This window comes from Theropithecus gelada, chromosome 1 (genome assembly GCF_003255815.1).
Source record: "Theropithecus gelada isolate Dixy chromosome 1, Tgel_1.0, whole genome shotgun sequence".
Classification (NCBI taxonomy): Eukaryota; Metazoa; Chordata; class Mammalia; order Primates; family Cercopithecidae; genus Theropithecus; species Theropithecus gelada.
In genome coordinates, this window is record NC_037668.1 from 53,632,843 (window position 1) to 53,698,380 (window position 65,538).

Genomic DNA, 65,538 nt, shown 5'->3' on the forward strand with positions numbered 1-65,538 from the left:
AAAAAAATAAAAAAAAAAAAAAAAAAAAAAAATTAGCCGGGCGTGATGGTGGGCACCTGTAGTCCCAGCTACTCGGGAGGCTGAGGCAGTGAGCTGTGTTCCTGCCACTGTACTCCAGCCTGGGTGACAGTAAGACCTTGTCTAAAAAAAAAAAAAGGCTAAATTTAATTTAACAGTCTTAATATTTCATTTGCAGGCTGGCCGGGCACGGTGGCTCATGCCTGTAATCCCAGCACTTTGGCAGTGTACACATTTATCTGCCCAAGGCGGGTGGATCACGAGGTCAGGAGATCGAGACCATTCTGGCTAACACGGTGAAACCCCGTCTCTACTAAAAACACAAAAAATTTGCCGAGCGTAGTGGTGGGTACCTGTAGTCCCAGCTACTTGGGAGGCTGAGGCAGGAGAATGGCATGAACCTGGGAGGCAGAGGTTGCAGTGAGCTGAGATCTCGCCACTGCACTCCAGCCTGGGCGACACAGCAAGACTCTTGTCTCAAAAAAAATTTTTTTTTCATTTGCAGGAACATTTTGTTGTCTTTAATGCCTTAACAGCTCCTGAAAAAAATCATGTCAAATGAACAATCCATATTATTTTTTCATGCACATCAAAGTCACACATTTATTAAATCAGCAATTACATTTTATTGTGAATTCATATTGACTTTATACATCTGTAGTAGACTGTTTAAACAGCCCTGCTATTGAAGGCATTAGCCCTTGCCGTTATTTAAAATGTATCCTGGCTGGGCACTGTGGCTCACACTTGTAATCCCTGCATTTTGGGAGGCTGAGGTGGGTGGATCACCCGAGGTTAGGCATACAAGCCCAGCCTGGCGGTAATAGTGAAATCCTCTCTACTAAAAATACAAAAATTAGCTGGGCGTGGTGGCAGGTGCCTGTAATCCCAGCTACTCAGGAGGCTGAGGCAAGAGAATCTCTTGAACCCAAGAAGTGGAGGTTTGCAGTGAGCCGAGATTGTGCCATTGCACTCCAGCCTGGGCAACAGAGCAAGACTCTGTCTCAAAAACAAATAGATAAAATATATCCTGAGGGAAGAAGGGAAGTAGAAAAAATATATACATATATATCTTGAAGGATAAGGACAAAATATTGACTCTGCTTAAATATCTCAAAAAGAAAATAAATGAAATAAAATTAAGTAAACAAGGAAGCTATTGCATTTAAACTAAATTAGTTGACCATGTTAAAGAAGCCTCAGTGCTCTGTAACAATAGATACTTATAAAATAATCCACCAGACAACACAGTGCATATGAAAGTGATAACTCTAATTATATGATTGTAACTAAGTTGCAATTTATTTTATTTTATTTTTATTTTTTTTAGACGGAGTCTCGCTCTGTCGCCCAGGCTGGAGTGCAGTGGCCGGATCTCAGCTCACTGCAAGCTCCGCCTCCCAGGTTTACACCATTCTCCTGCCTCAGCCTCCTGAGTAGCTGGGACCACAGGCACTGGCCACCACACCCGGCTAGTTTTTTGTATTTTTTAGTAGATATGGGGTTTCACTGTGGTAGCCAGGATGGTCTCAATCTCCTTACCTTGTGATCCGCCCGTCTCAGCCTCCCAAAGTGCTGGGATTGCAATTTATTTTTTATTATACTGAGGTAGGTCACATCTGGCCTAACCCCATCCCTTTTCAGTTATTAAGTCATAGTGTACTTGATATATTTTATTAAAATATTCAGTGATATGATTTGGCTGTGTCCCTACCCAAATCTCATCGTGTTCCCATAATCTCCATGTGTCATAGGAGGAAAGTGATGGGAGGTAATTTAATCATGGGGGCAGTTGCCCTCATGCTGGTCTCATGATGCTGGTCTCATGATAGTGAGTTCTCACAAGATCGGATGGTTTTATAAGGGGCTTTCCCCCATTTTGCTGGGCACTTCTCCTTGTTGCCACCATGTGAAGAAGGATGTGCTTGCTTCCCCTTCTGCCATGATTGTAAGTTTCCTGAGGTCTCCCCAGCCCTGTGGAACTGTGAGTCAATTAAACCTCTTCCCTTTATAAATTACCTAGTCTCAGGTATGTCTTACCCAGTTAACATTAGTCTGTTCTCACACTGTGAGAACAGTTCTCAGTGTGAGAACAGACTAATACATCCAACAAGTCTTTTAAAAACAATAATGTAACTGACGATTTAAGAATCTCATATTGGCCAGGCGCTCACATCTGTAATCCCAACACTGGGAGGCCAAGGCAGGCAGATCACAAGGTCAGGAATTAGAGACCAGCCTGGCCAACATGGTGAAACCCTGTCTCTATTAAAAATACAAAAATTAGCCAGGCATGGTGGCAGGTGCCTGTAGTCCCAGCTACCCAGGAGGCTGAGGCAGAAGAATCACTTGAACCCGGGAGGCAGAGGTTGCAGTGAGCTGAGATCACTCCACTGTACTCCAGCCTGGGCGACAAAGCAAGACTCCATCTTGAAAAAAAAAAAAAAAAAAGAATATATCTAAAGAGGTTGGTCGTGAATATTCTCTGAAATTAGGACCAAAAGTCTCTGTTAAAATATAAATGAGCTGGGAGTGGTGGCACAAGTCTGTAGTCCGAGCAACTCTGGAGGTTGAACGGGAGGATAGCTTAAGCCCAGGAGTTTGAGCCCAGCCTAGGCAACATAAAGAGACCCCTTCTCAAATGCGTGTGTGTGTGTGTTCCTCCTTTGAAACAATTTTCCAGTCTGATTCTTCAAGCTCATATTAATGCAAATGGACAATGGACTTAATGGTTCCTTTTCCTGGGGACCAAGTTTGGGGAGGGAGGCAGGACTGATTCTTTACCCTTCAACCTGAACCCTGGTCATAGGCTGACCATTGCCTCCAACCCAGACCAAGCCCTGACCCTAGCCTCAGACTGTGCCATAACCCTGACTAGTATATTTGTATATATATACATATGACAAGTCATTCACGTTTGAAAATTGGCAGTAGGGCTGGCTGTGGTGGCCCATGCCTGTAATCCCAGCATTTTGGGAGGCCAAGGCAGGTGGATTACCTGAGGTCAGGAGTTTGAGACCAGCCTGGTCAACATGGTGAAACCCCGTCTCTTCTAAAAATACAAAAATTAGCCAGGTGTAGTGGTGGGTGCCTATAGTCCCAGCTACTCAGGAGGCTGAGACAGGAGAATTGCTTGAACCCAGGAGGCGGAGGTTGCAGTCAGCTGAGATCGTGCCACTACACTCCAGCCTGGGTGACAGAGCAAGACTGTCTCAAAACAAAACAAACAAACAAAAAAGAAAATTGGCAGTAGATAACAGAGTTACTTTTAAACTATAGATACCTATTAAAAAGAACTGTACAAATGTACTGTTTGCTATTTGTAAATTTAAATCTCAACACTTCCACTATGTTTCAGTCGGATTTCTCTTCTATCCTCTGTATCAGCAATTCACATCTTCCTAATTCTTCTCAGTCCTCTAGATGCCCCTGTTCCCTCCCTCCTCACATATGCCTTTCACAAAAGAAATGGAAGCCTTTCAACGTTTTCTGACTTTCTTTTTTTTTTTTTTTTTTCAGAATCTTGCTCTGTTGCCCAGGCTGGAGTGCAGTGATCTTGGCTCACTGCAACCTCTCCTCCTGGATTCAAGAGATTCTCTTGACTCAGCTTCCCCAGTAGCTGGGATTACAGGCGCCCACCACCATACCTGGCTAATTTTTGCATTTTTAGTAGAGACGGGGTTTTGTTTTTTTTTTTTTTTTTTGAGACGGAGTCTCGCTCTGTCGCCCAGGCTGGAGTGCAGTGGCCAGATCTCAGCTCACTGCAAGCTCCACCTCCCGGGTTTACGACATTCTCCTGCCTCAGCCTCCCGAGTAGCTGGGACTACAGGCGCCCGCCACCTCGCCCGGCTCAGTTTTCGTATTTTTTAGTAGAGACGGGGTTTCACCGTGTCAGCCAGGATGGTCTCGATCTCCTGACCTCGTGATCCGCCGAGATGGGGTTTTATCATGTTGGCCACGGGCTGATTTCAAATTCCTGACCTCAGGTGATCCACCTGCCTTGGCCTCCCAAAGTGCTGGGATTACAGGCGTGAGCCACCGTGTCTGGCCAGGACTAACACTTTCTAGCTTTCTACCCATTAGTCCATAAATTTATTCATTTAGACACCCTGTCTTAACTTTTTTTTTTTTTTTTTTTTTTAGCCTTTACAATAACAGAGGCTTCTGGTCCTAATTTCATATCATACCCAGGTTCATTTTCATTATCCATTAAATCTGCTATTTTATGTCTCCTATATTTTTACCTTAAAATACTAAAAGAAAGCGCAGAGGATACAACCTTGGGGCACATCCCTAGGGTCTTTCCTCCAGGGTGACTTTTATTCAGTAATGAGCTCGCTTTGTCTGGCTCTTAAAGCTAAGAAATCATACAACTTTTTTTTTTTTTTTTTCTCTAGAGATGGAGCCTCACTCTGTGACCGGGCTGGAGTACCGGGACGCAATCTCGGCTCACTGCAACCTCCGACTCCCTGGTTCAAGCGATTCTCTTGCCTCAGCCTCCCAAGTAGCTGGGATTACAGGCACGCGCCAGCACGCCCAGCTAATTTTTGTATTTTTTTTTTTTTTTTTTTTTTGAGACTGAGTCTGGCTCTGTCGCCCAGGCTGGAGTGCGGTGGCCGGATCTCAGCTCACTGCAAGCTCCGCCTCCCGGGTTCACGCCATTCTCCTGCCTCAGCCTCCCGAGTAGCTGGGACCACAGGCGCCCGCCACTTCGCCCGGCTAGTTTTTGGATTTTTTAGTAGAGACGGGGTTTCACCGTGTTAGCCAGGATGGTCTCGATCTCCTGACCTCGTGATCCGCCCGTCTCGGCCTCCCAAAGTGCTGGGATTACAGGCTTGAGCCACCGCGCCCGGCCTTAATTTTTGTATTTTTAATAGAGAGGAGGTTTCACCATGTTGGCCAGGATGGTCTCGATCTCCTGACCTCGTGATCCGCCCTCCTCTGTCTCCCAAAGTGCTGGGATTACAGGCGTGAGCCACCGCGCCCGGCTTCTTACACAACTTTTTAATATCTCTCCCTCCCAAGTCAGGTTTCTAGATACCCAAAATTTCACTATCCGAGATTCATTCCTTTGGCTGATGGTTCTGTTCTCACTTGAAACAATTCTCTCTGACTCTTCAAGCGCCTATTAATGCAAATGAACTTAACGGTTCCTTTTCCTGGGGACCAAGTTTGGGGAGGGAGGTGGGACTGATCCTTTACCCTTCAACCTGAACCTTAGTCACAGGCTGGCCACTGCCTCCAACCCAGACCAAGCCTTGACCCTGACTAGTCAGTGACCCAGGCCACACCTTAACTCCTGGTCACAACCTGAACCCCTGCTTGAGGTGGGAGAACAGATAGACGCGCCTTGGAATGGAAGGAGGGTGAGGCAGGTTGAGTGGGATTCTCGTGTCCCCTCCCTCCGCCCCCGGGCCGCCACCTTCCCAACCTGCACAGGCCCAGCAGGCCCATCCAGGTATAGGTGAGCAGGGCTCCACCTACAGGTAAAACGGGGCAAGGAGCAGAGAACAAGCCAAGTGGCTGCGTGGTCATGCGCAGAAAGATCTGTCCGGCTCTCAGAGCAGAGGGTAGTGTGCGGGGGCGGGATACCGACAAGGCTCGACTGCCGATTGGTCAGAAACGGACAGAAAGGGGCGGGAAGCCGGTGCCGTTCGATTCCCGATTGGCCACAGGCGGCAGAACGGGGTGGGGCCGAAGGACGCGCGTTCTGTGGCGCGCGGCCTGGCGGGCGTGCAACGGCCGTTAGAGGAGCTGAGGGAGGGAACCACCGCTCACCGAAGACGTGGTGGCTGCAGTCAGTCTTCCCGAGTAAGGAATTTCGCCGCCCGCTTTCAGGCCCGTGTAAGTTTTCCTCCCTCGGGAGCCCCAGTCCTAGTGGCCGACCTGGCCTCTGCTCCCATAGCTCCGGTGAAGCCTCAGAAGCTCGCGACCTGCCACCGTGAGGGGCAGGGGAGAGCGAAGCGCATGCGCCTCCGCCCCGAAGCGAGTGCCCCCGCACACGCCCTCTCGCGTCGCGTTCCCCTCGCTTACCCCGCTGCCTTGCTTTGCCCTCCGTGGTTCACCCCACAGCAGTCGCTTTATCTGCGTGCCAGGCCCTGCGCCGATAGCCAGGGATACAGCGGGCGGCGCATTCCTTGCCCTCGCGGAGCGCACAGCCCTGGGAGGGGAGTCGACGTTAAGCGGGGTAATCCCTCGGCGCACAGTGAGGGTAGAGTGGAAAAATCTTACAAAGAGCACAAAATAGAAGGCGCGGATCTAGTCGGAGAGGTCAGGGAGCCCTCCCCGAGGAGGTGAAGTTTGGGCCGAGGTTGGAAGACTGTGTAGAGAATTAGGGTTGTGGGACGGAGAGCACTTGGCGGGGCCTTACCCCGGGACTTCTCGGCCGGGGCGATTTTGCTTCCCTGGGGACATTGGTCGATGTCTGGAAAAATTTTTGATAGTCACAGCTCCAGGGCTTGCTACTGGCATGTAGTGTGAAGAAGCCAGGGATGCTGCTCCACAGCCTACTGTGTATAGGAAGCCGCCAACAACAAAGAAAAATCCCCCAAAAGGTCAGTAGGGCGGAAGGTGAGGAACTTTCCTTCAGCAAGAAGGAGCTGGTGCTTTGGTTGAACTGAAAGTTGAGTGTGTTCAGGTTTATTTGCTCAACAATATATTCAACGCTTACTTCACCTCAGTTAATGAGAGCGATCCTTTACACCAGTATATTCCCAACACGTGGCTCAGAGCCAGGTGCATAGTAGGCACGCAGTAAATTTCGGTTGATGAATTGAACACTGGGTTAAGTAGGGGACGGTGGTGATACAAGGATGAAGCAGCTAGCCAGGCCTCATTTACTTGCCCTCAGACCTTGTCTGCTTTATAATGATCTGGTGGTTTTGTATGTCTCACGACTTTTGTTTGTAAAGGCAACTTGTCGAGGATTTGGCTTCTGTTTCACAAGGTTTAATGAATGATCAAGGCGGTGAAAATAGTGTGATGGTGTGAGATTCTTCGTGTGTCTGTGTCAGCTGTCTGTGTGTCCCTTCAAATCCTCTCTTGTCTGATGTGGTTCTCTTAACAGCTGCCAAGCGTGATGTTCCACACAGATTGTAATTCTTTTTTGAGACGGAGTTTTGCTCTTGTCGCCCAGGCTGGAGTGCCGTGGCGCGATCTCGGCGCACCGCAACCCCCGCCTCCCGAGTTCAAGCGATTCTCCTGCCTCAGCCTCCCAAGTAGCTGGGATTACAGGCATGCGCCACCATGCCCGGTTAATTTTGTATTTTTAGTAGAGATGGGCTTTCTCCATGTTGGTCAGGCTGGTCCCAAACTCCCGACCTCAGGTGATCCGCCCGTCTCGGCCTCCCGAAGTGCTGGGATTACAGGCGTGAGCCACCGCACCTGGCCACACTTAGATTGTAATTCTTATAGGGGAAAAATACTTAACGGCAGTCAAAATCTAATTCTTGGGTAGCAACTTGAGAAATAAAGCCTAGGTGATGACCAAGGACAAAGTGAAGAAATGCTATGAACTTTTGCTGCTAATATAATTGAGGCTTGCAGCTCTTGCTGTCTGAGGCAGAAACTCCAACTTGTGGTGCCATGCTTGATCCCTTTTTTTGTGTTTTGTCACATGTAGAATGCTGACTAGACTCCTGTAGCATTAGAGTACAGTCCTGGCTTTGAAGCCTCTTCCTAGCTGTATGACCTTCACTACTATAAACCTTTATTTCCTCATCCATAAAATGAGGATAATAGTAACTGCCTCGTAGGGTTGATGTGAGCATGAAACGTGAAACATGATACCTGCAAAGTGTTGAGCACAGTGTTTGATAGGTAATAAGTGCAGAATGCATGTTAAATTTGTTGAATGAATGGCATTTCTGTAGTTTAAAGGGCTTTGAAGATGGAAACTAATCCTGGTGGGTGCTTTTTTTTTTTTCCCCCCTCTGTCTGCCTCCATTCACTCCCTTTCTAAGCTTTGTAATTGGTTGTGTTACTTCTTGTACCTTCATTTCTCTCATTTTTATCCCAGGAAATGTCCGTCTCCTTCAGTTGTCCCAAAAATTTCCACCAGTAGCTCATCTAATTCTGAACTTAAGAATGATTTATTTTGTATTGTTTTACTCCTTAAGGGGTTTCTTTCTTTCTTTTTTTCTTTTTGAGGTATTTGTTGTCAATGAGGGTCACTCTGTAAAATATTTGAAGAGATTTATTCTGAGCCAAATATGGGTGACCAATGGCCCCTGACACAGCCCTCACGTGATCCTGATAACGTGTGCCCTGGTTATAAACATTTTAGGGAGACATGAGACATCAATCAAATACATGTAAGATTTACATTGATCCGGAAGGGTAAGACAGCTGTTAGGGGGTAGGGGCTTCCAGGTCATAGGTAGATTTCAAAATTTTCTGATTGGCAGTTGGTTGAAAGTTATTATCAATAGAAAGGAATGTCTGGGTTAAGGAATCCTGGGGATCAAGGTTTTATCATGCAGATGAAGCCTCCAAATAGCAGGCTTTAGAGAGAATAGATTGTAAATGTTTCTTACAGACATCTGTGTTAATGTTAATGCTTTTCCTGAATTCCAGAAGGGAGGAGGGTATAATGAGGGGTGTAGGACTCCACCACCACTACCGCCTTCATGGCCTTAACAGGTTTTTCAGCTTAACTTTGGAATGTCCTTGGCCAAGGGGAGGGGTCCATTCAGATGGTTGGGGGTGCCTTAGAATTTTATTTTTGGTTTATATCACGTACCATAAAATTTAATTTTATGTGTGTGCAATTCAGAGGTTTTTAATATATTGGCAAGGTTGTGCAGTCAGTCACCAGTATCTAATCTCAGAACATTTTGATCACCCTGAGAAGAAACCCGATATCCATTAGCAGTCACTTCCTATTCTCCTACCCTCCCTCCTCTCAGTCCCTTGCAGTCACTATCTGTGTCTCTCTGGATTTGCCTATTCTGACATTTCATGTAAATAGGATCAAGCCTTTTGTTTGACTTCTTTGACTGTGCATGTCTTCAGTGTTCATCCATGTTGTCACATGTATCAGTACTTCCTTTTATTGCTGAGTAATATTCTGATTTTTGGATATACCACGTTTTATGTATCCATTCATTGCTGATGGACATTTGTGTTGTTTCCACTTTTTGGCTATTGTAAATAATGCTGCTATGAACATTCTTATTGAAGCTTTTGTGTAAACCTATGTTTTCATTTCTCTTGGGTGTATACTTCAATGTGGAATTGCTGAGTCATAGGGTAACTGGGAGTTCTTCTGTCACCGTATTTTCAACTTGTCTGAATTTAGAAACGTCTTAGAAACGTCCAGTGGGCCTACCGTTTTGTCATCCTTTAAAGAAAGGAGGGAATAAAAGGATTTTGATATTGACAAGAAAGGAAATCACTAGTAAGGAGGTAATCTAATCCTTCTATATCATCATTTAACTCACAGAATCATACTTGCCATAAACTAAAGCTTTTATTACTGAACAAAGCTTCTGTCACCCAGTATGTGAAGAACTGGGATTCTGAGGATGATACCCTTTGTTGTAAATGCAGTGGATTAATAAGGGTTTGGGTTGTTGTTACTAAGAGAATACTATAGAGGTCACTAAAGTACGTTAGAGAAATAGTACCATATGGTCTTCTTTTTTCTACAGAGTGATTTTCACCTCTGAGAGTTATGTTCTGTGAGTTGTCCCAAACTCTTTTCTTTTTTTTTCTTTTTTCTTTTTTTTTGGTGAGGGAGTCTTGCTCTGTCATCCAGGCTGGAGTGCAATGGTGCGATCTTGGCTGATCTTGGCTCACTGCAACCTCCGCCTCCCAGGTCCAAGCAATTCTCCTGCCTCAGCCTCCTGAGTAGCTGGGATTACAGGCACCTGCCACCACGCTCGGCTATTTTTTGTATTTTTAGTAGAGACGAGGTTTCACCATGTTGGCCAGGCTGGTCTCGAACTCCTGACCTCAGGTGGTCTGCCTGCCTCGGCCTCCCAAAGTGCTGGGATTACAGGCGTGAGCCACTGAGCCTGGCTGAATTGTCCCAAACTCTTTTGGGGCTTTTATAAATTTAGAGTTTCTGAATTTATACTCCTTGATCTTCCATGGGTGTACAGTGCCACTTTTGCTGATGTAAATTGCCAAGTAATAACAGCACTTAGTATGTGTCAGGCACTGTTGTAAGTTAATTATAAATGAATTAACATGAATTAGGTTGTGTCGTTACCCTCCTTTTTATAATAAATTGGTAACTTAATGTTTAGTGGGTTCAAGTGTATTTGTTTAGACTTCAAATCTGCTTCTGCTGAATTCTCGGCACCTACCCCTAGTGTACTGTAAATATAAGTATTTTAAGGAGTGAGAACATGGGATGAGAGCTTCATGTTCCTAGCTCAGGATTGCGGTTCTACTTATGATCAAGAGTTCTTTCCATCTTTATACAGCGTATGACCAACTTTAATTACTGGAAGAATTGAGGAATTTGTTTTATGTTAATCATAATTGAGGCTGTAATACTTCACTGTTGGTTTAGTTCTTTAGTTCTTTATCCACCTCATCCTGTCATCATGTCCCCATGGCTAAGAAGATTCATGGTAAAGTTTGTTAATTAAAAGTAATATTTTTAAATTTTGTAAAAATCAGAGGGGTTCTAGGACCATATGGAGTCTGCATTGGTAATCTCTGGTTCTAGGTTTTCTATACTGGATTTAGGAAGAGATAAGTAGAGTGGAGTATTGGGATTTACTTTGTCTTTAAAAATATCCTTAGAAGTAAAATACATAGCCGGGCGCGGTGGCTCACGCCTGTAATCCCAGCACTTTGGGAGGCCGAGGCGGGCGGATCACAAGGTCAGGAGATGGAGACCACGGTGAAACCTCGTCTCTACTAAAAATACAAAAAATTAGCCGGGCGCGGTTGTGGGCGCCTGTAGTCCCAGCTACTCGGGAGGCTGAGGCAGGAGAATGGCGTGAACCCGGGAGGCGGAGCTTGCAGTGAGCTGAGATCTGGCCACTGCACTCCAGCCTGGGCGACAGAGCGAGACTTCGTCTCAAAAAAAAAAAAAAAAAAGAAGTAAAATACATAAAAACATATTTACTCCTAAATATCCTTAGGAGTAAAACATATAGAATACTTGAATATTCTTTTTTATTTTCTTGAGATGGAGTCTTGCTCAGTTGCCCATGCTGGAGTGCAGTGGTGTGATCTTGGCTCACTGAAACCTCTGCCTCCTGGGTTCAAGCAATCCTCCTGCCTCAGCCTCCCAATAGCTGGGATTACAGATGTGTGCCACCACGCCTGGCCAATTTTTGTGTTTTTAGTTGAGATGGGGTTTCACCATGTTGGTCAGGCTGGTCTTGAACTCCTGACCTCAGGTGATCGGCCCGCCTTGGCCTCCCAAAGTGCTGGGATTACAGGCGTGAGCCACTGTGCCTGGCCAAATACTTGAATATTCTATATGGTTTTGACAGTTTCAGTTGAATGGGAACCAACTTGCAGGGAATCAAAGATACTGCAGAGAACTGACTGGTTATTCCTTCATTCTACAGTTGGCTCAGATAACTGTGATGGCCATGCAGGAGAAATATCCAACTGAGGGGATCTCTCACATCACTTCACCAAGTGAGTAGTCAAAAGTTTTCTGGGTTAGATTCTGACCTTTGTTCTGTTTTTTCATATTCCTTAAGGTAAATATTGAACAAACAAGCATTCACTGAAATGCTGGTGCTAAAAGAACAAAAATAACATGCAGCTTCATAGAATATAAAAACAGGTCTCTGAGGGAACAATTATTTATCTCTTGTCCTACATGGCTTTCAACAGGACCACGTGGTTGGGAGAGGACGACACATAAAGGATTGGAACAGAATGACTTTGGAACATAGTTCCATTTGAAATCAGAAAAACACAGCATAAATTACTGTGTTCTATGTTGTCTTTGTCCTCCGGGTGGGTCAGTCATCTGCTAGCCAACAAAGATTGAAATTCTGCTTGGATGCCAACAGATTCTGTTGTGTTGTTATTAGAAACTCAGAAATTTAACTTTAGAGTGGATTAACAAGATTTTTAAACTTCAGTAAATATATTAAATATCTACAGTCCTTAAGTATCCATGGCAGATTGGTTCCAAGAACTCCTGCAGATACCAAAATCCACAGATAACTCGAGTCTCTGATATAAAATGGTGTGGTATTTGCATATAACCTATGTATATCCTACTGTTTACCTGAAACCGTCTCTAGATTACTTGTAATGCCCAATGCAATGTAAATGCTATGTAAATAGTTATACTGTATTGTTTGGGGAATAAGAAGAAAAACAAGTCTATGCACATTTAGTAAGATGCCATTAAAAAAAAATTGGTTGAATTCACACTCGTAGAAACCATGAATATGGCCGGGCGCTGTGGCTCACACCTGTAATTCCAGCACTTTGGGAGCCCAAGGCGGGTGGATCACCTAAGGTCAGGAGTTCGAGACCAGCCTGGCCAACATGGTGAAACCCCGTGTCTACTAAAAATACAAAAATTAGTAGGGTGCAGTGGCACGTGCCTGTAATCCCACCTACTTGGGAGGCTGAGGCAGGAGATTCACTTGAACCTGGGAAGCGGAGGTTGAGGCGAGCTGAGATCGGGCCACTGCACTCCAGCCTGGGCAACAGAGTGAGACTGTGTCTCAAAAAAATAGGAAAAAAAAGAAACCACTGATACAGAGAGCTGACTGTGTATTAAACACGTAAATATATGTATACACTGTGCAGGCATGTTAAGTAGATAATACATATTTCAAATTAGTATTTTAGAAAAATGACTTGTTGAATTCTGGGGTATTGGTAAAGAAGAGGGCACATTTAATTCAACTTAGGGTATGTTTTATTTAACTTAAAAATCTCACAGTGCCTTCCTCAGCATAGATATTCAGTAAATGTTTGGTGTATTCTCTTAGGCATGCTGCCTTGCATATAGTAGGCACCATTATAAGCATTGGTTGAATCAATTCAAGATTCATTCAGCTTTTTTTTTTTTTTTGAGATGGAATCTCGCTCTGTCCCCCTAACTGGAGTGCAGTGGCACGATCTCGGCTCACTGCAAGTTCTGCCTCCCGGGTTCATGCCATTCTCCTGCCTCAGCCTCCCACATAGCTGGGACTACAGGCGCCCGCCACCACACCCATCGTATTTTTTGTATTTTTTAGTAGAGATGGGGTATCACCATGTTAGCCAGGTGGTCTCAATTTCCTGACCTTATGATCCGCCCGCCTCAACCTCCCAAAGTGCTGGGATTACAGGCATGAGCCACTGTGCCCGGCCTCAGCAAATATTTTTTAAACACCTGCTTATGTGCTTGCACATTCTCTGAGATTTGTACAGTTTCTATGACAATTATGTATATAATGGAAGTTTTTGGAACATTCCCTTTCCTAACAAAACTTTCTGATGGTTTTTTTCTCTCTTCAGTAGTATCTCATTCAGATTAATAAAGGTCTTAATAATTGATAAGGATGCTACTGATAGGACATGCACTATAACACAAAAAATTTCAGCTTTTTTTTTTGGAGACAGAATCTTGCTCTGTGGCCCAGGCTGGAGTGCAGTGGCACAATCTCAGCTCACTGCAACCTCCGTCTCCTGGGTTTAAATGATTCTTGTGCCTCAACCTTCCAAGTAGCTGGGATTACAGGCATGCACCACCACGCCTGGCTAATTTTTTTGTATTTTAGTAGATACGGGGTTTCACCATGTGCGCAGGCTGGTCTCCAACTCCTGAGCTCAGGTAATCTGCTCGCCCTGGCCTCCCAAAGTGCTAGGATTACAGGCATGACCACGGTACCCGGCCAACTTCAGCATTTAAACTTCAATTTTGAAATAAGCGTAAACCTCTATAAATATACCAAAATATGTTTTTAACAAATAACTCTTTGGAGTTAGAGTATGGAGTAAGTGGATGGAAAAATGGTAACGATGAAGAGTGGAAGATTAGTAGTAGTAACAGGGAGCAGTTTCCAGTAGGAAGTCAGGAAGGTGGTAATAGAGGCCCTCAATCTTAACTGTTTCAAAAAGACTGGCAAATTTTATACTGACTAGAGAGAAAAAGCTGTGTAGACTCACCAGAAGGTCAGATTTCTTTGCTTTGGGTTAGAATTACACCAACTTAGTATAGTAGCATTGGCTAATCTCATGCTGCTCAGAAACTCTGACTGTTGCCTGTGTCTTCTATAACAATTACAGATTATTGAGTGTATAAAGATTCTTTCAAATGAGGCAGTCACTGTGATCCAAAGAATAGAAGTATTTGGGGAAAGTCAGGTTGCCTTCAGTAGAAAGCCAAGGTAAGGGTAGCAAAAAAGGAGCAAAAGTGGAAGAAAATAGGTTAAAAAAATGGGAGAAGCACTAAACTTGGAAGAAAGGAATAAAGTAATTTGTGTCTAAATATCATTTGCCTTCCACTAGATCAGAGAGTCTGTAGAACCGTATTTTTTTATATCAGCTGTCACACTTTAGGTTAAATGGAGGATAAGTAGCTGCCATTAGTTTTTTTGTTTATTTGTTTACATGGATTACCAGATACACCTTAGGAAAATTATAGTGGTTTTTAAAAAATAAATTTAAGTCTTTGCTAGAATGTTAGTGAATCAAGTATTTATTGAACACTTCCTACCTACCTCCCCTCAAACAGCATATTTTAAATCAAATCAATCTCACCGGTCTTTTTGTCTTAACCTGCTCAGCAGTTTTAGTGATTTCTTCACATAGCTCTCAAGATAAAACCCTAGGCTCTTCAGATTGACTTTCAAAACTCACCTTGATCTCCATAGGATTCACCTATTGAGGGTACCCTGGTTCAGTGACACAATGATATTCTTTTCTTTTTTGGGGGGATGAGGGGAACGGAGTTTCGCTCTTGTTGCCTAGGCTGGAGTGCAATGGCGCGATCTTGGCTCACTGCAACCTCGAAGCAATGATTTTCAACTGGGAACTGGACTGCTTGTTGCTTGGTTGAGGGTTGCTGCTGGCATTTAGTGAGTGGGAACCAGGGATGCTAAACCATTCTGTAATGTATAGACTACACATTGAAGAATGGTCATCCCCAGAATGCCAAAAGCACCATTGAGAAACTGTAAGAGGAAAGAATGTGGGTTTTGGAATCAGAAAGAACTGGGTTCAAATATCAGCCCTCCCCTCTGTAAAATAGGGGTGGTAATACTTTTCAGTAAGTAGGTAGGCAAGATTATGTTTGTAAGGTGCTGTGTCTTTACAGGTTTCAATAAATGGCCACTGCTATTAAATATGATTGTTTTCTGTTCCAGTACTCCTGGATTCTTGGTGGGTCTTACTTATTACCATCTTTGAATATTCTCACTTCTCATATTATTTCCACTTAAAATTAACTAGCTCAGGCTGGGCCCGCTGGCTCACACCTGTAATCCCAGCACTTTGGGAGGCCGAGGAGGGTGAATTATGAGGTCAGGAGTTCAAGACCAGCCTGGCCAAGGTGGTAAAACCCCGTCTCTACTAAAAATACAAAAATTAACTGGGCGTGGTGGCAGGCACTTGTAATCCCAGCTACTCGGGAGGCTGAGGCAGAGAATTGCTTGAACCCAGGAAGCGGAGGTTGCCGTGAGTTGCATACCACTGCACTCTAGCCTGGGCAACATAGCAGACTCTGTCTCCAAAAAAAAAAAAACTAGGTCGGAGCAGCTGAAATAGGCACAGAAGAGAGAAAGGGGTAGATTGCTGCTATTCTCTCATGGTTTATGTGATTTTGTAAAAAAACGATCTAATGGGGTTACATCAGCTCGTTCACAGTAAAGGTGGGAAATGCCTCTTGTTTCAGGTTCCAATGTGATTCAGAAGGGCAGTTCCCTGGGGACTGAATGGCAGACCCCAGTTATCTCGGAGCCCTTTCGGAGCCGCTTCAGCCGCTGTTCAAGTGTAGCCGACAGTGGGGACACAGCCATTGGTACATCATGCTCAGATATTGCAGAGGGTAAGTCTGTATTAATTATTTGATTACCAATATGTATTGTCATTTTCAGATTTCATTTTGGGTATATTGGCATTTCCAGATTGTGTTATTTCCAGAATGTTCATAATGTCGGTCCATTCAAGGAGTCTTTCTTCTTTCCCTGTGCTTCTCACATCTGGTCCCTTTATCTAAATTTCCATTTTTTATCTTATCTGAAACAACTTTGTTGGGGGACGGGAGGACGGGATCTCACTCTGTCACCCAGATTGGAGTGCACTGGCGTGATCATGGCTCACTGCAGCCTCCCAGGCTGAGGTGATCCTCCCCACCTCAGCCTCCTGGGTAGCTGAGACTGCAGGTATGCACCACCATGCTTCACTAATTTTTTGTGTGTTTTTATAGAGATGGGGTTTCGCCGTGTTGCCCAGGCTGGTCTGGACTCCCAGACTCAAGAGAACCATCTGCCTCAGCCTCCCAAAGTGTTGAGATTACAGGCATGAGCCCCTGTGCCTAGCCTTTGAGACAACTTTCTAATAGGTTAATTGACCTCAAGTCTTTCCCTCTGCTGCCAGATTATTTTTGCTAAAAGCCTAATTTCATAGTTTCCTGTAAATCTTCAATAACTCCTGTTGCTTGGGAGATGAAATTCAGAGCCTTCAGTTCTGTGATCGTCCCTATGCCACCCACTCAAACATATTTCCTGCTGTCACCAGGTCTGAATGTACAGTCCTGTTTTTTGTTTTGTTTCTACTAATTTTTTGAGATGGTCTCGCTCTGTCACCAAGGCTGGAGTGCAGTAGTGCTATCATGCTCACTGCAGCCTTAAACTCCTAGGCTCCTGAGTAGCAGGGACTACCAGCATGGTGCCACTACACCCAGCTATGTTTTTTATTTATTTATTTATTTTAATTTATTTTTTATTTTTTGTAGAATTGAGGTCTTGCTATATTGCCCTTGCTATATTGTTCAAACTATTTGCCTGAAACAATCCTATTGCCTCAGCCTCCCAAAGTGCTGAGTGCAGGGATTACAGGCTAGAGCCACCATACCCAGCTGGTTTTGGGTTTCTGATACCCGGGCTCTTTTTTTACTTCTTTAATCTGGGCCCATGTGTGTGATGCCTGCCTTTTCTTGCCTTTCCTAGCTATGCTGATCTTACTATTCAAGATCCAGCAAATATCCCACAGGCTTTTCCTATCCCTTACACTCATTAGTCATATCATTCTCCTTACATTCTTGTATCTTTATTATCTCTGCCACTTGTTTTTGCACTTAAGTATTGCCAGTTAATACTTTATGGGGGCATTTTGTTTTTCCATTTAGATTGGTGAGTTCTAGAAGGCAGAGAACCTAATGATAATAATTAACTACTGTTGATTGTATGCTTTGTGATAGATACTATAAATTTTTTCTATATTATTTCACTAAAGCCCTTAAGAACCCTATAATATGTCTTATTTCCATTTTACGGATGAGAAGGCTGAATTTCAAAGTGATTGAATGAGTTTCTTAAAGTCACAAAACTAGTCACTTCAATAATCATGTGTTGTAATTTTAAAACATCTACTCCACAGCCACCAGGATGGCTATACTCCAAAAGATTATAATGTTTTGATTTAATTTAAATTTGGCACTGTTTTGATTTAATTTAATTTAATGTAACTTAATTTGGGAGAGCTAAGTAATTAAACATGAGGCCAAAGTACATAAGAAAGTGGCAGTCTTTTATTGCAAATATGCATACACTCTCGGACGAGGTTCTCTGGTCCTCAGGTGTGGGGGGCCAGGGAAGTCGCACCGGCGCTCTCGGGTGATGTTCTCCGGTCCACAAATGCGGGGGCCGAAGAAGTCACGCTGGCTCCTGCCAGTGGCAGACTTTTATGCATTGGTACTGGAAGGGGGAGGGCAGTGGGCAGGATAAGGGCGTGATAGGGGCGTCTCCATAGGCGTGGCCGGGTAAGTTTTGATCTCTTCGGATTGACATCACCTGGAGCATGCTCGGTTGATCTGCATCTTCCCGCGCGCGGGAAAGTTGGTGAGGAAGAACCCGGAAGCAACATGGATTATGCCTTCTTGTTCACCTTCCTCCATCTTGTCCTTTCTCCTTCACCCAAACATATAATAATCCCAACTACTTGGGAGGCTGAGGCAGGAGGATCACTTGAGCCCAGGAGTTTGGAGACTAGCCTGGGCAACATAGTGAGACCCCATCTCAAAAAAAAAAAAAAGTAAGTTCAATCACCTTGTTACACAGGTTGTGTGTGTGACTGTTTTTTATTCCTTTAGGGAAATAAAGGTTAAACATAGAGTTATTCCTGACCTGATAGTTCTGCTCCTAGATATATAGGAGAAATGAATACACAAGTTTTTGTATGGACTTATACATAAATGTTGGTAGCAGCATTATTCATGATAGTCAAAAGTAGAAACAATCCAAAACCCACAACTGATGAATGAATGAATAAAATATCCATGTAATACAGTAGAATATTATTCAGCAATAAAAAGAAATGAAATACTGGTACGTGTGCTACCTTAAAAACATATACTGGCCAGGCGTGGCGGCTGATGTCTGTAATCCTAGCACTTTGGGAGGCCAAGGTGGGTGGATTGCCTGAGCTCAGGAGTTCGAGACCAGCCTGGGCAACACAGTGAAACCCCATCTCTACTAAAATACAAAAAATTAGCTGGGCATGGTTATGTGTGTCTGTAATCTATTTGGGAGGCTGAGACAGGAGAATCACTTGAACCGGGGAGGCGGAGGTTGTAGTGAGCTGAGATTGTGCCATTGCACTCCAGCCTGGGCAACAGAGTGAGACTCTGTCTCAAAAAATAATAATAACAACATATATACTAAGACTATATTTTCAGGGATCATTTCTGTAGTATGTTACTAGAGAAGTTTTTCTGAATGTGTAGAGCACCGGTAAGAAAAAGAAAATGAAAATAAAATGAAATAACCATTATATATTGAAGGGGTGGCCTGCCCCTCCACACCTGTGGGTGTTTCTCGTAAGGTGGAACGAGAGACTTGAGAAAAGAAATAAGACACAGAGACAAAGTATAGAGAAAGAAAAGCGGGGCCCAGGGGACCGGCGCTCAGCTTACAGAGGACCCACGCTGGCACCGGTCTCTGAGTTCCCTTAGTATTTATTGATAATTATCTTTACCATCTTAAAGACAGGGGAGTGGCAGGACAATAGGATCATTTTTAGGGAGGAAATTAGCAGTAAGACATAAGAACAAAAACCTCTGCGATATGAATAAGTTCAAAGGAAAATCCTGTGCCTTGAGATAAACTTTTTAGCAACATTGTTTCATCCTATCACATGGGGATAAACCTTGGACAATACCTAGCTTTCCTAGGCAGAGGTCCCTGCGACCTTTGGCCGTGTATGTGTCTCTGGGTAGTTGAGATTAAGAGAATGGTGATAACTTTTAACCAGCAAGCTACCTTCAGGCATTTGTTTAACAAAGACACATCCTGCACAGCCCAAAATCCATTAAACCTTGAGTCACCGCAACACATGTCTCTTGCAAGGACAAGGTTGGGGGTAGGGTCACAGATTAACAGCATCTCAAATACAGAACAAAATGGAATCTCTTATGTCTACTTCTTTCTATATAGACACAGTAATAGGCTGATCTCTCTTCCTTTTCCCCACAATATATGAAGTAAAAAAAAAAGCCAGACACAAAAGGCTGTATATTGCATGATTCCATCTATATCAGGGGTCCCCAACCCCTGGGCCTAGGATCAGTACTAGTCTGGCCTGTTAGGAACAACACAGCAGGAGGTGAGCAGCAGGTCGAGCGTTACCGCCTGAGCTCCATCTCCTGTCAAATCAGTGGTGGGACTAAATTCTCATAGGAGCACGAATGCTATTGTGAACTATGCATTTGAGGGATCTAGATTGCATGCTCCTTATGAGAATCTAATGCCTAAAGTCCAGAATAGGTGAACGTACAGAAACACAAAGTAGATTAATGGTTTTCTAGGGCTTCAGAGGCTGGTGGAAACATAGCATGACTGCCAAAGGGTAAGAAGTTTTCTTTTTGGAGTGATGAAAATGTTGTAAGATTGATTGTAGTGATTACACAACTCCACTGATATACTAAAACCCATTGAATCGTACACCTCAAGTGACCAAATTGTATGATATATGAATTGTATTTCAATAAAGGTTTTTGGTTTTTGTTTTTCTTAAATAGGTATGAGCTGAGAGGAGTAAATTTAAAAATGAAAAGAAAAAAAAAGCCAGGGACAGTGGTCTGTATCTGTAGTCCCAGCTGCTCCCAAGGCTGAGGTGGGAAAATCACTTGAGCCCAGGAGTTGAGTACAGTCTGGGCAACATAGTGAGATCTTGTCTCCAAATAAAAGAGGGGGTAGTGGGGACCACATCTACTATTACTGGTTCCTAGACATCTAGCATTAATTTTAGTTTTTGTTTGTTTGTTTTATAGAGATAGGGTCTCTTTTTGTCACCCAGGCTGGAGTGCAATGATGTGATCATAAGCTCATTGCAGCCTTGAACTCCTGGGCTTAAGCGATCTTTCCACCTAAACCTTCTGAGTAGCTGGGACTACAGGCGTGTACCATCACACTCAGCCAGTTTTGTTTGTTTGTTTTGTTTTGTTTTGTGGAAACAGGTTCTCACCATCTTGCCCAGGCTGGTTCTTGAAGTTCTGGGCTCAAGCAGTCCTCCTGCCCTGGCCTTCCAAAGTGCTGGGATTATAGGTGTGAGCCACTGCACCCAGCCCTTAGCATTAATTTTAATAGTTTGACAACTATATGTATAGTGGGGACTGTGCTCAGTAAATACTGAGTAGAATTGAATCATAGATTTTGAGGTACACAGGACTTCAAAAATCACCTCTGCTCATTTTGATTGGTGAATAACAAAAATTCCCAAGGAGTTAAGTAACTTGCCTAACATCATACAGCTGGTTATCAGATTCTGGTCTTCTGACTGTGTAATAGTCTATCAATTGTGTAATCAAAAGTCTTACTGTTAATTTAATTTTCCCTTGTTAAGGTTTTGTCTGCATGTGCAGTCATGGGACCTTTTTATTTTTATTAAATAATAGATATTTTAAAAATCAATAGTCTAGATTTTTCCCGTTGAAATAACCAGCTGTATTTAATTCAGTTACACTGCTACACAGATTGTATGTGTGACTCTCTTTTTTATTCTTTTGGGAACATATTTGTATTTCTAGTGCATTCTTTTAAAATTGTAATAGTCCTCTTGAGATAGGGACCAAAGATAATGGTCTAGAAGTTTTTTTTTTTTTTAATTTTTTGTATTATTATTACTAGTTTTCCGAGACAGTCACTCTGTCGCCCAGGCTGGAGTGCAGTGGCACAATCTCAGTCACCGTAACCTCTGCCTCCTGTGATCAAGCGCTTTTCCTGCCTCAGCCTCCCGAGTAGTTGCAATTACAGGCGCGCCACCACGCCTGGCTAATGTTTGTATTTTTCGTAGAGACGGGGTTTCACCATGTTGGCCAGTCTGGTCTTGAACTCTTGACCTCGTGATCCACCTGCCTCGGCCTCCCAAAGTGCTGGGATTACAGGCGTGAGCCACCACACCCGGCCCTAGATGTTTTTTAAAACTGCTGTGTTTGTTAAATACCATGATCCTCTTAACTCTTTTTGTGTGTGTGTTTTGAGATGGAGTGTCACTCTGTCACCCAGGCTGGTGTGCAGTGGCGTGATCTTGGCTCACTGCAACCTCCACCTCTTGGGTTCAAGCGATTCTTCTGCCTCAGCCTCCTGCTCAGCCTCCTGAGTAGTTGGGATTACAGGCACGTGCCACAACACCCGGCTAATTTTTATATTTTTAGTAAAGATGGGGTTTCACCATGTTGGCCAGACTGGTCTTGAACTCCTGACCTCAGCTGATCCACCCACCTTGGCCTCTCAAAGTGCTGGGATTATAGGCGTGAGCCACGCTCTTGGCCTCTAATCTTAACTCTTAGACTTTTTTTTCATGAATCTAGCTTGCAGTCTAGTTGACAAGAACCCCTGTGACTGGTATACAGTATAGTTCATTGTTGCATCTTTAAGTTGAATAGGCATGCTTTTGATTCCACCCTTCACTAAGGTGTTTTACCTTGGAAGATTCTAGAGGGACAGAGTAGAGGTGGGTACTGAAGAGTTCAGAATGCTTTCAGCTCTTTGCAAAAGACTGAAATAGTCACTGGCGTAATTCAGGCTACTGAATCACTTCAGGTGTAGACTGAAGTGACTGAGATTTGGTAATAGCTGAATCTACCCTTACTGTGCAAGGAAGGTTGCTAAAAAAATGAGTTGTTAGGCCGGGCGCGGTGGCTCAAGCCTGTAATCCCAGCACTTTGGGAGGCCGAGACGGGCGGATCACGAGGTCAGGAGATCGAGACCATCCTGGCTAACGCGGTGAAACCCCGTCTCTACTAAAAAAAATACAAAAAACTAGCCGGGCGCGGTGGCCGGCGCCTGTAGTCCCAGCTACTCGGGAGGCTGAGGCAGGAGAATGGCGTAAACCCGGGAGGCGGAGCTTGCAGTGAGCTGAGATCCGGCCACTGCACTCCAGCCTGGGCAACAGAGCGAGATCTCCGTCTCAAAAAAAAAAAAAAAAAAAAAAAATAGAGTTGTTTTTTAGGGTGGGGAGGGGGCAGAAAATGTGGTTAAGTAGAGGAGAGATTTAGAACTGTATTCTTAAAATGGTAAAACCCCAATGTTTTGGGGAACTGTAGATTTCTGTAAATAAAAATCACATATCCCATGCACTGTATTTTTTAAAGATATGGGTCTTGCTATGTTGCCTACACTGGAGTGCAATGATTGTTCACAGGTACTATCATAGTGTACTATAGCCATAAATTCGAGAGGGCTCAAGTAATCCTCCTGAGTTAGACTACTGAGTAGCTGGGCCTACAGAAGTGCATCACCTGCCTGCTTCCCATACACTAAATTTTGAATGCCTTTGAAAATCGTAGAAGATAGAGGTCCCTTTGAAAATGAGTGTTGCTATTTCATTTCAAAATATTCTGGCCGGGCGCAGTGGCTCACGCCTGTAATCCCGGCACTTTGGGAGGCCGAGGCAGGTGGATCATGAGGTCAGGAGATCAAGACCATCCTGGCTAATGTGGTGAAACCCCATCTCTACTAAAAATACAAAAAAAAAATTAGCCGGATGTGGTGGTGGGCACCTGTAGTCCCAGCTTCTCAGGAGGCTGAGGCAGGAGAATGGCATGAACTCAGGAGGCGGAGCTTGCAGTGAGCCGAGATCACACCATTGCACTCCAGCCTGGGTGACAGAGCAAGACTCCGTCTCAAAAAAAAAAGAAAAATTCTAAACCACAAACCAGACTTACCGTGTAACTCAGAGGTCCCCAACTTTTGGCCCGTGAACCAGTACCAGTCCACGCATATTAGGAACCAGGCCACACGGCTGGAGGTGAGCAGCAGGTGAGCAAGCATTACTGCCTCAGCCTGCGCCTCCTGTCAGATCAGTGGTGACATTAGATTCTCATAGAAGAACAAACCCTATTGTGAACTGTGCATGTGAGGGATCTAGGTTGCTCAGTCCTTACGAGAATCTAATACCTGATGATCTGAGGTGGAACAGTTTGATCCTGAAACCATCCCCCCCACCATCATCTGTGGAAAAATTGTGTTCCACAAAACCATTTCCTGGTACCAAAAAGGTTGGGGACCGCTGGTGTAACTTTATATTTTATAGCACAGTTAGTCTGAATCAGGCAGTTTCCTTAATATAAATAGATAAACCCAATAGATAAGTTAAAAATGTGGACAAGGACCTCACCTTAATTTTCTAAGATGTCCATTTATCATCTATAAAAAATTAGGAAAGCCATATTCTTCTAGGTCAGTTGGTACTTTTCTTCTTGGCTTTGGTTTTGACATTATTTTGGGGTTATCTTAGTCTGTTTTCTGTTACTATAAGAGAATACCTGAGACAGTGTAACTTATACAGAAAAGATGTTTATTTTGCCCATGGTTCTGGAGAGTGGGAAGTCCAAAGGCATAGTGGCAGCATCTGGCGAAGGCTTTTGTACTGTATCACAACATGGTGGAAAGCAGAGACCACAAGAGTGAGCCAAGCTTGCCTTTTTTTCTTTTTGAGGTAGAGTCTTATTTCTGTCACTCAGGCTGGAGTGCAGTGGCGGGGTCTTGGCTCACTGCAGCTTCCGCCTCCCAGGTTCAAATGATTCTCCTGCCTCAGCCTCCTGAGTAGCTGGGATTACAGGCACCCACCATCACGCCCAGCTAATTTTTGTATTTTTAGTAGAGATGGGGTTTCACCATGTTAGCCAGGCTGGTCTTGAACTCCTGACCTCAAATGATCCGCTTGCCTCTGCCTCCCAAAGTGCTAGGATTACAGGCGTAAGCCACCGTGCCAAACCCAAGCTTGCTTTTTTTTTTTTTTTTTGAGATGGAGTTTAGCTCTTGTTGCCCAGGCTGGAGGGCAATGGTAGGATCTCGGCTCACTGCAACCTCTGCCTCCCGGGTTCAAGCAATTCTCCTGCCTCAGCCTCCCAAGAAGCTGAGATTCCAGGCATGTGTCACCACACCCAGCTAATTTTGTATTTTTAGTAGAGATGGGGTTTCTCCATGTTGATCAGACTGGTCTCAAACTCCTGACCTCAGGTGATCCGCCCGCCTCAGCCTCCCAAAGTGCTGGGATTACAGGCATGAGCCACCATGCCTGGCCCCAAGCTTGCTTTTATAACAATCCACTGCTTTGAGAACTAACTCACTTCTGCTAATCTATTATGAAGCTTCTACCCTCATGACCCAGTCGCCTCTTAGAGGCCCCCACCTCTTAATACTGTTACATTGGCAATTAAGTTTCTAACACATGAACTTTTAGGGGACAGACACTTTCAAACCATAGCAGAGGGTGTGGACTCAGAACTGAATTTGGTGAATCTAGAGAGAGTGGTGCTATGGATGGAGAATGGAAGGAGGTATTGCAGAGTTCATGGTAGCAACCCCTCATGTGCTACAACCTCACAGTCTTCTGTTTTGTAATTACACTATGGGAGCAGCAACCCTTGATAAGAACTGATACTATGTGCTTTTATGGAGAATTTAAAACATTGCTTATGGTTAAGCACGGTGGCTCATCCCTGTAATTCCAGCACTTTGGAAGGCTGAGACAGGTGGATCACTTGAGGTTAGGAGTTCAAGACCAGCCTGGCCAACATGCTGAAACCCCATCTACTAAAATACAAAAATTAGCCAGGCATGTTGGTGGGTTCCTGTAATCCCAGCTACTCAGGAGGCTGAGGCAGAAGAGTCGCTTGAACCCAGGAGGCAGAGGTTGTGGTGAGCCAAGATTGTGCCACTGCACTCCAGCCTGGACGACAGAGTGGGTGAGACCCCGTCTCAAAAAAGAAAAAATTGGGCCAGGCACAGTGGCTCACGCCTGTAATCCCAGCACTTTGGGAGGCTGAGGCGGGTGGATCACCTGAGGTTGGGAGTTCAAGACCAGCCTGACTAGCATGGAGAAGCCCCGTCTCTACTGAAAATACAAAATTAGCCAGGCGTGGTGGAGCATGCCTTTAATCCCAGCTACTCAGGAGGCTGAGGCAGGAGAATCGCTTGAACCTAGGAGGCGGAGGTTGCAGTGGGCCGAGATCGTGCCATTGCACTCCAGCCTGGGCAACGGGCGAAACTCTGTCTCAAAAAAAAAAATGAAAAAATTGTGTTGCTTACTAGTCTTTGAAGTCTTTATCACTACCAGTCTGCCTTAACTTTGTGTACTAGTCCTATATTTAAGTTGTGAGACATCAGAAACTGGGTCCTTTAACTGAGAAATTTCTTTTTTGGTGTCCTGAGAGACTAATGCATGTTGTCAGAACTTATTCAGGTTTTTGTTTTGTTATGTGTGTGTGTGTGTTTTTAGTGTGGCCTTTTATGTATCCCCAAAATCATCTTGAGCATAGGAAATTAGATACTATGCATATAGTATAAGGCTTGCACATCTTTTTTTAAAGTATTTATTCCTCCCGTCTAACCGAAATGTTTTACCCTTTGATTAGCATCTCTCGATTCCTCCTGCTCCCGAGCTTCTAGTAACCACAATTATCCTCTCTGTTTCTATGTGTCGAGGTTTTTTTAGCTTCCACATACAAATAAGAACGTGCAGTATTTGTCATTTTGTGCCTGGCTTATTTCTCTTAGTGTCCTCCAGGTTCATCCATGTTGTTGCAAGTGACATAAATTACATCTTTTATAAGGCTGGTATTCCATTGTGTCTATATACTGCATTTTCCTTATCTGTTCATCGGTTGATTCTATAACTTGGCTATTGTGAATAATTACTCAGTAAACATGGGATTGTATATATCTCTTTGACATACTAATTTCATATTCTTTGGATATATACCCAGAAGTGGATTGCTGGATCATATGGTAACTATTTTTAGTTTTTTGGTTTTTTTGAGGGACCTACGTACTCCATTGTTTTCCACAATGACTGTGTTGTTACATTCCCACCAACTGTGTACCAGAGTTCCCTTTTCTCTACATCCTCTCCAAACTTGTCTTTCATCTCTTTTTTTTTTTTGAGATGGAATCTCACTCTGTCGCCCTGGCTGGAGTGCAGTGGTGCCATCCCGGCTCATTGCAACCTCCACCTCCTGGATTCAAGTGATTCTCCTGCCTCAGCCTCTGGAATAACTGGGACCACAGGCGCGTGCCACCACGCCCAGCTAATATTTTGTATTTTTAGTAGAGTTCGGGTTTCACCGTGTTAGCCAGGATAGTTTCGATTTCCTGACCTCAAGATCCCCCCTCCTCAGCCTCCCAAAGTGCGTCCAGCCTCATCTTTTTGATAATAGCCATTCTGACAGGTGTGAGGTGGCTTGCCCATATTTTTAAAGAGTTGCTTAAGGCCGGGCATGGTGGCTCACACCTATAATCCTAGCACTTTGGGAGGCTAAGGTGGGTGGATCGCTTGAGCCCATGAGTTCGAGACCAGTCTGGGCAACATGGCGAAACCCCATCTCTACTAAAAATAAAAAAACTGAGGTGGGAAGATCACCGGAGCCGGGGGAGGTTGAGGCTTCAGTGAACTGTGATCACGCCACTGTGCTCCAGCCTGGATGACAGAGTGAGACCCCATCTCAAAAAAAAAAAAAAGGTTGTTTAATGAGAAGATAGTAGCTGATCTTATACTCACGTAATTCTGGGAACAATTGTGGTATTTGTTGTTATCTGCGTGTGCTCTGTGTTGGTTGGTGGGGAGAAAAAAAAGAGAAACAAGTTGGTAGTCGCTCTTCTCCATTGTAGATATGCTTGATTTGGGAACAAGTACTGAATATAGTTGAAAAGAAAAGAAATTAGTATTCCTTGTTTCCTTATTTAGTTTTCTGCCTGCTGAAAGCAATAAGTATGTTACCTCATATTCTTCCTTTATTGTTTGCTTGGAGTAGTCCCCCTCAGAGTAGTACTTGAAAGTTGGAAATAGGTAGAAATGTGAACCTTCTGCAGTAGGGCTAATCAAGGGTTGTCTCCCAAGACCATGCAGGAGCCATAGGAAACATGAATTCAGTCTGAAGGAAAAGTTAAAAAAAAAAACAAAACCACAGTTGGGTACACACAAGGGGCCAAGTGAAAGGCAAAATATAAAATAGAGGATTTCAGTGTGTACCCAATTGAGAGTGCTCACTGTGCTAGAGTGAAACCTGAGAGTTACTAAGAATAACTTCACATATCCAGGCAGTCAGGTCTGGGGTATGGGAGAGAGAACAGAATCCTGCCTCAGATGCCATACTCCATGCCCTGCATACTGAGCAAGACTGTCTAGTTCGCTTCGTTCTTCAGATAGTTTGGACTCGTTGCTCACCTTCCTGGGGGAGCTTTTGGAGGTCGCAGAAGATTCTGGCGACTCTTGGAAAGGATATTTTTATTAGATTTGATTATAGCTGAGAGTTGTCCAGCTTCCAGAAGAGTAGGACCTAACTCATTTTCCTTAAGTAAGTAACTTTTTTTAAAGTTCAGTTTTCAGCTTTGTCTGACTGACAAGATTTTTTTTATTCCAGTACAAAGGACTAAGTTAAAAGTGAAGCCATTATTGCCTTTTGTTGGTTTACCTTGTGAATGGCATTTGAGATCCTGGAAAATACATCTCCCAGTTTGGTTGCCGTGTCTTTCTGCCTGATACTTTTGATGACGGTGCTCTCTCTGCTTGGTCTCAGGACAGGCAGAGAGTTTCTGGCATAGCATTCAAACTCAAGAAAGCTTGCTGCTTCAATTTTTACTTATGGAAGACTATTCTCTCCGCAGATTTTTGCAGCTCAAGTAGCAGTCCTCCTTTCCAGCCCATCAAAAGCCATGTAACCATTCCAACAGCCCATGTGATGCCTTCTACTTTAGGGACCTCTCCTGCCAAGCCAAATTCTACACCTGTTGGACCCTCTTCCTCCAAACTCCCTTTGTCAGGGTTGGCTGAAAGTGTGGGAATGACAAGAAATGGAGACCTCGGTGCAATGAAACTTTCTCCGGGCCTATCTAGAGATCTCGTGTATCTCTCTGGTGCTCCTGGAGAAAATGGAATTGAGCAGTCCTGGTTTCCAGCAGTGGGCCATGAAAGACAAGAAGAGGCAAGGAAGTTTGATATTCCTAGCATGGACTCTACCCTCAATCAGTCGGCAATGATGGAGACACTTTATTCAGATCCTCACCACCGAGTCCGCTTCCACAACCCAAGAACCAGCACAAGCAAGGAGTTGTACAAAGTGTTGCCTGAGGCCAAGAGGGCACCGGGCAGTGGGGCAGTGTTTGAGCGGAATGGGCCACATTCTAATAGCAGTGGGGTCCTCCCTTTGGGACTCCAGCCTGCTCCCGGGCTCTCCAAGCCTCTGCCCTCTCAGGTGTGGCAGCCGAGTCCTGACACTTGGCATCCCCGAGAGCAATCTTGTGAACTCAGCACTTGTCGGCAGCAGCTGGAATTGATCCGTTTACAGATGGAGCAAATGCAGGTAGAGGTCCATCTTTCCTTGGTTTTCTAGGTTCTGTACGTTCTTAGAATTATAATAGCTTTTGTCCTTTGAATTTTGGCTTTAAAGAAAATAGCTGTAAAAAGAAGGAAGATGTTTATAGACAGGAAATACAGGCTTGTGAGCTGTTGGCCATTGAATCTGTTTGGTGGTCAAATTAAGCACCAGCTAGGGTCTCCAAAATAGCAAAAGGTTACAAAGGAAAATTTAAAAGGTATTTATACCAGTCACTAGGCTACAGAATTTTATTTAATCTTCATAGTGTACTAACGAGGTAGATGTAGAAACTTACCAGGTTCTTAGACTACATAATCTGTCCAGGGTCATGGAGCTGGTGATTGGTAGAGCTAGGGTTTAAAAACCATCTTTGAGGCCAGGTGCAGTGACTCATGCCTTTAATCCCAGCACTTTGGGCCAAGGCGGGCAGGAGTTCGAGACCAACCTGGCCAGCAGAGTGAAACCCTGCCTCTACTAAAAATGTAAAAATTAGCCAGGTGTGGTGGCATGCGCCTATAGTCCCAACTACTCGGGAGGCTGAGGCGGGAGAATTGCTTGAACTTGGGAGGTGGAGGTTTCAGTGAGCCAAGACCACTCCATTGCACTCCAGCATGGATGACAGACTCTGTCTCAATAAATAAATAAATAAATATGAAAACCTTCTTTGAGCCCCTGTGTTCTATCACTTTTGTATTTTCTTTTTTTTTTTTTTTTTTTTTGAGATGGAGTCTCGCTCTGTTGCCCAGGCTGGAGTGCAGTGGCGTGATCTCGGCTCACTGCAACCTCCACCTCCCAGGGGGGTCAAGTGATTATCCTGCCTCAACCTCCTGAGTAGCTGAAACTACAGGTGCGTGCCACCACACCTGGGTGGTTTCTGTATTTTTAGTAGAAACAGAGTTTCACCATGCTGGCCAGCCTGGTCTCGAACTCCTGACCTTGTGATCTGTCCGCCTCGGCCTCCCAAAGTGCTGGGGGGTGGGGGGGTGAGCTACTGCACCTGGCCTGTATTCTCTTTTTTCTTTTCTTTTCTTTTCTTTTTTTGTGTGTGTATGTGTTTTTTTTCTGGAGACAGAGTCTTGCTCTGTCTCCCGGTGGCATGATTTCGGCTTACTGCAACCTCCACCTCCCAGATTCAAGCAGTTTTCCTGCCTCAGCCTCCTGAGTAGCTGGGAACCACAGGCGCATGCCGCCACCGCCGGCTAATTTTTTGTATTTTTTAGTGGAGGCAGGGTTTCACCCTGTTGCCCAGGCTGGTTTAGAACTCCTGAGCTCAGGGAGTCTGCCCGCCTTGGCCTCCCAAAGTGCTGGGATTACAGGCGTGAGCCACCACGCCCAGCATATTTTCTTTTAAAAAATCCTTATGCTGCTGAAGAGTGGGAAGGAAGGGAGCAGACATATTCCCCTTCCTTGGTTGGTGAGGACATCCTAGCTCCTGGTTTGCCTCTGTTGCTAGATAATAAAAGATAACTGACCTTTTCTTAGAAACTAGAGCCTTTTTGAACAGGGAGTGTTCAGTTGGCAGAAGCCTTCCTGGCAGGTTCTTTCCAGTCATGCCTCAGAGCTAAAATTATTTCATAAACATTGGGCCTCATCAGGCTGAGCCAAGTTGGGCCTTGACTACAGACCCAGCTGATTACTGCTCAGGTGTTTTCAGGCATGTGTGGGTCAAGATCAAGCTCATCTGGGCCTACTTGCCTTTCAGCTTCAGAACGGAGCCATCTGCCACCATCCTGCTGCTTTTGCTCCTTCACTGCCCATCTTAGAGCCAGCACAGTGGATCAGCATCTTGAACAGTAATGAACACCTTCTGAAGGAAAAAGAGCTTCTCATTGATAAGTAAGAGGGCAAGGGGTACCACAGAGCCAGACTACTCTCCCAGGCCCCACTGAAGACACCTAATGGAGTCTTCCCAAGGGCAAAACATTCCTCCTCTGTTTAGGCCCATGTCTTGCCTCACGGTGGAGGCAGTTTGATAAGCAGCCTAGTCGTATATATAGCTAGTGTAATAGGCCAGTTATGTATTTCTTTAGGGCTCTAGGGAATGCCTGAAGGGGGTAGCCAGTTCATTGCCTCTGATCTTTTCCTCATTTCCCCTCAGTTATCTTTCTCATTTGTTGTTCTTCCTTCAGAAAATAGTGATATCCAGAATCTAAGATCTTGCTTACATAATAGGGATTATACTTAGTAGGGGCTTATATTGCGAGGGGTTAGCATCAGGACCTTGACCCGATTCTACCGGCTTGTGCAGGCAGAGGAAACACATCTCTCAGCTGGAGCAGAAAGTGCGAGAGAGCGAACTGCAAGTCCACAGTGCCCTCTTGGGCCGCCCTGCCCCATTTGGTGATGTCTGCTTGCTGAGGCTACAGGTAAGTATTGGCAATCAAGATGGCATTCTGTTTGTCATAACTCAGTGTCTTCCCTATGCTTGGCACCATTAGGTATCCAGGAGATACAAAAGAGATCAAGTGATGTAAGTGTCCCTGCCCTCAAAGAGTAAACATACTAATTATAAAGCACCCTTTATCATGCCCTAGTGGTGGCAGAAAAGGCTAAGAACCAGGTGAAAGTCCAGATGCCTGGGTGTCAAGACATACTTGGGAGAAAGGTAGATAGTAAAGTCCTAGAGTTGAGTGATGTTATGAGAAGTCTTAATCTTCTAGCCCTGGCCAAAAGGAGAGAGAGAGGCAAACGTAATGCGGGATTTAGAGCCATTCTTTCTTTTTTTTTTTTTCCTCCCTGCTCTGTCACCCAGGCTGGAGTGCAGTGGCACAATCTCGGCTCACTGCAACCTCCGTCTTCCTGGTTCAAGCGATTCTCCTGCCTCAGCCTCCCAAGTAGCTAGGATTACAGGCGCCTGCCACCATGCCTGGCTAATTTTTATGTTTTTAGTAGAGATGGGGTTTCGCCATATTGGCCAGGCTGGTCTCGAAATCCTGACCTCGTGATCCGCCTACCTAAACCTCCCAAAGTGCTGGGATTACAAGCGTGAGCCATTGCACCCGGCCATTCTCATTTTTATCCTCCATATCTAGGAGCAGCTAAAGAAGATAATATTCTCACTGAGATCAGTGGTTGTGGGGGTTGAGAGCTTGAAAAGAAGCCTGCTTTGTTGACCAAGCTTCTGCAGTTTGGGCATTTGAATGTTGGATATTTGACAGGTTATAGCACTGGCTTTGCTACCTAATTAAGGTAGTATCCTGTCTCATAGAATCAGAATGTTAACAGTGGGAAGTGCCTTAAATAAAATCTAGTTAATTCTTCAAATTTACTGATGAAAGAATTGAAGCCCGAGAAAGAGGAAGACCTTGCCTGAGATCATGTAGAGAATGAGTGGAGGGAAGCCAGGCTTTAAGCCCAGGTCTTTTGATGTCTTGTCTTGGGTTCCTTCCAGTATACAGTGGCTTAGGTGCTTTAAGGCAGTGATTCTCAAATGTGAGTGTGCATCAGAATCCTTGGAGCGCTTGTTAAAACACAGATTATTGGGACCCATCCCTATAGTTTCTGATTTGGTGGGCCTAGGAGTTAGGCTTAAGAAATTGCATTGCACATTGCTAACAAATTACAGCAATAGGTAAGGCTGATGCTGTTAACCCTAAGACCCAGTTGAGAACCACTTCTTAAAGAAATTATTGGAGAAAAATGATATTTGACCATGAAGTATGCTGGGAATAAATAAAGTACATGAGACTATAAAGGTAGAGAACAGTTACATATTGAGAATCTTTCTGGCAGGAATTGCAGCGAGAAAACACTTTCTTACGTGCACAGTTTGCACAGAAGACAGAAGCCTTGAGCAGAGAAAAGATTGACCTTGAAAAGAAACTCTCTGCTTCTGAAGTTGAAGTCCAGCTCATCAGAGAGTCGCTCAAAGTGGCGTTGCAGAAGCATTCTGAGGAAGTGAAGAAACAGGAAGAAAGGGTGAGCTGAATAGCTGATAGCCCTAATTCACAAAGGAATTGGCAGTCAGCTGTCTACTCCAAAGCCTAAGCTGTTTCTGGCCCCCATTCCTGAACTAAGAGGAGACAGTTGGGTGAGATCCTCCACTCACTTCTCACACAGAATCATCATGGATCTCCTTTTTGCTAGAAATGGAACTCTCCTCCCTCCCTCATTTTTGCTTCATCTCCATAAAACCACAACAGTCGGCCGGGCGCGGTGGCTCAAGCCTGTAATCCCAGCACTTTGGGAGGCCGAGACGGGCGGATCACGAGGTCAGGAGATCGAGACCATCCTGGCTAACACAGTGAAACCCCATCTCTACTAAAAAAATACAAAAAACTAGCCGGGCGACGTGGCGGGCGCCTGTAGTCCCAGCTACTCCGGAGGCTGAGGCAGGAGAATGGCGTAAACCCGGGAGGCGGAGGTTGCAGTGAGCTGAGATCCGGCCACTGCACTCCAGCCTGGGCGACAGAGCCAGACTCCATCTCAAAAAAAAAAAAACCACAACAGTCAGGGAAAGTTGTATGATCCCTCACTGTCCCAGGTTGTGCTGTGCAATGTACCACCAGCTGGTCTGGGTAGAAAACCAACTTGAGTACTCATACCAGATGGCACTGTTGCAAGATATTTAAATACCTGTGGTGTATTTATATCATTCAGTCTGGTTTCTCACCCTTCCTAAAAAGTAGAGAAAAATTCCATGTACGCCAGGCATGGTGGCTTACACCTGTAATCCCAGCACTTTGGGAGGCCAAAATGGGTGGATCACTTGAGGTTGGGTGTTCGAGACCAGCCTGGCGAACATGGCGAAACCTCATCTCTACTAAAAATACAAAAATTAGCCGAGTGTGGTGGCTAGCGCCTGTAATCTCAGCTCCTCGGGAGGCTGAAGCAGGAGAATAGCTTGAACCCAGGAGGTGGAGGTTGCAGTGAATCAGGATCACGCCATCACGCTGTTGCACTCCAGCCTGGGTAATAGAGCAAGACTCAGGGGAAAAAAAAAAAAATTCCATGTGCACAGCTAGTTTGGGTGTTTTTTTGGTTTGTTTGTTTGTGTTTTTTTTTGCCAGTACTCTTAAAATTGCCTTAGGTTAGGTTTAAAGTTCTTTGGTTTTGTTGTTATCTCCTAATTCATGGCTTGCTTTAAAGCATGTGTTTTTGGGGAACCAGTTTAGTAATGTTAAGTTCTGGACCACTTAAAACAACTAGAGCAATACTTCTCAAACTTCAGTGTTTCAGAATCACTTGGGGATCTTGTTAAAAATGTACATCAGATTCAGTAGTTCTAGGAGGGGGCCTGAGATCCTGCATTTCTTTTTTTTTTTTTTTTTGACATGGAGTTTCACTCTGGCACCCGGGCTGGAGTGCAGTGGTGCAATCTCAGCTCACTGCAACCTCAGCCTCCTGGGTTCAGGCGATTCTCCTGCTTCAGCCTCCCAAGTAGTTGGGATTATAGGCGCCTGCTACCACACCCAGCTAATTTTTGTGATTTTAGTGGAGATGAGGTTTCACCATGTTGGCCAGGCCAGTCCTGAACTCCTGACCCCAGGTGATCCACCTACCTCAGCCTCCCAAAGTGCTGGGATTACAGATGTGATCCACTGCACCCAACTGGATTCTGCATTTCTGACAAGCTCCCAGGTGATGCTGATGTTATTGGTACTGGAAGGACTTAAGAGGGTTTGTTAAAAAAGAAAATTTAAAGTTGAGTTAGGCTGGGCACTGTGGCTTATGCTTGTAATCCCTGCACTTTGGGAGGCTTAGATGGGCAAATCATCTGAGGTTGGGAGTTCGAGACCAGCCTGACGAACATGGAGAAACCCGTCTCTACTAAAAATACAAAATTAGCTGGGCGTGGTGGCACATGCCTATAATCCCAGCTACTCAGGAGGCTGAAGCAGGAGAATCAATTTAACCTGGGAGGCAGAGGTTGCAGTGAGCCGAGATTGCTCCATTGCACCCCAGCCTGGACAGCAAGAGCAAAACTCCGTCTCAAAAAAATAAAATAAAGTTGAGTTAGTGAGTTTAAAAATAATAATAATTTATATATCTAAGTTAAGTAATTAAATACCAGTAGATTTATAATAAAATTAGTAGTTCTAAAAACAAATGAAAAAATAAAAAATTTAATAGTTCTGGCCAGACTCAGTGGCTCATACCTATAATTCCAGCACTTTGGGAGACTGTGGCAAGAGGATTGCTTGAGCTCAGGAGTTAAGACAAGTCTGAGGCCAGGCGCGGTGGCTCAAGTCTGTAATCCCAGCACTTTGGGAGGCCGAGACGGGCAGATCACGAGGTCAGGAGATCAAGACTATCCTGGCTAACACGGTGAAACCCCATCTCTACTAAAAATACAAAAAATTAGCCGGGCGAGGTGGCGGGCACCTGTGGTCCCAGCTACCCGGGAGGCTGAGGCAGGAGAATGGTGTAAACCTGGGAGGCAGAGCTTGCAGTGAGCTGAGATCCGGCCATGGCACTCCAGCCTGGGTGATAGAGCGAGACTCTGTCTCCAAAAAAAAAAAAAAAAAAAAAAAAAAAAAAACAAAGACAAGTCTGGACAACATAGTGAGACTCCTTCTCTTAAAAAAAAAAAAAAAAAAAAAATTTTTTTTTCCCTAAAATAGGTATATTACTCAGAGCAAAATTTGCCCACATAATACATTGCTCTTCAATTTTTATTTCTACGTGGTTATGCAGTCTGAATGACTAGTTTACAATCCCAGGTGGTATTATAAGTTTTGTTTTTGCTGGCTGGACACGGTGGCTCACACCTGTAATCCCAGCATATTGGGAGGCCAAGGCATGTGAATCACATGAGGTCAGGAGTTTGAGACTAGTCTGGCCAACATGGTGAAACCGTGTCTCTACTAAAAAAAAAATAATAATACAACAGTGGCCGGGCACGATGGCTCACACCTGTAATCCCAACACTTTGGGAGGCTGAGGTGGGCAGATCACAAGGCACAAGGTCAGGAGATTGAGACCATCCTGGCCAACATAGTGAAACCCCATCTCTACTAAAAATACAAAAAATTAGCTGGGTGTGGTGGCACACGCCTATAGTCCCAGCTACTTGGGAGGCTGAGGCAGGAGAATCGCTTGAACCCGGGAGGCGGAGGTTGCAGTGACCCAAGATCACGCCACTGTACTTCCAGCCTGGCGACGGAGCAAGACTGCGTCTCAAAAAAAAAAAAAAAAAAAAAGCTGGATGTGGTAGTGGGTGCCTGTAACCTCAGCTACTTAGGAGGCTGGGACAAGAGAGTCGCTTGAACCTGGGAGGTAGATGTTGCAGTGAGCCGAGATCACACCACTGCTCTCCAGTCTGGGCAACAGAGTGAGTGAGATTCTGTCTCAAAAAAAAAGGCGGGGGGCGGAGGGTGTGACTGTTGGAAGGGGAAAAGTCCTCGCTGACAAAGAAATGACACTGATGAAAACAAAATCAAGAATGATCCACTGGTGCCAGAGATGTTAGAGAAGCTTGTCAGTGAGCAGTTCCCTACTTCTTGCAGCAGAGGGGAGTATGGGCTAAAAATACTTTAGAAAAATCAAACAGCACCTGCAACACACTCTTAAATAAAGGCCAGGCTTGCAAACTATTCTTTCTTATCCATGCTGCTCAAATGTGAAGGAATTCTATATAAGGCTAAAGTCTAGTGAATCTTCTGACTTCAATTTCCCTGGCTCAAGTCATTCTTGTGACTCAAGTCATTCTTGTGACTTAGCCTCCCAAGTAGCTGGGGTGATAGGCGCATGCCACCACGCTGGGCTAAATTTTGTACTTTTAATAGAGACAGAGTGTCACTATTGTTGGCCAGGCTGGTCTTGAACTCCTGGCCTCAGGTGATTCACCCACCTTGGCCTCCCAAAGTGCTGGGATTACAGATGTGAGCCACTGCACCTGGCCCTCACTGCTGCTGCTTCGTGGAATATAGTTTTTCATCAAGTGAGACTAGGACAATCTCTTCATATTCTTTTAGTTTCTGGGATGTTTCACAATAGTCTGTCTAATCACATCTGCATCTCTAGACAAGTGCTCCATCATGCTTTCAACAGTTGTGGTTGGTGCATAAAAATTCACCAAGAAATACCCGCCTCTGCTGTGCTGTTGACAGAGATCTTATAAGGAAGTGCTCATTCGCCCAGGTTTTCCAAGTCCCTCACTATTGCTCCTCTGTTCATCAGGGCTTGTATCATACATTTCAAAGTAGCAGAAGTCTCTGGCCGCGGCATGGCTGTCAAGATTAAAGCCAGCTTATAGTCAGGCATTCCCGGAGGCTCGGTGGGCGGCTCGGAACTGGGCTGGTTCCCAGGAAGGGAAGGAGCAGGATGGCAGGGACCTGGAAGTGGCTGGGTTGAGTGTCTGCCGAGTGGCGAAAGCTACAAAAAATTTTTTAAAAATTAGCCAGGTGTGGTGGTGCCACCTGTAGTCCCAGCTATTCAGGAGGCTGAGGTGGGAGAATCACTGGAGCCCAAAAGGTCAAGGCTGCAGTAAGCCATGATCTCACAGTTACACTGCAGTCTGGGTAACAGCAAGACACTGTCTGAAAAAAAAAAAAAAAAAAGGTTAGTAGTTCTGTACCCCAGCACAACCCCACAGTAGTATCTATCTAGAGCTCTCCTCTTTCCTCTGATATATATAGTTGACCTTGGAACAATACATTTAAGCTGCACAGTTCCACTTGTACGTGTATTTTTTTTTCAACCAAACGCAGATAAAAAATCACATATTCAAGAGATGCAAAACCAGAGTGTATGGAGGGCCGACATATATGTGGTTTCTGCAGGACCAACTATGGGACTCAAGTATGAGCAGAGTTTGATATACACAGGTGATCCTGGAACCAGTCCCCCATGTATGCCAAGGGACAGCTGTATTTCTGAATAGTATGCTTTTCCTGCACTTTTTTTCTTCAATGAATTTTAGACATCTGTTTTTGTTTCATGGGAACAGTATCTCCCCAACAATATTGATTGTAATTGTTTTGGATGTTTATATCTGTTTATAATATTTCTTGTTTCCTTAAGGTCCTTTTTTCTGTTTTTGGTGTCTTTCATGTTAGAGGCTTGGTGATCATTGAATAGACGGGCATTCGTATTTAAGAAGGAAGCAGGCTGGGTGCGGTGGCTCACGCCTGTAATCCCAGCACTTTGGGAGGCCAAGGTGGGCGGATCACCTGAGGTCAGGAATTTGAGACCAGCCTGGCCAACGTGGCGAAATCCTGTCTTTACTAAAAATGCAAAAATTGGCTGGGCTTGGTGGTGGGTGTCTGTAATCCCAGCTACTCGGGAGACTGAGGCAGGAGAATCGCTTGAACCCGGGAGGTGGAGATTGCAGTGAGCTGAGATCGCGCCACCGCACTCCAGCCTTGGTGATGAGAGTGAGACTCCTTCAAAAAAATAAAAAGGAAGCATTTAAAAGCTGGATGAAAGCTGTGGGTTCATGGTGGTTACCTGTTGGACTTCAGTGTAGGATCAGACTTAGGCTACCCTTTTCACTTGGGAACGCTCAGATGTCAGTATCTGGATGTCTTCTCTCACTCTCTCTAGGGAAGAATCTTCAACCTGCTCTCTGGTGGAGAGGCTAGAGGCAGGAATGCTTTTTAGCCTTTGGATTCTCGGTGTTGAGATTGGGCTTAGAGTCCCCACAGTTCTAGACATGGAATTTTTTTTTTTTTTTGGAGACACAGTCTTGCTGGAGACTGTGGAGTGGGTGGAGTGCAGTGCCATGATTTAGGCTCACTGCTGCCTCCGCCTCCCAGGTTCAAACTATTCTCTCTCATGCCTCAGCCACCTGAGTAGCTGGGATTACAGGCATGTACCACCACGCCTGGCTGTTTTTTTGTTTCCGAGACAGAGTCTCGCTCTATTGTCTGGGCTGGAGTGCAGTGGCCTGATCTTGGCTACTACAGCCTCCGTCTCCTGGGTTCAAGCGGTTCTCCTGCCTCAGCCTCCTGAGTAGCTGGAATTACAGGCACCCACCACCTCGCCCGGCTAATTTTTGTATTTTTAGTAGAGACAGGATTTTGCCATGTTTCTCAGGCTGGTCTCAAACTCCTGACCTCAGGTGATCCGCCCGCCTTGACTTCCCAAAGTGCTAGGATTATTACAGGCTTGAGCCACTGCACCGGCCTAATTTTTGTACTTTTTATAGAGATGGAGTTTTACCATTTTGGCCAGACTAGTCTTGAGCTCCTGACCTCAACTAATCCTCCCACCTCAGCCTCCCAAAGTGCTGGGATTACAGGTGTGAACCACCATACCCGGCCATATACATAGATTTTTACTTGTTTTCAACCCAATACTTCACCCTCTGTGCTGTGACTGGGTACTCTTGAGTCGGGAATCTCTCTCATTGATTTCTTCGGAGAATAGTCTGCTGATGGGGAAACCCAGGGTGGGGCTGATATCTAGCTAACTTGTATATAGATTTCTAGGGAATTCCCCTGTTTTTCAGATCTGTGGTTGATACTTGCCTCCATCTTGAGCTGGTACTTCAGAGGCTCTTGGGAGTTGGGAGGAGCAGATTTTCTTCCCTGTTGTCTGTAACTCCCACTACAGATTGTAACTTTTCTGCCCCGTGTCGTTTATCTCCCCTGTTCACTTTCACCTTTTAAAAACGTTAAAATCTTTCATAAGCTGGGCATGGTGGCTCACTCCTGTTAATCCTGGTACTTTGGGAGGCCAAGGCAGAAGAACTGCTTGAGCCCAGTTCAAGAACAGCCTGGGCAACATGGCGAGACTCCATCTCTATAAAAAAATGTTAAGTCAGGCTTGGTGGCTCACGCCTGTAATCCCAGCACTTTGGGAGACCGAGGTAGGCGGATCACGTCAGGTCAGGAGTTCAAGACCAGCCTGGCCAACATGGTGAAACCCTGTCTCTACCAATAATACAAAAAATTAGCTGGGCGTGGTGGTGGACGCCTGTAACCCCAGCTGCTTGGGAGGCTGAGGCAGGAGAATCGCTTGAACTCGGGAGGTGGAGGTTGCAGTGAGTCGAGATCACGCCACTGCACTCCAGCCTGGGCAACAAGAACGAAACTCCGTCTCAAAAAAAAATTTTTTTTTTTTAAATATTTGCTGGGCGTGGTGGTACATGCTTGTAGTCTAAGCCACTCGGGAGGCTGAGGTGGGAGCATCACTTGAGCCCAGGAGATCGAGGCTGCAGTGGGCTGTGTCCGTGTCACTGCACTTCAGCATGGGTGACAGAGCAAGACCCTGTCTCAAAAAAAAAAAAAAAAAAATCTTTCCTACACTTTTGTTTCCTCCCCTGTTGTTTCTCAGTTGATACTTTATTTATTTTCTGTCATTTTAAAGATGTTTTTGGAAGGGAGAATACATAAACATTTATGGTCAGTTTACCATTTTCAGTAAGCTTCCCAGGTGATTCTGATACATACTGAAATGTGAAAATCACTGGTTCAGAGATTTGAGAGTACAGATTGGACCTAGGATAAAGCTTTTGACTGATTTTCAGGGATCGATCTTAGTACTGTTATATCTTTGGATTAAATTAGGCCTTTGTCTCCTTTTTGACATTTAATATATCTGCATCACTTTTTCTGTTTTCTCTTGTTTTCCTCAGCTTCCTTGTTCATAAGCAAACAAAATAAAACAAAGCACCATAATGGTGAAGAAAAAGCCTCTGTTCAAATCTTTATTGAATACCTGCTCTGTGCCAGGCATTCTGCTGTGTTAGTTTAGGATATGATAATTAGCAAACAGACATAGCTCTTTCTCTCAAGTCTCATTAGCCTTTCCAGTTGATTGCATGGCTTTATATCATGTATGGTATTTAGGGAAGAATATATTACTTTTCTGACCAAACTGGTTATATGTCTTATCAGAAAGTTATGTATACTTCTGCAGTCCAATTCAGATGCAGACCATCTGGAGTTAGTGTCAGACTCCACAGGTTTAAGGGTACAGTTCTCAACAAAACTCCAGATGCCAACAGCAAATTCTGGGGTCTTCAGGCCACTCGTATTTCTGACCAACTGGCTTCTGTGACCTTCAGGTTTAATAATTCCCAGAATTACTCACAGAACTCAGTAAAGTACTATACTTATTATTACAGTTTTATTATAAGTGATACAATTCAGGGTTGGGCACAGTGTGTGATGCCTGTAATCGCAGCACCTTGGGAGGCCAAGGCAGGTGGATCACCTGAGGTCAGGGGTTCAAGACCAGCCTGGCCAACATAGTGAAATCCAATCCCATTTTTAGTACAGTATTATTCTGTACTAAAAATAGAATAATTAGCTGGGCGTGGTGGCGGGTGCCTGTAATCCCAGCTACTCAGGAAGCTGAGTCAGGAGAATGACTTGAACCTGGGAGGCGGAGGTTGCAGTGAGCCAAGATCGTGCCACTGCACTCCAGCCTGGGTGACAAGAGCGAAACTCTGTCTCAAAAAAAAGGGGGTGAGGGGGTGGGATACAATTCAGGACCAGCCAAATGAAGAGAGACATAGGGTGAGGTCCAGGAGCATCCTGAGAGCAGAGCTTCCATGCCCTCTCCTTGTGTGGAATAAGAGCATGTAAACACAGCACATTTATGTGTTTACCTACCAGGAAGCTCCAGTGAGCTTCTGTGTCCAGAGTTTTTAGTTGGAGTTTCATTTATGTAGGCATGATGAAACTCAATCACCCATCCCTCTCCCTTACCCATAGTAGATTAGGTTCAAAGCAGTTGGTTTTTCTGGTGATCTGCATCCATTCTGAGTCATAGTATTGGCATAAATTTACTCATGATGGGTTCTGGCCCACTCCTGTCCAATTCAGGAAATTCCAAGGGCTTAGAGGTTACCTCCTAGGAACCAGGTACAGAGACCAGACAAATTCTGTATTTCACAACAGAAATGCTGCCAGTTTTTAAAAACTGCCCTAGAAGCCTTTCTCTGTCCTTGATTTGAAAGTTCATTAATTCTTTAGTTTTATACTCAAATCCTAAATGGCAAAATTTATTTAGCTTCCTACCTTCATTGCAGTAGAACAACATTCACAACCTCAAGGGTTGCTTCAAAAAAAGTTGATGTGGCTGGGTGTGGTAGCTCATGCCTGTAATCCCACCACTTTAGGAGGCCAAGTTGGGTGAATGGCTTGAGGCCAGCAGTTGGAGACCAGCCTGAAAAACATGGCAAAACCCTGTCTTTACAAAAAATAGAAAAATTAGCCTGCCGTGGTAGCATGTGCCTGTAGTCCCAGCTACTCCAGGGGCTGAGGTAGGAGGATCACTTGAGCCTGGGAGGTGGAGGCTGCAGTCAGTTGAGATCACACCACTGCACTCCAGCAGGGTCATAGTGGAGTGAAGGGTAGAGACAAACTTGACATTTCTTCTTCTAGGTCAAAGGTCGCGATAAACATATAAATAATTTGAAAAAGAAATGTCAGAAGGAATCAGAGCAGAACCGGGAGAAGCAGCAGCGTATTGAGACCTTGGAGCGCTACCTGGCTGACCTGCCCACCCTGGAAGACCATCAAAAGCAGAGCCAGCAGGTAGCAGCAATGTCTTGGCATGCCTGGGGTGATCAGGGAGTGGCCAGGCAGGGGAACTTTTTCATCATCTGCTATATGCAGTTATCCTGTGACTTCCTGAAAGGATAATCCCAAAGCAGTCATGTCCAGATTCACATTTGTCAGATTTGTAACCAGACTGCAAATTTTTGAGGTACCCAGAGTCTTCCTTATGTTAAATATAGTGAACCCCAAGTTTCTCTTCAAAGAATCAGTATGTTCAGCTCTCTTACTCTTTATTTTAAAGTTGAACTTCCAGGTTCTCTTCGCCCTCTTGCTTCTAGTTTCATTAAACAACCTTTTCCACCAGTTTTAATCAGTAGTTCACATCTGTTCCCCTGGTCACCTGCTCCGTCCTGACTCATCCCGGTCACCTGCTTTGACCTGAGTCTCCCCGGTCACCTGCTCTGACCTAAGTCACCTTTAGTTACTTGTTCCTAACTGTCCTTCCCACCAAACTACTCACCGCCCCCCCTACTCTGGCTCATACACCTGCTCTCTTTAAAATAGCCAATCAGAATTAGCTTAGACTGTGTGGTTCAACCCTAGCCAATAGGGGAACAACATAGCAGTAAGGACGACCTGCTTCAGGAATAAGAACTCCTTCCCTTCCCCTGTCCAGTTGTGCTTTTGCCATTGTTCCATCTGCGAGGAGCACCCTTTCTGCAGAAAGTAAAAATTGCCTTGCTGGGGAAATTAAATGTATGTTTGAGTGCTATTTCTTTGCGACACCAAGGAACAAGCATTTTGCATTTCTAACACTTGACTTATTTGACCTAAATGTGGGATCCTGTTTCTCAGCTTAAGGATTCTGAGTTGAAGAGCACAGAGCTGCAGGAGAAAGTGACTGAGCTGGAGAGTTTGCTGGAGGAGACCCAGGCAGTCTGCAGAGACAGGGAGACTCAACTGGAAAGCCTGAGGCAGAGAGAAGCAGAATTTTCCTCTGCTGGACATAGGTAAATAACCCTGTGGGATTGAGAGGAATGGAGAGAGTTTTTTGTCATAGCCATCCTGCTTACTTACCTGTGTGACTTTGGGTGATTTGGGAAAATCATTTTACTTCTCTTGAGCTTTGTTTTCTTTGGACTGTGAATAGTAAGGAAGCAGCTTTTGTATCTTTGGCATGGAGTAGGGATGCAGTGGGGGCTTATCTTCATAGCCTTTGTAAGGATCTAACCCCGTGTCTGGCACATAATTCTTAGTATGTATGTGTTGAATAAATGAAAGCACTTTATAAACTGGGAAATGAGGTATCTGTATACTTTCAAAAGTGGGTACTGGTGGTAAGAACTGAGAGTTATCCACAGTTCGAGCCATGTAGTTAATAAAGGCTACCAGGAGCATCTGTTTCTCCTCAGCCCTAGGGATTGTTCTCCATTGCCATGACAGGTTCTGAGAACAAACAAGATGCCATAATGTACTCTCAGGGTGTCTTGGGAATCTCCTCCATATTAATAGCAGTTTCTGTGTTTCAACAGCCTCTTGGACCAATTCCAGTTTCTAATGGGATAGATTGGATTTCTCATGCCATATTTAACTACAGTGTCCCTGTTGTTTATCTCAGCAGTTGGGCTTTGCTATAAGTAATTGTAGGGACCCACTGGAGGAAACCATTGGTCAGAGTCAGAAGTGGGGTTAGAGGACAAAGTTGGCTTTGCGCCAGACTGTGTGTGCCAAGAAAACAGCTTTTGTATTTTCTGAACTTCCTACAATGTACATGGATGACTTACAATCTAAATACATGTGATAAATATGTATTTTTAAAATATCAAAACAAAATATACAAGAGCCTTGGGCAGGTAGAGAATTGGTGTCACATTGTATAGATTCTGGCCCCTAGGGAAGAGAATTAACATACACTGAGCAGCTTTTGTGTGGCACCCCTTATATTACAACAGACCTAAGTATTATCCCCAGCTACCGCTTGGAGGGGACTAAATGTCTTGCCTCAAAATGTTCAATAAATAGCAGAACCAAGAATCAAAGCCACTTGTCTCTAACTTCAGAGTTCTTGAAGGGGCCACTGTCTTTCAGCCTGCAAGATAAACAGTCTGTGGAGGAGACCAGTGGAGAAGGTCCAGAAGTGGAAATGGAGTCCTGGCAGAAGCAATACGATTCGCTCCAAAAGGTGACTGAGGATGTCCAGGCTGTAACGGAGGGTAGGCTGGGAGGAAAGAGAAGATTGTGTATTGGGAGGCAGACATGAATTCTTGGCTTTGGGCTATCTAGGATTTGTTACCAAGAGCTTTTCTTTCTTTTCTGAGAAGTCACCCTGTATAGTAATTTGTATTTAGAATGTCATCCTTATAACAGGCAAACTCGGCTCACGTAGAATATAGGCAAAAGTAAGAGGAGGGGTGATATGCCTCTGAATGTCTAGATTAGATGACCCAAAATGGTACAGTAAAGTTTGGTGTACTTTCATGGCTCAGGCCCATACAAGAAACCTGAATTGATTCAGAGAACACCTGCAGTCTTTAAAAGACAAGAAACCAGGCCTGTTTAGGGTCCCTTCTTGGATAATCAGTATGACCAAAGCTGTAAATAACAACCACCATAATAGCGCTAGAAATGGCAGCCTTCATTAAACTGAATTTTTAGCCATGTCCTTGTACCAAAGAACAAGAGTTTGCACTGGCTATATATAAAGTTGATTCCACTGGCCTGCAGTTATTAGGGTGAGAGTTCCCTTTCCCCAGTAGTGGTCATAGGTCCACACTACATTCCTGTATAAACCTTTGTGATTGGAGCACAGTACTGTGAAGCTAGTTAGCCAGGATTAGGAGTCTGGTTTATATTTCTGTAGGTAGAGTTCACTAATCTGTATCCTGGTCTCGCTCTTAATGGTCTAATAGCCAGACCACATGTCCTAGTGCAGCCCTTTTGCCCTCTGACCTCACTGTCAGCCTTGTGCTGGCAGCCTTCCTTGATAACTTTGCCTTTCAGATTGTGGAGAAGCAGCAACAGAAGATGGATCAGTTGCGCTCACAAGTACAGGTGAGCAGGAATCCTTGGGACATGGTGGGCAGAACTTAATGATGGAATCTCTAGAATTTAGCCAATATTTATTTTGTTCTCTGCTATGCAAGTTGCTCAGTGTTAGGGATACAAGAAGAATGAGACCCCAGTCAGTGCTTCCGAGCCTTGCTGAGAGGACACAAATATAGTAGGGAGTTTCAGCATAGTACTGTGAGAGCAGTGCCCACAGTATCCTGGGGGAGCACAGGAGAGTCAGTGGGAGGAAGGGAGGTAAAAGAGAGGTTTCTGGAGATCCTGAACCTAGAAGGATGAGGAGTTAGCCAGGCAAAGAAGAGGAGGTGGATAGGATGTGTTGGATTCCAGATAGGAGGAACAGCATGAGTGGGAACATGGAGACATGAAACAGCATAGTTTAAACGTGGTGCTGCAAGCAGTTTGATACTGCTGAAGTATTCACTTTAAGTTGGCAAGTGGAGACCTGGGCATTCCAGGCTATGGGAGGGCATTTTCTATCAACTAAGTTAGTTTTTTTTTAGTTTTTATTTTTTGAGATGGAGTCTCGCTCTTGTCGCCCAGGCTCGAGTGCTATGGTGCAATCTTGGCTCACTGCAACCTCTGCCTCCCGGGTTCAAGCAGTTCTCCTGCCTCAGCCTCCCAAGTAGCTGGGATTACAGGTGCCTGCCATCATTTGCATCTAATTTTTGTATTTTTTTGTAGAGACGAGGTTTCACCACGTTGGCTAGGCTGCTCTTGAACTCCTGACCTCAGGTGATCTACCCGCCTCGGCCTCCCAAAGTGCTGGGATTACAGGCGTGAGTCACCATGCCCAGCCTATGACAGCATTTAATTGGGATGTGATGTGGTCAGATTTGCAACTCAGGCTCAAGTGTGGAAGATTCGCATCCTGGAGAGAGGGAAGGTCCAGGGGACTGTTGGAGAAATTCTTGTGAGAGATGATGAGGGAACCTGGCATAAGGCAGCATAGCAGCAGGGAGATGTGAGGGGATAGATTTTTTTTTTTTTTTTTTGAGACAGAGTCTCGCTCTGTAGCCCAGGCTGGAGTGCAGTGGCCGGATCTCAGCTCACTGCAAGCTCTGCCTCCGGGGTCCACGCCATTCTCCTGCCTCAGCCTCTGGAGTAGCTGGGACTACAGGCGCCTGCCACCTCGCCCGGCTAGTTTCTTTTGTATTTTTTAGTAGAGACGGGGTTTCACCGTGTTAGCCAGGATGGTCTCGATCTCCTGACCTCGTGATCCGCCCATCTCGGCCTCCCAAGGTGCTGGGATTACAGGCTTGCGCCACTGCGCCCGGCCCCCAAGGGGATAGATTTAAGTGACTTTAGGAGGTAACATCAAGTGGAATCAGTGACTGACAAGATGTAAGGGTTGAAGAACAGGGAAGAATCAAAGATGACTCCAGGTTTCTATTTTGGGCCAGAGTGGGAGTGTTTTTAACTGGGTTCTCCAAGAAATCCTGGGTAAAGCAGGTTCACTCAGTGTCTCTTTGGACTCTAAAAGTTTTCACACCAAAACACCTGAAATGCACTTATTTTGAGGGAATAAATGGAGGCTGCAGCCTTGCCTTTGCCATTATGTGGATTGGGCTACGTCTATCTGGTTCACCTCTTTCAAGTCCTGTAAGGAGGTAGTCAAGCCTGGCAAGCATTTTAATATATACCCATTTAAAATCCCAGGTTTTTAGTAGAGTTTTTAATGGATCTCAAAATAAGTTTCCTAGAACCCTTGGGGTTCTACAAAGTTTGGAAAGGCCTGACATTTTAAATGGCACATTTACCTATGATAAGACTACTTAAGCAAATTAAAATATCAGGTAAGGCTGGGCACGGTGGCTCATGCCTCTAATCCCAGCGCTTTGGGAGGCCGAGGTGGGCAGCTCACGAGGTCAGGAGATTGAGACCATCCTGGCTAACAAGGTGAAACCCCATCTCTACTAGAATACAAAAAATTAATCGGGCGTGGTGTCACGCACCTGTAGTCCCAGCTACTCGGGAGGCTGAGGCAGGAGAATTGCTTGAACCTGGGAGGCAGAGGTTGCAGTGAGCTGAGATCACGCCACTGTACTCCAGCCTGGGCTACAGAGCAAGACTCCATCTCAAATATATATATATATATACATATACATATATATATATAAGGTGAATTTGTTGGAATTAGATGGATTCATCGTCACTTTGGATATTTCATGATCACGGGGTGTTTTCCTTGGCAGTTATATTTTTTTATTGATATAAAATGAGAAATATAAAAAAATTGCACACTTCAAATCAGTTTCAAAATTTAAGGAAAAATTGAATGAATAGAATGAGGCAGAAGTTTAAAAGCTTAAATATCTCCCTTCCCCTGACCCCTCCTACACACATGAACACACTTACACAGAACTCACTAGATTAGGCACCTGTGAGTATGCTCTCCTACCCCTTTCCATGTCTCTGAACAGCATTTAATAGACAGTATTGTCAAGAGCACTTGACTGTTAACTCCTAAAAGACAGGAACTGTTGGTGTTCTCCTCAGTGCCTGTCACAGTAAGCACTCAGTAAATACTGAACTCAGCTGAATAGCACATTCCCTGCCCTCAAGAAAGTTTGTGTTTGAGTGGAGTGAAGGATCATGTGCATAGCCAACTAGAATATTAAGCAGATGTACTTGTAAGCCATGATGGATATGATAGCAAGGTAGGATTAGGATTAATTGGACCTCATTTGCAGATTGAAGAAAGCTCAGGTGGGCCTTGGAGGTTTCCTGGAGGTAACAGCAGAAGAGCAGCTTGAACAAAGGAAAAGGGAAGTGAGCAGAAGCATTGACGCTGCAGCCTTCAGGGATGAGGGCCAGTCATTCATTATGGCAGTGTAGAGGCTGGCCATGTGGAGGGTGGAAAGAGATATGGCTAGAAAAGTAGGTAGGAGCTACCGTGGCCTTGAATGCCCTGCTAAGAAGCTGACCTCTATTTGGTATGTGGTCAAGGGCTATAGGAGGGCTTAAATGGGAGGTCACAAATCAGGACTGTTGTAAAATGATTTCTTAGCAGGAGTGTGTAGGTAGGGTGAGTCTTCACTATATAGTCCAAGCCAGCGGTGATATTGTTGGAACCAGACTTGTTACTCCTGTGTTCCCTCAACATCTTGGCTGTGTGATTCAGAGCCTAGAGCAGGAAGTGGCTCAAGAAGAAGGAACAAGCCAGGCCCTGAGAGAGGAGGCCCAACGAAGGGATTCAGCCTTGCAGCAGCTGCGCACAGCCGTGAAGGAGGTGAGTAGCATTAGTCAGACCTCTTGGTTCTGCCTCTACAAACCCGATTTCTTTGTATGCCCTCCCCATCTCTACTCCAATAGGAACCTCAGTGTTTGAAAGGGAAAGGTCCCTACTGAGCTTTGGGGGCAGAAGAAAGGTGCATTGCATCATCCTTTATATTACAGACCCTAAGCCTGTTTTAGCATGTCCATAATTATTACCTAGGAATGCTTTTTTTTTTGGAGACAGTCTTGCGCTGTTGCCAGGCTAGAGTGCAGTGGCACAATCTCGGCTCACTGCAACCTCCACCTCCCGAGTTCAAGCGATTCCCATCTCAGCCTTCTGAGTAGCTGGGACTTACAGGCACGAGCCACCGTGCCCAGCTAATTTTTTATATTTTAGTTGAGACGGGGTTTCACCACGTTGGCCAGGATGGTCTCCATCCCCTGACCTCGTGATTCACCCACCTCAGCCTCCCAAAGTGCTGGGATTACAGGTGTGAGCCACTGCGCCAGGCCCAGGAATGCTTTTTGATGGGGAAAGTCATTCTCTCTTCCTTTGTCTTCTTGAAGCCGCAGGTTTCTAGGGTTGGGGAGTGGAGAGTTCGAGAAGACTGAGGATTTGGTGGCCTTCATGCACTAAACAGAGCTGTCAGCAGGGGGCAATCAAGTTCACTGACTGGCCTAGTACCTAGGAAGGAACCTCCTTTAGCTAGGATTGTCACATGGCCCAGTGTGGGTGGAGGGCCTGGGACTGAAGGAGGGACTCTTTTCAGACTGTATAAAACACAGTCAAGGTAGGAAGGGAAGGGAAGTGGATTAAGCTGTCAGGAAGAGAGGGAAACAGACAGACATACATGAATAGATGGTTTTTGTAATAAAGTCTGACTCCACTAAGGTGAGAGTTTGAAAAGGCAGGACTCGTTCCAGGGCTGGATCCTCCAGGTCCCAGCTTCTCCAGCCCCTCACCTAGTGGCTACTAGCTGTCATACTGTCTTTCTTACTGTCTTTATTCCTTTGACACAACTGTGATCAGGCTGGCTGCTGGCCACTTTTGTCAGGGTGGCAGGGAGAGATTGAAACCAGTGTCTCCTCAGATTTCACGGTTCACGGTAAACCTTCTCTAATAGCCTGGCTAACAGAGTTGGCTGAGGGACTGACTTGAGATAGAGTTCCTAGGGGCGGGAGCATCTTCTCTGGTTCTTGAACAGAAACTTGGATGCTGATGATTCAGAACCAGTTGAGGGTTGGCTTCCTCTCTAGTGCTAGAGCCCTGTGGGCCCAGCCTACCCACAGGAAGAATCAGGCCTGATATTGATAGTGGGGGAAGTGCTAAAGCTTGTTGGCAGGGGTAGGGTTGGGGAAGGGGGGACACTGCCTATGACTCACCCATTCCTTCCACACCCACACATACATGCATAGATACTCTTCCTCTCCCTGGGCCTGAGTTAATGTGCTTACCCATCTGTCTGCTCAGCTTTCAGTGCAAAACCAGGACTTGATTGAGAAGAATCTGACACTCCAGGAACACCTGCGCCAGGCCCAACCAGGGTCTCCACCTTCACCAGACACAGCCCAGCTGGCACTTGAGCTGTACCAGGAGTTGGCTAGTTGCCTTCAAGATCTGCAGGCTGTCTGTAGCATTGTGACCCAGAGGGCCCAGGGCCATGATCCCAATCTCTCCCTGCTCCTAGGCATTCACTGTGAGTCCTCAGACCAGTCTGGGGCCCAGGAAGGAGGGGCCTTCTTTCTCTTCTCTCTCCCATCCCACTTTCCCATATTCTTACAGTAATATGTAGACAGAGTACATAGGCCTGGCCACTGCCCTCTGGACATTTGTTTCGCAAAGTAGGTGTTAATAAATCTGTTTTTGGAAACAAGCTATGGGGTACTTGCATGCAGGACAAACTAAAAGCAGGCCTTCAGCAGCAAATTAACCCACTGTCCCCAGATGCTTTTTTTAAAGTGTATGTCCCAAGACTGTGAATTCAAGATACTGCCTATCCATACTGTGCCCTCCACATGAAAGTGTCTTGCAACTAACATTCTCTTGAAATGTTCTCCCCAGCAGCACAGCACCCAGAGACTCAGCTAGATTTGCAGAAGCCAGATGTGATCAAGAGGAAACTAGAGGAGGTTCAACAGCTGCGTCGTGACATTGAGGACTTAAGGACCACCATGTCAGACAGATATGCCCAGGACATGGGAGAAAACTGTGTCACACAGTGAGGAATTCTGGGGGATTCCCCCAGGGAGGATCTGGGCTGCTGAGAGCCTAGTCCAGCAGGTTTCTGCCCTGACATTCTCTTGTCTGCTGTTCCCAGAGAGAAGTGTCAGAAGGGGAGGGGAGAGCCTGCATCTGGAGGCCAAGGGCTGATTAGGGAACTGTCCTACCCCACACTGGCATGTTGGATTATGTTTGTCCTGCTAATTCACTCTCAATGGTGAGTTACTAATTAACTTTTGGCAGGTACAACAGATGAGTCCTCACAAACTGTTCCCAGCCCTAGGCTGACATCAGAGACAAACAGGCTGTTCACCTTTCCTCATCCAATGGGATGGATCCCTGTTAATTCCCACTTCACACCTTGGTCCTGCTGATTAGAGAGCTCATCAGAGGGGCCTGGAACGGCCGAGCGAGTACTAGTAACAGTGGCCATTTAAGAATTCTTAGGCCCCATGTGCCAGCCTTCCTGGGAACACTGAGCTGGCTTTCTGGGTTTTCTCATGCCTGGTCTCACTGCTTCTTCCTCAGGGCTCTTGTTGTCCCAGAAGCCTCAGGGTAGTGTGTTGGTTAGCACATAACTACTAGGATTGGGGCCCTAGGGATTATAGCCGGGACTCTAATCTGCCTACCATGCCATTTAACAAGAGGTTCCACTCTCCAGCTGCCTTGTGTCCCTAGGGCCCTGGCCATGTGTTTAGCACAGCCCCTTTCTCCTTTGTTCTCAGGCCTTCCAGGTAGCCCCCTTCCTGGACTTAAGAGTGCAAACTCTTCCCTGTGGTTCTAGCCTTGGGTAGAATTATATCCCAAAGACCACAGCGCAACTGTCAAGCTGCTTACCCCCTCACCGAGGGCTACAGCCTGTGCCCAGCCCTTTAATTTGTGCCTCTCTTGTATTGGGGGTGGTGGGGATTATTCCTCTCCCTTTCCTGCTCTGGCCTCCTTGAAAGTTCAGAGTACCCAGTATAAGTCAGCTTTAAAGTACAGCTTTTAATGTTTCCTGGGTTGTTTCTCTGAGGCTTTAGGGAGGGCCCTTTGCCCTCTGGTTTTTCTTGCCTCCTGGTTTAGGGAGCATCTCACACTTGTTAGTGTCTGGTTGGTGGGCCAGCCATGCCTCATCTAGATCTGGAACCAGGCCAGGCAGGGGCCATGTGTGGGCCAGTCAGCCACTACAAGATTTTTGCTAAGCTTTGGGCTGTTGGCAGCATCTTGGACCTCATGCCTGGGCCTGAATGAGGCTCTTTCTTAAGTGTTTTTACAAGTTTGTGTTTTATTTATGGAGTGACTTATCCCTTCCATTCAGAGCAGCCCCACCCAGCCAGCCCTTCAGCCTCTGGGCTCCTGCTTCTTAAAGGCAGAGCCGTCTGGTTGGTCTCCACCCTGTGCATTGGGAGCCCAGCCACCATGCTCACGGGTATTTTTCCTCATAAAGTTTATAACCAGTTATTTATATGAATCTTTGTTATGTCAACTTGTTTGTATTGCCTATTTTGATTATAAAATAAAATATCTTAACAGACTCCTCAGTTTTCCATACCCTTCCATCACCACCACCACGCTATTCTACCCCTCACTTTGGTTTGTTAGAGCCAAAGTCTGGGTTTTCAGCCAGGTCCCCCAGGTAGCAGCATGGAGGAACCTTTGTCAGGTCCAGCCTCCTATCCCTCTCTCTGCCAGTTCTGCTCCTCTGTCGTTCTGTAGGACCAGATCTCTTCCCACTCACTTTCTGTTGGGCAAACGTTCCCTGAGTCACAGCAGAAGTTTGTCACTGGAAAGTTTCAGCAGTCCTCACAGGAAGTTGGCAGCCTCTGGGTTGCTGTGAGGAAGTGGCTTTACCAGAGCAAGGGTTGTCTTTCTGGGCTGTTACCTGCCTGAGCCCTGGACCAGGGGGACATCTGAGAAGCATTATGTTGAATGCCAGATAGCTAGGTTTCCAAAATTGGGTTGGTTGCTGGAGTCTGTCCCCTCAACTCCTAAATTGCTGGGAGGAGTAGCAGTTTGGGGCATGCACGCATGGAGCTGGAGTTGAGCTTGGACCACCCCAAGACCAGGGGTGGATCTTAGGTCAGCTTGACCCTAGGGTCTCAAGAATCCTGACACCACCCTCTACCGCCACACTTCCCAGCTGTCAGCCTTGGTCTCCATCTGGTTCCTTGGGGGTGTGGCCTCTGCATCCTTACACCACCCTTCCTTGTCTAAACCTTCCCACCTGAGTGGAGAGGAACTTGGGGGTGGGAAATGTAAGCATGGGCTCTTCCTATCCCCTAGGGTTAGTGGTGTGTTGGCGGGGGAGAGGGGGGTTTCCTTGGAGCAAGGTACCTTAATATGGGAACTTTGGGTCTGAAAGCAGCTCAAGCCTTCCAAAGCCCCAAGCTGCCCTGTGCTATTTAGGGCACCTCCTCCTGGAGACAGCGGCTCTGGTAGATGGGAAGTTGGATGCACCAAACCTGTGTGAGGTTGGAGACGCGGCTTCTGCCAGACCCTCTCCCGGGCCTTTCCTGCCACGCAGCTCCTCCCCAGGCACACTGAGCTCCAGATCAGGGAAGGGCCGAAAAGGACGAGCAGGGCAGCCACAGAAGGGGCGGCCCTGCGTGGGACGGGTCCCTGTGCGCGCCTGGTCACCCAGGGGGAAGGGAAGGGGCCTCCGGCGCGCGGGGCGGTGTCGCGCAGGCCCCGCCCCGCCTGCCCGCGCCGCCCATTGGTCCCGAGCGCGATGACTTGCGGGCGGAGCAGGAAGGAAACCGCTCCCGAGCACGGCTGCGGCGTCGTCTCCCGGTAGTGCAGCTGCCACTACTGCCGCTCTGTGCCCGCCGGCCCGTCTACCCCCAGCATGAGCGGCCTGCGAGTCTACAGCACGTCGGTCACCGGCTCCCGCGAAGTAAGTGTGCGCCCGGACTGGCGCTGGAGGGGGGAGAGCTCAGGGTTGTGTCCCAGTGTTTTGGACCCTGGCGCCTGGGACCCGCCCCCACGACGGGGACGGGGTGGGGGAGTGCGTCGGCGAGGTGCTGGGCACTGTCTCCCGGATCCGGTCCCGAGGCCCCATCCTGAGCGTCTTCATCGGGCATCCTGGGTCCTTTGCAGCTGCAGCATGAACTTCCCGTGCCCATCCCCCATCAACCCCACATCCATTCTCTGCACTCCCACTACCAGGCTGACCCTGACCACGACGGCAGCCTGCTCTTCCGGGGCCTGGGGGGCTTGCCCTGCCCTCCCCACCCTGAGCCTGATCCCACTTCCCTTCACTCTGACCCCCTCCCCGTAGTTGATCCCTCTTTTCATCCTGCACCACCTCAAGCCTGACTCATCCTCCCAACTCCTAGAGGCCAGAACCCTCCCCTAGTGTGGAGGGGGTTCGGGGGGACAAAAGCTCCTGGTCACAGCCTCTCTCACCCTGCCCAGCATTCCCCCCATAAATCCTCCAGCCTATCCAATAACCTCTACCCACCCTCTGTCCCCAGATCAAGTCCCAGCAGAGCGAGGTGACCCGAATCCTGGATGGGAAGCGCATCCAATACCAGCTAGTGGACATCTCCCAGGACAACGCCCTGAGGGATGAGATGCGAGCCTTGGCGGGCAACCCCAAGGCCACCCCACCCCAGATTGTCAACGGGGACCAGTACTGTGGGGTATGGGGCTGGGGGACTTGGGGGTGGGGGGAGTGTTGGAAGAGGGCTCTGGCCAGGGTCAGATCTGCCACAAAGCACTTGGGCCTCCTGCATTCAGGTGACCACCCCTTGCCTCCCCTTCCCCAGGACTATGAGCTCTTCGTGGAGGCCGTGGAACAAAACACGCTGCAGGAGTTCCTGAAGCTGGCCTGAGTCAAGCCTGTCCAGAGTTCCCCTGCTGGACTCCATCACCACACTCCCCCAAGCCTTCACCTGGCCATGAAGGACCTTTTGAACAACTCCCTGTCATTCCTATCCTAACCTTAGAGTCCCTCCCGCAATCCAGGCCACTTCTCCTCCCTCCTCTCTAAATGTAGTCCCCTCTTCTCCATCCAAAGGCAACATTCCTTACCCATTAGTCTCAGAAATTGTCTTAAGCAACAGCCCCAAATGCTGGCTGCCCCCAGCCAAGCATTGGGGCCGCCATCCTGCCTGGCACTGGCTGATGGGCACCTCTATTGGTTCCATCAGCCAGAGCTCTGCCAAAGGCCCCGCAGTCCCTCTCCCAGGAGGACCCTAGAGACAATTAAATGATGTCCTGTTCCATTGGCACTGTGTCTGGTTGGTTGTGGCCTGGGCTTCCTGGGTCCCTGCCCTGGGCAAGGTTGGTAGTTGTGACTGTGCTGAGACTGTGCTCTGTGGGAAGGGTGGCTGAGCTGTTCTCATGGGACTGTCACCTCTGTGTTAGTGCATGTGTTTGGATATGTCTGGTACACACATACCTGTATGGACCAGTGGTTTCTGGAGATGTCTGGGTGGGTCACCCTCCAGTTCACATGCATGTGGTGTCTATATCACGCTTGTGCCTTGGTGTGTACTGCACATTTGCATGCCTGTCAGTGAGTGTGGCCATCCCATGCACCTGTGTTGGAGCACAATGGCTAAGTATGAGTGTGTCATGGGAGGTGGGTACCCAGCTACAGTTCTGCTAGTTTGGGGGCATGGGTCCAGTGGCAAAATGGCTTTGTGCAGTGTTGAGGTGTCCCCACAAGTTGGTGGGTCTGTGCCTGTGCCCAGATATCTGCTGGCTGCACACTACACAGTGAGGCTCTGCTGTCCCAGCTGAGAATGTAAACCCAGCTGGGGCCAGCTCCTTCCCCCCACTGCATCCCTCCCTTCACAGGATCCACTTAGCCCTTCTTGGGAGAAAGAGGAACCTAGAAGACAAAGACCCAGCAGCCAGGCCCGCCAGCTGGGGCTCAAGTTACCAAGGGGCGGGTCGGCACCGCCCCCTCCCTGGCCCAGCTGGTCCCAGGCCTTTCCTACGTGCCTGGCAAGATGGCCCACCCCTGAGAGCCTGGCGGAGCAGCGGGTTGAGGGGGCGGGCGCTTTATTGGGGGCTGGGACTGGGGCCGGGACCGGGACTAGGACTGAAGTTCGGGCTGGAATTTGGGGCTCGGCGTGCCCGCAGCAGCAATGCTGCTTTGGGCACGAGGCCTGCAGCCTGCAGCGTGAGTGCATCGTCCTGGTAGAGGGTGGGTGGGAATGTGCTGAAGATCTCAAAGGCAGAGGCATCCATGGCCCTGGGGACCAGGCAGAGCAGATCAGGCTGGGCAGTGAGGCCAGAGCCCCTCTGTGGTCCCAGCCCTGCCCTGTGCCCACCTGGCCTGCGCTAGCAGGGCTCGCACATCCCCAATGGTGTTATCAGGCTGCATCATCAGTAGGAAGGACTGTTCCCCATTCTCAGACTTGATGCGCAGCATGGAGAGCGGGGGTGCTGGCGTGTTGGGCGACTCCTGGCTCCTGCACAGCCCAGAGGCCATCAGCGCTTGGTGACCCAATGCCCCCAGGCCCTCACCTCCTCGTCCTGCCCTCACCTCTCTCGCTCAGCGGCCAAGGTGGGCGTCTCCACCACAATCTCCTGGATCCGGGCAGGCAATGGGCAGCAGTTCTGGAAGGTATCAATGGAGGGTGGACAGAGCCCTAGGCACCATTTGAGTCATTCCCACAATCCTTAAAGGGACACATCCTTGACCAGGGACAGATGAGACCAGTGAGCAAAGCAGGAGGGGGTGTTCTGTATAAACCAAGGCCAGAGGAGAGGCAATGGAAGGGGAAGGAGGTTCTGGGAGGCAGCCCCATGGTTCCCCCCCAGGTAACCCCCGGTTTCGGTCTAATGGAGACAGAAACCCACACAGATGATGATCAGGCTGGAAGCCCACCCCAGCCTGGGGTCAGGGAAGGCTTCCCTCGGAAAATGACAACTGAGCTGTGACTGAAGGATGAGTGGGAGTCCTTAGAAATGGAATGGGTGCAGGGATAGTCCAGACAGCATCAACAGAGATCCTGGGGTCAGGGAAAGCTTCCTAGAGGTGGTGACACATTTGGGCAACTGCCAGCATTATGTGTGGCTGAAGCTGGGGCTCAATTGGACTGGAAGGAATAGGTTGGTGTGAGGAGGGGCCTGGCAATATAGGACGGGCCTTGAGTGCCAGCATAAGGAACATGGCTTTATCTCAAGAACCACTGGAAGATATCAACAGGGAAGGCAGCCTGGAGGATGGTCAGCAGGGGCAGGAGTGGCAGTGGGAGGCAGCTGTCTGGGAGAGAGACTCTGGACCCTAGACTAGGGTGGTGGGTGGTGGGAATCAGGAGAAGGGATGCATCTGGGAGAAGTTCTGGGGGTGGACAGACCAGACAGGACTTAGCAATGTGTGGGTGAGGGAGGCAGAGGAGGCCTGAGAAACTAAGGTTTGGTGCCTTTCACATGTGGACACCTAGGAAGAGAAGCAGGATAGGGGGCGAGGAGACAGAATGATGAGGGCTAAGGAGAATCTGAGGCAACCACGAAGGGAGTACCCAGTACTGAGCTGGATATTTTGGCCTAGACCTTGATGGGGTGGCCTGGGCCTTGGGCTCACCCCTGGCCTGGACTGACTTTAGCCCTCTTACAGCCAACCCACCTGCTTTCTAGGGCCCAGCCAGTGCCCTCACCAGCCTCACAGTTTCCAGGAGACAGTGGAGCAACAGCTCTGAGGGACTCATCAGGTGCCTCAAACTTGAGCCTCCAGATAAGACACTGTTCTGGCAGGCTGGACCAGGGCTGGTGCTAAAGTTCCCCCAAGAGGGCTGGGGGAGTTAGGGTTGGCCTCACCTGCAAGGTGTCCCTGATGGGGCCCCGGATGTCAATCACCTCGCCTTGCCGGATCACAAACTTGGGGAGCCTGTTCAGAAATTTCTCAGCAGTCATCCTGGAGCCTGCAGGGACAGCATTGGGAACCGGGGCCCAGGAAGGACTATGAGTGGTGATGGAGCCCCCCTGGAGTTTGTTCTGCAGTCCCCCGGCCCCCTGCCTCAACCTGGAGGCCAAACTCACCTGGGTGCTCCTCCGCCCTGTCCCAGGCCTTGTGCATCCGCTGCCGGCCCACCACACGGCCCTCGCCTGGAAAGGGGTCCAGCCCGTCCTCCAGGTAGACCTGATTGCGCAAGTCACTCACCTGGCAAGAAAGAAGGGTGACAGCAGTGGGCCCAGCTCTTCAGCCCTTGGCCCCACTTTCAGCCCTATCTGCCTAAACACAGGCCAAGGGTATGGTCTAATGCAACCCTCATTTTACATATGAGGAAACCCAGGCCTCAAGAGAGCCACAGTTCATACTGCTGTCATCTTCCTCGGCCCTGCTGCTCCTGCAAGCACCCCATCCAGGCCAGCTGAAGCTGCAGTACTGACACCCTCCTTGGAGACCCCCTCTCAGGAGCCTACCATGAAGGCAGAGTGTGAGGGGGTCAGGAGAGGACGAAGCCCCTGCTTTTTTCCAGTCTGCAGCACAAACTGCATCATTGTACATGGAACCTCACTTGCCTCATCAAGGCTCCGAGGCCCCCATTGTGGCACAAATGCCTTAAACACCCCCAGTCATGACTCATGCTGTTTCCTGAGCCCTGGTGACACATGCTGCCTCCCTGACACGCCCTCAGTGCGGCACTAACCCACCACCCTCTGGAACACGCAGCCTCACGGGCTCCAGTGGTGGCACCTACCCATGGGCCAGCTCTACCTTATGTCCTTGAGTCCCAACATCTGTCCCCTCTGTTTTGCATGTGGCTCACAGCACTGCCTCCCACCCTACCCAGATAGCTTCAGGAGACTTGGGGGATAGCCGGGTCACTTCTGCAGGGACCCCAGGTTGTCAAGGTGTCCTGAAAGTTGGGGAGGACTGGGAGGCAGTGGCCCTGCAGCCGAGGCTGTCTCCAGGGTGCCAGCAGAGGGCGCTGCCTGCTGCTCTGTTTCGGTCCTCCCTGCTCCCTTCCCAGCCCGGCTTCAGGCTTATCCTCCTGGAGGGCATCAAACTGGGGTCCCCCAGGGGGCGCAGATGCTTTCCCTCAGAATGGGAGGTGCCTGGGGAGGCTGTGTATCCTCACGGCCTCCAAAATCCCCAAAGGTGTGGTTTGAGGAGCAGCTCATCACCTTAAAGGGGACCCCATTGGGGTACAGTCGCTGGAGCTCTGAGGGAAAGAAGCCATCCAATATGTCTCGGAGGCAGCGCTGCAAGGGGAGAGGAAAAGTGAGCGGGTGGCCTGGGCCTTGGACCCACCCTGCCCTGCCACTAGTCTGGATGGCAGGCCCTAGATCCAGGGTCACCCAGTGCTGCACTCTGGAAGCTGAGTCCCAGGCCTTGGGGGAGGGGCATCTGCAAGTCGTGTGTGGGCCTGGGTGCCCCATGGAGGGCAGGCTGGACCTGGGGTGAACTGACTCCATCATCCCCAACTAACAGTGGGCAGCAGGGGCATTAAAACACCAACCCCCCAACACTGCTCCTACCTGTGTGGAGGGATCGTAGAAGGGTTGGAAGGGCCCGTCGAACATCATGATGCCATTCCGGTAGAGCTTCAGTGGGATGGGCTCAAGGGTACGCAGCCGTGCCCCGCCGGGCACTGGTGTCACCTGGGTGTCACCCTCTACCACCAGCTCACTAAGATCCTGCAGGCTGGCCAGCAGCCTGTCAAAGTCCACCTCAGGGGGCGCCAATGAGTCCCCTGGCAAAGAGGACACACACCTATGAGCCGCCTCCTGGCTGCCGTGTCCCTAGCAGCCCTAGTCTCTGTGGCTCCCTCCCAGGCTGGGCAGTGGTCTTAGTGTCGCCTCAACTGACTCCCTGGGGAAAAGGAAGGACAACACTAGATAGTAACAGCAGCTATCTTCCTAAGAGCCAGCTTGGAACACGTACCCTGTCCATGTTTGCTACTGTGCCCAACTCCACCTTGCACACATGGTCCTTATGCCAACCCTGAGGCTTGAGGCAGGGGTATTTTTATTTATTTGAGACAGAGTTTCACTCTTGTTGCCCAGGCTGGAGTGCAATGGCACAATCTTGGATCACCGCAACCTCCCCTCCTGGGTTCAAGTGATTCTCCTGTCTCAGCCTCCCAAGTAGCTGGGATTACATGTGCATGCCACCACACCCGGCTAATTTTTGTATTTTTAGTAGAGATGGGGTTTCATCATATTGGTCAGGCTGGTCTGGAACTCCTGACCTCAGGTGATCAGCCCGCCTCGGCCTCCCACAGTGCTGGGATTACAGGCATGAGCCACCACGCCAGGCTGATGCAGGGGTTATTTAGCTCCATTTTACACATGAGGAAACAGGCCCACTGAGATGAAAAATGACTTGTCCCAAGCCAATTGGTGAGAGGAGGAACTGGGAAGGGAGCCGGGGCTGCCTCTCAAGTCTGTTTCCCCCACCCATCTCAGGAGAGGGAGGTCAGAAGAGGGACAGATGGCTCTTAGCGAGGATGTAGGGACAGCTGCTGGCCAGAACAGATATGGAACAGACCGTAGGTTGTGCAACTATTTCTGGGTCACAGACCCCTTTGAGAAGCTGACAAAGCTCTGTCCTCCTCTTCTGAAAAATGTGTGGCACATACAGCTGTGCACTGGCTTCGGGGGAGAATATGGAGTGGTGGGGCCAGCCATGACGGATAACAGAGCAGAAAAGTGGAGGACAGGTAGATGCTGGCTGGGGACAGACGAGGGGCCCGTTCTGTCATCTTTGATGGGACCTGGTCCCCAAGTAAGTCATCTGTTCGGGTGTGCCCTACAACACACCAGTAACTTTCGGGGCCTCGGAGAGGCTGTTTTTCACAGGACAGGCAGGCTGCGGCAGGATGTGGGTCAGGGCTCTGGGGACCCAATTCCTTTCCTCTCAGTGGTGCAGTGGCTATACCAGGGAGGTGCAGATGTGCTTCCTGTTGCTTTTGCAGCAGGTGAAATGGTAGGCCCCAGCTGGCCTTCTCCTCTCCCCTACACTTCCTACCGCTGAAGGGGCTATACCTGCCCCCACCTCCTCCTGGGGTTCCCCCACAGTCCCTGAGATGCCCTGGAAAAACTCACCTAACAGAATGATACCAAGACATGATTTTCTTTTAACAACTACTTTAAATACAAATAGGCAAACCTAAAAACAGTAGCAGAATAGATAATCTCATACAATGCCTGCCTCAAACCTCTTTTCTTTTTTTTTCCGAGACAGGGTCTCCCTCTGTCACCCAAGCTGGAGTGCAGCGGCACAGTGATGACTCACTGCAACCGCGACCTTCCAGGTTCAACTGATCCTCCCACCTCGGCCTCCCAAGTAGCTGGGACCACAGGCAGCATCATCACACTCTGCTAATTTAAAAAAAAAAAAAAATTAAGAGACGGGGTCTCGCTGTGTTGCCAGGGCTCTGTCTTCTTTATAGATGGGGAAAGTGAGGCCCAGAAAGGTCAGATGACATGGCCTGATCAGACCAGACAGAGCCAGGAAGAGCACCAAATACACCAACTCCTAATTCAGTGTTCCTGTCACCTCCCAGGGCCAGGGGTTTTTCAGGCTGATGAACATGGGTGGTCGACATGGGATGGGGCCAGACCAGGGAGGATGCCGAGAAATGACAAAAGGGAAGAGAGAAGCTTGCCAAGAAAACAGCCCTGGCTTAAAGAAGTAAAAGCAGGTGGGCTAGGCAGATGCTGGATATCACAGAGTGGAGATAAGACCAGGGGCCAGGAAGAAGGAACTACAGCTCTGGGCAAACCAGCACTGACAGAATGAGACAGGAAGAGCTATCACAGCAGGGCCTTGTGAAGTCAGTGAGCCCCACCACCACCACCCCACAAGGGTTCAACTGAGGCCTGACCCATGGATGGAGAGAGGTGTAGTTGGGGATTCACACAGCAGGAGGAAGGTCAGAGGGCAAGTCCCAGGTCTGCCCTGAGCTAGCAGCAGAACTCAAATGGAAAGGCACTTCCTCTCTGAGCCACAGCTGTCCTTTCTGTGCAATGGGGAGATGATATGAACCCTGTGCTGCCTGCAAGATCCAGCTGGTGAACCTATCTAAATGATGGCCCTGTGCCAAATGCCAGGAGGCAGGCATCACTGTTCCTGTTTTACAGATAAGGAAATTGGGCCTTGTGAGGTGTCACACCCCAGATCATGCAGCTTGCAGGGCCCAAGTGACTCAGCCTCAGTGCTCAGTGATCTCATAAGCTGCCTCTCAATACTGGTTCTTGGGAGGCTGCTTACTGGGGTCCCTTTTCCAAGGAGGGTGGCAACGCTGGGAGATCACTTCTGAGGCCTCGTCCAACTTTGAGAGCCCACAAGCATATTAAAATGAGGAGAAGGGAGGTCAAGTCCAAGCTCTTTGGCCCAACTCCCAAGACCCTTACTTAGCACCCAGCCTCCCCAGCCTCTCCTCAACATGCCCCCCGCCTTGCGCTCTGGTGGGCACTGCAGGGCACTTCCGAGCTCTGTAACCCTGGGCCTCTATGGGCCTCAGCTTCCTCTTCTGTACAATGAGGACAATAAAAGTTGCCACACTTCACAGGGCTGCTGTGAGGCTTGGAGGAAGTGTTTGGCAGATGGTGGCTGTTGTTGTCCCTAGCACCGCCTACTCATCGCTGGGCTCAAACTGTGCCTACTCACCCCCACCTCCTCCAAGAAGCCTTGCTAGGAGCCCCCCCACCTGCCTCGAGGCTGCATGCCTAGAGCCCTTGCGCCCACTCCCTTGGCCCTCGTCACAGGCTGCTGCTTTCTGCTTGCTTGTTTGCCTTCCAGCCATGCTGGGTACCCCCCCTTGAGCTCAGGAGCATTGAGCCCTGGGCCTGGCCCAGAGTGACTGGGCCACTAGAAGCAGGGCTGGATCCTGCTGTCTAGCAATGTCTGAGCACCCGTGCTCTGCTAGACCCTGCCAATCATGGTGATGCCCACGCCCAGGGTCCTGCCATCCTCAGGCTCAGACTCAAGTGAAGAAGACAGGGCGGCAAACGGTGACAGTGGCATGTGTAAGTATCACGGTGGGGGCTGTGGAGCCCAGAAGAGGGCCAGACCCTGCCATGCTCAGTGGCAAGGTGGCAGTCCCTCACTGCACAAGTGCCCATGGCACCCGGCAGCTCATGCGGTGCCACCCTCCATGTACCTGCCCTTGACCCTCAGGCAAAGACAGCTGCAACGGGAAGTGGAACCGCTATTACCACACACCTGCAAGCCGAGCCCCGCTCTGGGGACTTTACTGCAGTCACTCGGCTCTGCAGAGGAGCCAGTGCAGGAAACGAGGCCCTGAGGGTCTGGCCACTGCCAGAGCACTCAACCAGCCTGTGGCCTGGCAGGACCTGAACTCAGGTCCCGCACCACCCTGTCCCTACCTCATCCTGTGCAGATAATTGTCCCAATGTGCTCTGATCATCCAAGCCTGGGCACACGGGCATCACAGTCAATCACATGCAGCTACACACACCTTGCCCATGTGCCAAGCACTGCGACATGCATGACAACAGCGAGGTGACAGTGGCTGTCAGAGTTTATTACCACATCCATTCTGTGGCCCTAGAAGCCCATCAGCACGACTGAGGAGGAAATGAACTCAGAGGGGGTCAGCAATCTGCCCATCTGGGGTCTGACCCGACCTGAACCCTGCCTCAGCCAGAGCCTTTAGCCCCTTCCCTCAAGCAGAACCCTCCCCAGAGCAGCAGCACAGCCCACACAGGGCAGGCAGAGTTTGCTGGCAGAGGCTGGATTTGCCCTGAGCTTCAGAGGAGAGGGAAGCAAGCAAGGCGCTCTGTGGGGACAGAGCAGGAGCAAAGGCTGGAGGCAGAAGGGCAGGTGGGGAGGGGTCAAGCCGGTGGCTACGGGGATTGAAGGGCAGGCCCAGGGGCGAGTCATGCAGGCTGTGGAGTCAGAGGGTCTCCAACCCAGACTCAGGAGTGTGGGGCTTGAGAGGAAGGAGGGAGGCGTGCGGGGTGCTGGCAGGGAGAGGTGGAGGCATGGAGGGAGGCAGGGACTGCCTGGGGTAGGGGAAGTGGGGATCTCAGAGGGGGATGGGAGGGTGAGCATTCTCAGGGGAACAGGGAAGAAGTGAGGAGCTCAGAGATGCAGAGGGTTGGAGTGGGGGGAGTGAGAACCTCAGAGCTGACCAGAGCTCTCAGCCCCGAGGCCCAACACCTGGCCCCAGTGGCGTGTGACCGGACTGTCCCTTTCATGTCTCCGCGGACCCTGAAGCACCTGGCACAGCATCCTCTGTGACGCTGGCAGAGAGAGGGGAGAGTGAGCGATCCAGCCTGAGGCCAAGCCCCTTCATGGCCCCACCAGCCCTCCCCCCTAAGAGTCTCAGGCTCCAGAAAGTTTGATCATCCCCCCGGCTCGGTACAGACGGCCCTGGCTCACCCTCCACGGGCCTCCACCCCAGCGCCTGTAGGAGCCTCTCCAACAGAGGGAGAGCAGAGCAATCAGCCGAGCATCAGGCCAGCAGGGGCCGGGCTGTGAGCCTGAGGCTCCTGGGCAGGAGCAGGTTGGCACCTGGGGAGAGAGGAATGGGGACGCAGGAGAGAGAGATGTCCCAGGAACAGAAGCTGCTAGCGATGAAAAACGTCATTCATCTGGCAGAAAGCGCCGAATCAAGGCCCCTCCCATGCTGAAAAAATTTAAAAAGCAAAAGAAGGAAGAGAACGCACGGAGGGGCCACATGTGTGGCCAGGGCCTCCAAGATGGAGGGCAGGGTTTTTCACAAGTTATTTTGACTGGAGGCACTCAGCGCACAACCAACCAAACAGGGCAGAGTAGGAATCCACAGAGCCAGGTCCAGAAACCGGTCATCTGGAAAGGAGCAAGGAGGTCCCCCCTGGCCAGGAGGAAGGCTGCCCTGCAACAAGATGGCAGGCCTACCTGAAGCCTGTGCCCAGCCTGCCAGGCAGGTTCCAGGGTGCGGCACTTGTCAGCCTCTGGCCTAGACCCAGGATAGACATTTTTAGAGCACCTGCAGCCACCTGATAGGGCCTTACCTCTCACTCATGCCAGGGGTCCCTCGAAAACTGCCCCCACGACACCCCTATGATGTGCAGCATCACAGGGGCCGCACAGCCCCCAGCTTTGCTGTGTCCCAAATGGACTCGGCATCTTTCCCACAGCTGTGCTCCCTCGGGTCATCCCTGACTGCTCCAGTCCTCTCCCTCACGTAAAGACACCAAGGCCACAGATTCTACCTAAATCTCTCTGCCCATCCCTTCCCACCATCCCCACCCTCAAGCTGGGCATCATCTCATCTTCTGCCTCAGTGACCAACTGTCTTCCAGTGGGCTGTCAGCCTTAAGTCTTGCCCCTCTTCCCTGAATAATGAGTCCACAGACTCCTTAAGTGCCTCCCTTTACCCATCTGTGAAATGGAGTAACTCCTGGCCCCTGTCAAGGCTATGAAGATGCTGGCATGGCACAGTGGCTCACAACTGTAATCCCAGCACTTTGGGAGGCTGAGGCAGGAGGATCCCTGGCATCCAGGAGTTCAAGACCAACCTTGGGAACGTAGCGAGACCTCGTCTCTACAAAAAATAAAGAAAATCAGCTGGGTGTGGTGGCACATGCCTGCAGTCCCAGCTACTCAGACAGCTGAGGTGGGAGGATCACTTGAGCCCAGGAGGTTGAGGCTGCAGTGAGCCATGATTGTGCCACTATACTCAGCCTAGGCAAAAGTGAGATCCTGCCTCAAAAAAAAAAAAAAAAAAAAAAAAAAAAAAAAAAAAAAAAAAAAAAAAAAAAAA

General features: G+C 47.7%; 3 protein-coding genes and 2 pseudogenes across 6 annotated transcripts in view; 3 read left to right on the top strand and 2 right to left on the bottom strand.

Annotated features, from left to right (window-relative positions):
* Window positions 1-5,710: 5,710 nt before the first annotated feature.
* Window positions 5,711-52,397, top strand: CEP85 (centrosomal protein 85). 4 transcript variants are annotated; one of them, XM_025386825.1, is made up of 14 exons: window positions 5,711-5,862; window positions 11,553-11,625; window positions 15,836-15,988; window positions 28,269-28,963; window positions 30,681-30,814; window positions 31,227-31,344; window positions 32,711-32,896; window positions 42,256-42,408; window positions 43,228-43,382; window positions 44,461-44,554; window positions 45,373-45,423; window positions 48,563-48,670; window positions 50,129-50,354; window positions 50,720-52,397. In XM_025386825.1, exons 2-14 carry the CDS (start codon window positions 11,571-11,573, stop codon window positions 50,878-50,880), a joined length of 2,289 nt encoding a protein of 762 aa, XP_025242610.1. In that variant the 5' UTR covers window positions 5,711-5,862; window positions 11,553-11,570; the 3' UTR covers window positions 50,881-52,397. The 4 variants fall into 4 exon arrangements, with proteins under 4 accessions (XP_025242610.1, XP_025242622.1, XP_025242719.1 ...); XM_025386837.1 differs by having other exon boundaries at window positions 50,723-52,397; XM_025386934.1 differs by lacking the exon at window positions 15,836-15,988.
* On the top strand, window positions 18,823-18,911 carry LOC112615027 (annotated as a pseudogene).
* Window positions 36,823-37,444, bottom strand: LOC112625886 (annotated as a pseudogene).
* Window positions 52,398-53,311: 914 nt separating the features above from the next.
* SH3BGRL3 (SH3 domain binding glutamate rich protein like 3) lies at window positions 53,312-55,092 on the top strand. Its single transcript, XM_025387277.1, is given in 9 exon segments — window positions 53,312-53,336; window positions 53,339-53,377; window positions 53,380-53,459; window positions 53,461-53,478; window positions 53,480-53,591; window positions 53,594-53,692; window positions 53,695-53,753; window positions 54,334-54,501; window positions 54,628-55,092. Coding segments are annotated over 9 exon segments (666 nt in total). The 3' UTR covers window positions 54,694-55,092.
* A 761-nt stretch (window positions 55,093-55,853) lies between these two features.
* The window catches only part of UBXN11 (UBX domain protein 11), a 37,390-nt gene continuing 27,705 nt past the window's right edge, over window positions 55,854-65,538 (bottom strand). Inside the window, exons 9-15 of the mRNA XM_025387151.1 lie at window positions 59,300-59,514; window positions 58,946-59,023; window positions 57,857-57,977; window positions 57,635-57,738; window positions 56,358-56,431; window positions 56,143-56,283; window positions 55,854-56,063 (exon numbers count right to left, since the gene is read on the bottom strand). Of these exons, the coding sequence (XP_025242936.1) occupies window positions 55,871-56,063; window positions 56,143-56,283; window positions 56,358-56,431; window positions 57,635-57,738; window positions 57,857-57,977; window positions 58,946-59,023; window positions 59,300-59,514 (926 nt within the window). The 3' untranslated portion in view covers window positions 55,854-55,870. The remainder of the gene's footprint in view (window positions 56,064-56,142; window positions 56,284-56,357; window positions 56,432-57,634; window positions 57,739-57,856; window positions 57,978-58,945; window positions 59,024-59,299; window positions 59,515-65,538) is intronic.

Excerpts from the sequence above, each read along its gene's own strand:
- CEP85 (XM_025386825.1), top strand. The coding sequence starts at position 11,571 with ATGGCCATGCAGGAGAAATATCCAACTGAGGGGATCTCTCACATCACT. Across the intron at positions 15,989-28,268 it reads ATGCTCAGATATTGCAGAGG|ATTTTTGCAGCTCAAGTAGC; the intron begins GTAAGTCTGTAT and ends TTCTCTCCGCAG. Across the intron at positions 45,424-48,562 it reads AGTTGCGCTCACAAGTACAG|AGCCTAGAGCAGGAAGTGGC; the intron begins GTGAGCAGGAAT and ends TGTGTGATTCAG.